We start from the raw sequence: 72089 nt of genomic DNA on the forward strand, positions 1-72089 counted from the left end.
AATTATCTGATTGGCAATAACATAGTTCCATGTTTTTAAATTCAAAGGCTCCTGGTGTAAAACAATCCCTGACTAGTCTCTCGAGCCCTGACTATACCGAACGTTGACTTATTATACGAACTAACCACTATCACACAGTTTTTACAAGCATGGCCCGTGTTATTACTTATAATGTCATACAGCCAGTTTTGTATTATCTACAATTATGTATCATATATTCGTTAATTTTTTTTTTATCTATTTAGTTATTAAAAATAAATCAACCTCACAACACACGTGTCAAGAAATATAAAAGGTGAATCTGGTTACAGTAAATCTAACTAGTATATATATGTTCCTGCTTGGGTAATTTATACAGTTATACATATATAGATTTGGTGCCACAGATTTAATGGTTATACAAAATGCATTCATGTACACGTAATAAACGAATTTGGTAATTGTCATTGTTTGTCGGGAATACACGTACTTGTCATAATTATCCCTACATTAATTTTGAATGTTTTTCCCCGAGGGCTAATCATAACCTACGCCATACGGCATGGATAAATTACTAGAATAGTTTGAAAGGTTTTAAGCTATTATTTCGTACCAAACTGCATTTGACACAAAATCGGTTATATTGTATTCATTCTTTACACAAAAAAAAATAGAAATAGTCTTAGAGAACGAAGTCGACCTATGCACAAATAACACTAATTTTCAAAGAAAATTTTGTCATGATCAAGTGTTTATTTTATCTTGAATTAAATCCAAATACCCAAAAAAGTTTTTATGTCATAGGGTTACGTATTTTGTCACGTATTTGACAATTACATTTGAAATTTTTACTGGAATATCGCCGTTTTTAGCGTCGTAAGAATATATATGCATCAACTGATGCAGACATTATTTCTCGCTGCATTGAAGACCTGTTGGTGACCTTCTGCTGTTGTCTTCTCTATGGTCGGGTTGTTGTCTCTTTGACACATTCTCCATTTCCATTCTCAATTTTATTATAATGACTTTTGTGTGTATGAATAATATTCTTAAAAATTGTTATATATTTCAATGATTTCTAACGAAATGTTAACAAAACGTTTGCCTTGAATTTTTATAATCAAATACTTATATTGTCATATAAATAAAAAAAAACTGATCTCTGACAAACATAACATATATACAAAAATATACAGTACAATATTAAAATACAAAATGTAGCAGTTGAAATTATTGTTTTGGGTCTCCCGTCCTCAGTTCTAAAGACTCTGTATTTTTAATTTGACTGCGAGATGTGGCGTTTAGTAATATCCTAAGTTTAAGTGTATCATTTTTTGCAGTGTTTTTACACTCCGAATTGATTTTCGTTGAGTCAAAAAAAAAATTTATAAAAATTATATTTAGAGCATTTGAGACAGAAGTGTTTTTCGTCCTCAATCTCATTACAGAATTTGCATATCTCTGATATCTAGGAATGTTTGACCTTTTCTATTAAAAGAGTGAGTTCGCTAATAATGAATTTTGTTCATTGTTTTCTGGAGTCAGAATGGTTATGTTTTAGGTAAAATTCTTGTTTCAAGTTAATCTTAATATTTTTGTATAGGAGAATTTTATTACTTTCATTTAAGTCCTTAATTTATCTTTTTTTCTTATATTTTATTGAAAAAGACGTTGCAATTAGATTTAATTTGCTTTATAGACATCGAATAGAATTCAGGTCATAACATTACGGAATATGATCTTCAAAATATATAATATGCCAGCTTTAGCTGGCACTTATGGTAGAAGCATCGTTTTGGAATAAAGAACGATAACTCTCTCTACACGACCCATCTGAAAAGTTTCGTCACTCTCGTTAAATCTCGTACGATTATTTTTTTTAATGGCGGCCGAATTTAACGTTTCAACGCGACCTTGAAAAAACGGGACAGATCGGAATAATTTTGATATTAAATACGACATGAATTTTTATTTGTTTGCAAAAACAAGAATTCAGAAATTTTGGTTACTTGTGTAGCTTATTTAAATTTTATCGTAACACGGAAATTACTGAAGTTAGGACAACAAAATCTGACGCCATGTTTCGTCTGCTTCAACATGTGTTCAACATTCCATTATCAGTGAGGTCAAAACAAATTACCCAAATAATCACAGGTATTTCATTTAAAAGTCACAAAATCATAGATAACGATAACATATTTAGCGTAAAAGTTCCGTCCAGCCATGGGAACACAGAAAAAATCTCTGCAAGCAATACATTTCGGATTTTTTTTATAATGGCCATCCGGTCCGGCATGCGGGGTTCGGTGCACTGGTTGACCATGACTACTTATGTTCATCTGCCACACTATTTCCCACATCAAGGAACAGTGATAATTATACTGTTGAATGTGATCACGGTTATTCATGTAGTCAATGGCGAATCCAGCATTTTTCATAAGGGGTGCTCCAGTCATGCTTCAGTGATTCCCTATATAATCAACATTTTTTTCCAAAGAAAAGGGGGACCGTCGCCCCTCTGGATCATATGGTAGCCCACAGACTAATTCAAAACTTAACAAAAGTTTAAAACATAAAAAATTATCAAAATAATTCACAATCTTCTACAAAAAAGTACTTTATCGCTATATCACTATCTGGTTCACATTTCAACCTATTTAGCAATACACACTTATGGTTATATAACATCACAGTACCAAAATTGTACTCAGTAACCAACTTGCACCTATTCAGCAAAAAAAAAACTGCAAAAATCTTTCTTTTCTTTCACCTTGTGAAGTTATCTTATCTTTTTAAAATGAGCAAATTAAATTTGTTACCAGCATCCTTTTCTTCAAAAAATAATAGTTAAAGCATGGAATAATGTCAAATTGTTCGGAATATTTGAAGAAATAAAACAAAATCTCTGTTTTAAGGATTTGAAATTAACCATACATGTAATGATGTATGGAATTTGGGTACTGACCTCATTACAGTATCATGGATTATTTGGGTGTAATTTCAAACCCATTTTTCAATGACTCTACATGGACTCAAAATTAAATTGGTGTAACTATATTGTAGACAAGGATAGTCTACAAAACAAGCACAGAATAAACTTTTATCTGGTACATATAAAAGTTGGTAAAAAAAATGACAATTTAGGTGCAATTTGGGTATTCTCATGTTAGCAACTTCACAACAGAACTTCAAATTTATTTTCATGACCAAAACAAAAAAAAAGTACAAACCTAAAGGCAATAAAATGCTTTACCACGCCTGATACGACCACAGATGTATATTTAGCATATATTAAAAAACATTTTTTATGTCAGTTGAAATCAAACATATTCTTATTTTGGATGCTTTAAACTTCAATATCAACTAATTTGAACCCACATATTTCTATTCAGCAGAAGTCTCTAACTACATATCTCCTTAATTCGGTCCTACTAAAAAGCGCCCGGGAGCGCCCGAGAGCGCCCGGGAAAAGAAAAAGCGCCCGGGGGAAAGAAAAAGCGCCCGGAGAAAAGAAAAAGCGCCCGGAGAAGGAAAATTAGCGCCCGGAGAGGAAAATTATAATTTAATAATATTTTATAACAAGATGTTTTTTTCCTGAGAGCGCCCGGGAAAAGAAAAAGCGCCCGGAGAAAAGAAAAAGCGCCCGGAGAAGGAAAATTAGCGCCCGGAGAAGAAAATTATAATTTAATAATATTTTATAACAAGATGTTTTTTCCTGAAAAAAAATATTGCTTGTTTTGTCCTTAATATAAATAGAGAATAATACATGGCAAAATCCGTATCATATGTCGTATCATCATGAGACATCAATATCAGCCCAAGGGCCTTTAGGCCCGAGGGATGATATTGGTCGAGGGTGATACGGCATGTGATACGGATTTTGCCATGTATTATACACTTTATCATATATTTCAACAGAAGAGTATTATATTATATGAACTGTTTTCTGATCCATAGCACTGGGTTACCTTCAGTTCTACTTTTGTCTTGTTTCAAAGGCCTTAAAAGAACTGCTCAACTACTTATCCGAAGTACCTGGGTTACCTTACAATTTGCGTGCTGTTGTTTTAAAAATATTTTGTTTATTATTGTATTAATTTGTGTGTTTTGTATTTTTCATAGTTGCATTTAGTGTGCCAAAAAATATGAAAACTTGACGTTCGTGACGTCACATACAATATGAAAACTCGACGTTCGTGACGTGCCATACCAAACAATGACGTCATTCAAAAAATTTACCTATTTTGAGGAAAATTTTTCTTAAGCAAAAGAAACCCCAAAACTGACTTTTATATATGTAAAAAAAAAAAAGTAGGGGTGTGATAAAGGGTATGCGGTAAAGGGTAGGGTGTGATAAAGGGTATGCGATAAAGGGTGCGCATCAAAGTTGCGCGATATGGATTAAACAGCAGGCTATTTATCACATATGCAAAACTACTGTATTTACTACTAAACATATGATAAATGGGTATATGTACGATGCTACATCTAAAGTGTTGTTGCACTTTTACATTTTGATTTCAAAATGGTATACAAGTAAGTAAATTCATATGAATAAGAGTATATAGAAGAATCATGAACGATATTGTCCTCGATTAAAACGTATATTTTGTTATTTAAAAATAATCAGTGCCTGCATGAGGTGTTATATTTTCGCAACTGCATGCATGGTGAACACTTTTTTATGCAGATACTGATACAGATTTATTATATCTTTTTTATATTTATACTTCATGAGTATAAAACTTAAACTGTTTCAATGGATTTGCTTATCAGGGTTTTAATGCTAAGTTTTAAATTTAAACCAAACTCCTGCTCTTTGTCCCCTTGTTACATGTATAACTACGGTACATGTATAGTACTGCTTTATTTGCTGATTTATTATGTGTAACTCTTTTAATTTTGTTTAAATTAATATTTATAAGTGAAATTTAAGTTGTGTTATACATTTTTCATTTTGATATCGTTTATGAAAAACATGTCTTTTGATGATGTCTTACATTTTATAAATCTTCCGCAACAACTGTGATCCAGTAGTGTCTGTCTCTCGAAACATTATTTATATATTATTGTTAAAGTTGAAACATTCATACTTGTTTTTGTGCTTTATTACAAATATCTATTATCTGAATTTGCAAAATACTTGTCTAAAATAAAAATAAAAAAACAATGTTCATAACTTATTTCATCGACACAAAATTGTCTCATGCCAATAAAATATTTTTTATATTTTCCCATAATTTCATATGAAAGCAAGTCCTACAAAAATTATTGAAAATGTGTACATTTAATTTTTTTCTAGCTTCTCTCATGTGAAAGCAGTACCTTTTTGGTCACTGTTTATGTGTTGCGTCTAAATAGGAATTGTAACACTTTATAGTGACTGAACAGGTTATACAAATACTTCTCAAGAAACCGAAAAAGAAGACAACTTGAAACAGCACCAGCCATGCCAGTATGTATGAATAAAAACTCAGATCAGAATAGCATGGACAATATGTAAGTTCTATGTCCTTGTGAATATGTTGTGAGGAGAGTTATCAATAATTCTGCAGATAATGCAATTTTATCAAGTGTTTTGTACATTTTCTGTTAAAATTTTCACACAATCAGTGAAACATTTAAACAGGCTAAACTAAATTTTTATTACTGAAAGTTTCAAACAAAGAAAAGTGTTTCATTTACCAAATAACTCATGTGTTTCTGTGAGAGAAAAAAATCAATTTTTGTAATTAAAGGAAAAGAAGATCCTTTTGCAGCGCACTGGCGCATGTCAATTGTGAATATATATATATATACTTACCCAATATATATTATTTATCATGATACTCACATCATCATTATAAAGAAGTACATATCATAGGAAAAATGCACAAATTACAGATAAAATATTTAAAACACCCTATTTTGAGTGCATCTCCTGCCAAATCAGTATTTGTTGCATCTATATATACTAGATGAGTATAATCTAGTAAAATTTCATAGAGACCCATTCACTTATACTCAAGTTATTGTCTGGAAACCAAATGTGTCTTCTTGAAAACAACTATGACATGATTAAAAATTACTCGAAAGCAAATTTTTGACATGCTTGTATTTCCCATTTCCATTCTCAATTTTATTTTGCTGTCATATAAAAACTTGAAAAGTAAGCTACATCATGCACATGTAACAAAAAAAATATATGCAAGAAATGACGTAAAACTGACTCTGAATTAGTACATGAATTTGATGTAGAACTTACAAACTGAAGATGATCAGAAATAATGTTTTTTTTTTATTCCAGTCAGATTTTTTCTACCGAAGCCCTTTAGCGCTATCAATTAAAATTATTTAGTCAAAATTTAACACTAGTATTAAGGTTCATCATAACAAATTGGCAAATACAGCCGTGTACAGACCTACATGTGCGGTTTGGGAAGTTTTTATGTTTTTAGATATATAAAATGCATATCTGAGAGATAAAATCATTTTTGGTGTAGATATCTCGATTCAAAATATTTTTTTTGTTTTATGCTTGAACAGATTTGTTATTCATCAATTTGGGAATCAGAATATTTTTTTGAGGAAAAATACCATAACCCCTCATGCCTTTTGAAGTTCAATGTTCGTTCCCTAAACATTTTCCATCTGAACTTATTATTTTCTTTTAGACATAAACAATATGTTAATGTACCCTAGGACATTCGTTCTGAACATGCATGAAATATTTGCCACTGGACATTAAACAACCAACAACCAATCAATATATAGGACATTGTCTTAGTATAAAGCTGGCATTTAAGGTAGCGCCTTCCTCATAAATATGTTTATACCAAAAACATGTAACAAATACATTGTTTTTTTATATATATATATTAAAGTAATTTGTCGGTCATCAGTGAAAGCAGTAGCGTTTATTTGATTTTAAAACACGAATCGATCTATACTATTCAAAATTACAATACGCAAGCTGAAACCGTACCAAGTAATTATTATTTTTGCACACGACATCTAGGCTGTCGTCCCTCCTCTAACAGTAGACGGTTTTCTTGGTTGGGATATTGTGCATTCAACCGTGGATATGATAAAATATCAGTAATAAACAAAATTGTAATGTTTTGTTCGTGTAATGTCCTAATTTTAAGGTTACGCGGGTTCAGTATTAAGCGGGACAATTGGTATGAACACATTTCGATATACGTGTAAAATATATTAAAAGAGCTTTCAAACGCAAAGATATTTTCGAGGATATTTAAATATACAAATAAAGATCCTTTTTATGTTTTTGAATAAGCCTTTTAATTTCCATTCCTAATTATATATCATTGTAGAAAATATGTATTTTATACATTTAAAGTACATGTAATTCGTTATGCTAGCTAGCCCATCAATAAGGTCTCAAAACGAAGATTGCCAAACCAAATCTATTATACTATTTTGTTCGCCATTCGATTTTTCATCATTTAATTTATAAGTTCACTTGAATTGTTTAGGTTTTATGTGGTTTGCAATTGAAGGATGGAAGAGTTATCATTGATATGTTCATAATTATAAATTTAAAGTTAACAATTTTTTTTTATTTTTGAACAAGAGGCTTTTCTATCTTAGGAATAAATGACCTTACGGTGGATGTAATTGGGAATACGTATATTGGTCCTCAATCCTCTTCAACTTCGAACTTTATTTTGCCTTTTTAAATTTTTTATTCGAGCGCACTAATGAGTCTTATTTTTTTTAGACGAAACGCACGTCTTCCGTCAATATAAAATGTCAATCATGGTATATATGATGAGTTTTTATACCATAGTGTCAATAGAGAGAACATTCTTCGATTAAAACACACCCGGAAATAGCAAGAAAGTTTACAAAAAGAGTAGTGGGAACTTTGCTAATTTTTTTTTATCATACTATATTTCTGATAGTTTTCCCGACCTTTTCACATATTTTCAAACTTGAAAGGAGACCTCTCAAAGTTTCAGCGACACGAGCCTGGAACATGTACACATAACATGCAGTTGTAAGAAATATAGCTGTATAAATATAAAAGAGAAGATGTGGTATGAATGCGAATTAGACCACTGTCTACAAGAGACCAAAATGACACAGATATTAACAACTACATGTCACCGTACGGCCGTCAACAATGAGCAAATCCCAAACCGCATAGTCAGCTATAAAATGCATTTCAAAGATACTAGAATAAGAATAAAAGGTTAACGTACTTACAAAATATGTCATCTTGTAGAATGTGATTTCACAAATATATGATTTTCAAATTCGCAGTCCAAGTCAATGTAAAATCGGTTACACACATTTTTCATGCTATAAATCCATTCCAACAATATCATTTTAAACACAAACTAGCTTGCCTTTTCATTAATTGAATAATACAAATTCAGCTAAATTTTGTTTATTTCCATCAACAGAGATTTCTCACACTCATCCCAGACGTTAATAATACTCATGCACTTCAATTTTGATATGAAACAATTTATTGATACGGATGACTACATGACTACGCTTTAAAAGTACGGTTATGCATCAGGGTGTAAACAATGTGAATTTGTTTTTAATTGAGTTCAAAGATAGATTAAACGGTAGCTTTAATAGTGAAATGAACTAATTTTTTTGAAATCTCGCCTAAATGTATGTTGCATAGATGTATTTGACAACAACAATTTATTTAGATCAAGCTGTTTTAAAATTATATTGATAAAACCATTTATTGGTAAATACCGCATATATCTGCTCACTGTTTGAATATAGAAACTTGTCGATTTCATAATATTGAGAGATGTCCGAGATTTTGTAATATGTGTGATAAACGAGTAATTGAAGATGATTATCATTTTATTTTAGTATGTGAAAAGTATAATGAACTTCGAAAGAAATTTATCAAACCATATTGTTGAAGAAAACCGTCGAATCTTAAACTGTTTAGACGATAATGTATTTGAATGGGGACATATAGTTGGAACTCGCCCCTTTTTTTGTGCTGGGATGGGACCCCCTTTTAAAGTGGCTGGGTGCTCACCAGTATCTGTTCATAATATAAAGCAACTTAACAATTCAAGGGAGGTTATTATTTCTGACTGAGAAGGCACGAAATTAAATTCATTTAAAAATGTGTTATATTTGATCATACTCTGCTGTACTGTTATATGCATGGGTATACTTACTTATATGATTATTTGACTAATTGTTTAAATGTAAATATATTTCACTGATGTAACTGAATATTTGTAATAATTATTTTTTGTAAGTTGTATTGCTTAGGAATAAAAGATTATATTATTAATAAAATAAATATTATGACTTTCCTTTTTTCATTGGATGAGCATGCAGTGGTGTTCAAACGCCAAAGAACTGGAAATAGAAAGCTATTTTAATTTGATACAAAGGACAATGAATCTTAACAAAAGGTTCTATAAATTCAATTGTGAAAAAAAAATTCACAATACCGTGCATTAACTCAACAACCGTCCATCGGCAAATATTACTTGATATTCATTGAAATGATAACAAGTAAACAGTTATTGTAAAAACAGTATAATTTCCTAAAGTTATTATAACCAACTCCTTTCAAGACAGACTTTGTCATTTCTGCGGCTCAATAGATATCGGTGACGAATATCATTATATCATGACATGTAAAGCGTTGGATGTAGCTATAGATAGACATTCTATACTATTCTGTACTATATTATTACACACTTAATCATGTTTTTTAAAGTTAAAACTCTGAATTGAGACAGCACTATCGGTCATCTTATATACAAAAAATAATCTAAGTTCCTACAAATGTTACAGGTAAATCGGTCCTGCAAGCTACATGCAAGTTAAATCAAGTTTTTTTCAACCAATGTGCATGGTATTAATAATTGTAAATATATATTTTCTTTGTTACTATGAAATGTAGTTTATTAAAAGTATTCTTTTTTAGAATGTCCGATTAATATGTGTACACAAACACAAGGTAATTGTTACAACAACACAAAGTATATTAATTAGGGTTGACATCTACTGACAGGTAAGTGTACCATAGTTCCAGAGAATTTATGACAATACCCTGCACCCCTTGCCGTACACTCAGACAGAGGTATGGCCTCCCTGATGTAAGCCCCCCTCATATATAAACAATCATTTTTAACCGTGATTATTTCATAAATCATGGATACTAGCTTCAGCCAACCCGGTTCTCAACCTGCTCATTATAATCGCGCTATATGTACTATTGGATGTTTATGTTGTGCCAAACTCATCGCCCACAACGAGCCATGCAGCTGTTGGAAACCAGTCGCCACAGCAACAATCTCAACACAAACAGATCCAGGCATAAGCTACGGATACAGTTCCGACAGTTACTTCACCAGGGGCAATGTTGCCCATTCATTGCTTCATGTGAGTACACCACATAAAATATAAATGTATATAAGTTTAAGGTGGTACACACCACTTTCACTAAAATTAATTTGGCTCGTTTAATTTTCACAAAGTTTTGAAGTATTTACTTTGACCTTTTGACAAAAATATAAATAAAATTGAACCAATCATTTTATCAGAAAAATTACACTGGTTATATAGCAGTTTGACAGACAGTAATTTTGATCATTCAGAAGCTGAATTTCCCCTTAACAACACAACGTAATTAAAACGTTTAGCTGATTTTACAGAGCTATCTCCCTGTAGTGTTAGGTACCACATTAATAGGAAATATCTGAAATTACTGGTATTTAGAGGAATGTGGAATGCATGCCAATGAGACAACTCTCATTCATTGTTTTACATCCTGTTTTACCATGTGAGATTTGTGTTGAATTGCGTGCATATTAAATATGTGTATTTGTTCCATATTTGATTGTGAATCTCGTATTGACTTATTAGTTGTTTGCTTTACATACAGTGGAAATGTTTTCATGCATATTCATGATGCATCATGGTAATGAATCTTGTGAAAAAAATTAAAGATGTTGCCTTATTTGTATGAGTTAACTTGTTGAAGATGGTTATTTGAAAGTCCTCCTTGTGTTTAAATTTCATTGATTTCTATTTACTTATACTAATTTATGCTATTGTGCGAAAACCAAGAATAATGCTTAATTAGGCCCTTTTGGACCCTAATTTCTTAACTGTTGGTACCAAAACTTCCAAAATCAATCCCAACCTTCCTTTTGTGGTCATAAACCTTGTGTTCAAATTTCAAAGATACTTATTTACTTATACTAAAGTTATAGTGCGAAAACCAAATGTCTTCAGACGACGACGAAGCCAACGTGATACCAATAATTGACACATTTTTTTCAATTTTTGCGGTTGTATAAAAATACAAAGAATTTGAAGCAACCGTTTTTTCAGAAAAAATACACTGGTTTTATATATATAGCAGTTTGACAACACTAATTTTTCCCTTAACAACACAACATAACTCAAATTTTACAGAGTTATCTCCCTGTTGGGTTAGGTACCACCTTAACTGTTTTCTTTCATATAAAAACATATGTTAGGCTTGTTCTGTCATTTTTATACATGTCCAGAGTATATTTATTCATGTGGTTTTGAAAAAAACAAACAATTTAACGCTCAATAAGTGTGCAGGTATGCTTAAGAGTGACTGAAAACATTATTGGCCTGTAACTGATGCCAATATAACTTCTTACTTGTTTAAAAACGTTTCAGCTATATGGAAGAAGGACATATTTGTGTACAAGAATATTTTTATTCATACTATATGAACACAATGTAACAAATTACACATCTGAAAGTCAGTCAATACAGCAAGATCAAATATATAAGCTATCACATGTAAAACTACCCTTGCAAATTAAGAAATAATAATTATCAATGATCATATGATACAATTTGATAAATTTTCAATAACAAAAAACATGTTCTTCCTTACAAATAAGTTAATTAAAATTTATTGTGTCAAAAATGTGAACTAGTAACCTATCTATAAATTTTTATCATCTTTATTTCAATTCAGAAAAAAAACTAACTTTATATAAAATTATAAGTGTGTGATTTTGTTGATAAGTATAAAATACATGAGCTAGAGTTTGAAAACGTTTTTTAATACACACTGTTACAACAGTATTCACTTAAAATACAAGTAAGTACAAGTCAGCCTGATAAGCCAACTTTTATACTTATATATCCTTTAAATTTGTTTGGCTTGGCAGTAATTTCAATCTTAAGATATCACTTGAATTTATTTATAATTATGTACAGGTTCAAAGGATGTGTGACTCTCAAGATAAAATAGATTTATTTAGGTATATTATATTGTATGTACAGTTTGTACTGACAAATAGTTAAAATTCTTTAATACAAAGAATTAAAAAAAAATCTATGTACACAAAATCTGTATAAAAACAGTCAAACTCTCTGACCAAGCATGTATCATTTGTACATGTAAGAAAGAATACACATGGTCTAAATTATTTTGAAGATAAATACTCGAAAACCCTATCTTTCTAAATAGCTTTAATAGTTTAAGATTTAATTATTTAATTAACCTTACATTCCAATATATAATAAATAAAGAACTACTCATATATAAACATATCATGAATACTGTCAGGACTGTATATTATGAAATTATTTTATTTTTGCTAAAAATCATTATGGTTATCATTCCAATAATTAAGACTCGCATTTTGAAATTTTTCTTTAAATCAATAGGAAATTTCTGTATATAGCATTTTATTCTTAAATGATAAAATATCAGTAATAAATGCACGCAATAATTTCTGAATATACAGTAATCAGACAGTTATATATGTGTAAATATGAACAGAATATTCTGTTTCATGTAAAAATATTGACTTTGCAGTCTGAAATAAAGATTCTTATGGTATCTTATAAGAAAAGGAGCTTTTATTTAACATTCATACACATTGGTATCAAAGAAGTAAAATTTAAACAGCAGTTTTGGAGAAATTTAAAACATTGTCTATATACATATACTTTGTCAAATAAGAAAACTGATCAATTACAAGTTAGATACATGTACGGACATAATGAAGTCTATCATTTTCTCTCCCAACAATCTGTGGAGCACTGACATCTTTCAACATAACAGGTTTCTGTGAGGTTTTATGCTCTAACACACTCCAGAATCCATCTTCATATCTTACATCATCAAATATATCAAGCAAAACCCAGGTGTATGTTTGTCCTCTCCAAACGTGCTCAAAAATCTTACAAATTGAACCAAATATTATACTGTCAACTAAAGAATCTGTTGAATTTTCATCTACAGTATACACATATGAATTTGAAGATCTGTTATTGGAAAAAGGTGAAAAATTAATTTTCCTGCCAGTGTTTCCATATGTAGTGTTTCCATAGGACCTTGTGCATGAAGCAAGTTCTTTGCCTTCCTTACTCATTCTTGCTACCAAACAAAAGTCGTAAACATTGGACATTTCTCTCAAAATGTTATCATCAATAGAGAACGTTTTCTCTTTTGTACTACAACTGTCATCTTTTTCATCTTCTAAAAGCAGTCTCTCTAGTTAACCAATGTCAATACCATCTTGTTTGACCTTTCCAGACATTATCATGTAGACACACCAATCGTAAATCTAAAAAATAAAGAAATGACCATGAGAAACAATTTAAAAAATGGATATTCCATTTTGCGATTTACATGCAAGAACTAAACAGAAACACTGGATTTGAGATATATTAAATATAAAATAAGATTATGAATTTATATAATTGCTTTCCAGATCCTGCTCTATTATAAACCAAAGTGAAAACGGTAAAAACCAAACTTGCTGACTATTTTGTAATCAAAACACAATTCTTTAATCATGTTAATAATATTAACCATGAAATAAAATCAAGTCTAAGAATGTTCCTTGCTTTTGAATGTTTGCCTGTTATTCTGAATCCTCTGGTTTTTCTGATGTAGTGAGTGCGATTGACACATTCTGTTACCAAAACCCTTTCTTTTCCTTTTATATCTTATTAAAACATATATTGATTAAGATGTCTTATTAAAATAAAAATCCTTTAATTATAAAGTTTCTGAAGGAAAACTGATGCTATTCATCCATTGTTAAATGCATAAAAATCTAGAGGTATTCACTTCCCACCAAATTGCTAAACGGTTAATATCTTGAAAGCAACCACAAAGACCCTACATGTTTCATGTTTTCTATTAATTCCTTGATTCATATACGTTGTAATTTATAATAGTATTTTAAATAGCTTCTTAAGTAGACATCATTAAAACAGAAATTGACATGAAAATCTTGTGACTAAATTTTTCATGGTGGACTTGAGTAAAGATCTGGTGTTGAGACTGAAATATAACTATATATATATGATAAAGTTGCCTTATATGGCATATACTTACAGCATAAGTCTCCATGATTGTGGCTTCAATCTTATTTTTATTTAAAGCTTGACGGGTTATCCAACTGTTTACTCTTTCAAATGGAATCAGCCACCTCCCATAAAGAGGACCAAAATTTGCAAATCCTTCTGGTATATGATGAAGTAGATGTGTTGTAATAGTCTATAACATAAATAAATAACAATGTATCAGTAATGGTTAAAATTAATATGACATACACTTCAGTAATCCACAGAACACTGCAAATACAATTTTCTCAAAAAAATACTTGTAGAAGTAACTTTTTTTTACAATCCCACAAAAGTGTTTAAGTTTTAAAAAGTAATGTCATGCCTTTAATAATTCTTCCCCAAGTTTTCTCAATTTTTGTATTAGAGTCCAATGTTTCGTCTCATTAATTCAACAAATAAACTGATTGTGCAAAGATCTTAATTATGTATTGGATTTTCCATGAAATTACACTTAAATGATTAGTAAAGACATCTGCAAAATTCTATTAGAGCAAAGAAATCATTAGAATTCAATAAAAGAAGATACTATCAAGATAGGATGATTTTTTTACTTTTACAAGTAAAAAAATCTGAATGTCTAAGGGACATAACTCAGCCAATATTGTTTTACCTACATGAATACAAGTAAATAAAATTCACCTGTATAAGTATCCTACAAATTTACTTATATAAGTATATTAATATTACTTCCCCAAGTCATTAAAAATAACATGTACAAGTAGTACCCCCTGACTGTAAGCTAACATAAGCAATTTTGACAATTATCTTTTTGTGTACTGATAAAACGAAATGCACATACTAATTAAGTTTGTCTCATACCTGTAATGCAATAGGGAAATCTCTTTCCACCAATGAAACAGCTTCACTTGTAGATTCAATAATGAATTCCAATTCGTTTTCATGATAAGATTCACTGGTCAGCAACTCAATCACATTAAAAAGCTTCCCTAATGTTGTCTCTTGTTTACTGGGCAATAGTCCTCGTAGACACCAAAGTGCAGCTCCACTGGTTACAAACTGAAAATGTCAAATAAATGGTCAAATACTTCAGTGAATCTATTGTTTTGTGTTGTGCATGCATGAATACATTGTACATGTGGGTACAGAAAAAACTTTTTTTATATAAAATTGGAAGAATGTACTGTAATTATCAAATTGACAAGAAAATTCACAAATCGTACTACAGTATTACAGCATTAAAATTGAACATCCAACAACAAATTATAATTGTCTCATTTTTTTAAATTTGCAATAAAGACCATTACAAACAAACATTCTGTTAGACATAGCCCCCTACCTGTTCATTGTACATTGTTTTTGAACAAAATTCTAACTTAATCTATAACTTGTCAAGGTGTAAACATAATACATCAAGGATCATAGCTCTATACAAAATCACTAGACTAAACCAATATTAAACTTGACCTGTAACTTAGAAGATGTGGTATGATTGCCGATGCAGTGAAACAACTCTCAACAAGAGACCAAACATGCCAAATGACACAGAAATTAACAACTACAGGTCAATGAAACCTGAAGCAGGACAAACAAAAGGAGGAACAGAATGAAAAACACACTGTTCATAATTGGGGCATAAACAACATGTGTGCCAGTCAAAGACCCACATCATATACATGTTATCATTCTCCTAACAAGAACAACAAAATCAAAAGTCAAAATGTATACCTGATGTTTTCCATGCATAGTCCTCAGTGTCCATGGCTTTGAAAAATGCTGGTCTGGGTGGTAGTCATATCCTGTTGAATACACCAATGACATGGCTCTTTGATCAGCAATTTTAACACTTGATCTATCAAGTCTCCATGGAGCTGGGGGTAGTTCATTTTCTGCTGTCATTGATTCTACTCTTGCTTTTTTAGCTTTTTTCCCGTCTTCTGTATTTGATTTTCTTTTGTTGCTTCCTACAACTGTTTCCTCGTCATTGATGATGGTTCTGCTGTTCCATGAATCCTTAAATCGTTGAAACTCTTCTTCTCCACTTCGTACCTTTTTCCCATCATCTTTTCCTGTTATGAGGCCAAAGAGATTGCCAATTACATCTGCAATGGTGTGCATACCGTCAGGTTGCATTTGTTCTTGACGATTATGGTAAGGCAGTCTCATGAAGCTATATTTTCCTTTCAGTCCTGTTTTTTTCTGTAAAAGAGATTTTCTGTTTTGATTTGGAAGTTGATCATAGCTGTTTCTGATTTCTAATTCTTCTTCTTTTGTATAAGACTCTGGTTTACTTGCTCTGTCCTCACCTTTGATAGCAAAATCATTCTTTTCTTTTCGCAATGGATGATTTTCTGGTAAAAAAGCTCTATTGTTGATATGAACCACTTTGTGTAAAGACTTACAATAGAATCCTTCTTCCTTACAATAAGGACATCCACGGAGTGCAGCCTGGCTTGAAACATGTAAAATCTTGCTGAATGCGGGAATGTCACACATGTAATGCAGGAGTGCTATTCGGACTGATGTAGGGGCTCCTCTGTAGGCATTAAACATTGTGCAATCTGTCAGTTCTAGCAATTCATCTACTAAAAGGTCCAAATATGGATCGAGGTTTTTTGGCTCTTCTGTCTTTGTACCTGGAACAATGCCAACCAACATCATTGGTCCTAAAATATTTCGGACATTTACAGGCAAATTGAGCCAGGTGAGGATTAATGGCCACATCGACTTCTGAGTTGCCATACTTTTGTGAGGATTAAGCCCATCACAAAAAAGTGCCAATGGAACTGTACAGCTTTCCTCCATGTCCTGAAAGACTCCTCCATCTTCATACCAAGATTTATATATCTTTCCATCAGTTATGTCAGTTAACTTTCCATTGCAAAGATCTTGTCTGGAATAAAGAATCTTACATATATTGTCACTTCAAAAAATCCTTGAAAGTCTTGGTCCAATAGGCATATACGTAAAAGTTTTTCGTGCACTTAAAGACTCTGCTTTGTATCTTGGCTCTCCACATTTTGTACATTCTCGGTCTAATGAGTGGTCATTGTCACTTGTTTTGCAGAAAAGTAAGCAGTCATTGACACATGCATCATATCTTTTTGTTTCTATAATCATCGGTTTTATCATTTGATATGCTTCCTTATAAGATTCAGGGAGGCAGTTGGGAGTTGGTAATACTGTCTTCTCATTTTTTAGGCACATGCTCAGTGCTGTTTTTGACATTCCATTGTTAGCGCTGAAGTTTATGAAGTGTCTAAACAAGGAGTCAAGTAGTGTTGTACGACAACCTGGATATAGTGGTTCTTGAAGCTTTTCGCTAAGTGAATCATCATTATTCTCTATCGGTAAAAAGTTTGGCTTCAGATATGAAGATTCCTTGATTGAATTACTGATGGTTTTAAAATAATTCTGTTGTTGTCTTCTTTGAGTCCTTTTACTTTTCCCAAGTTCTGAAAGAAAAGACAGATTTTAGTGAATTTGGAATTGTGTGATTGATATTAACTCAGATCATTATAACGAAAAATTAATATATAAACATTTAGCATTCTGATTTCTGTGAGTATTGCAAATCACTACATGTACCTCAGGGATCTCCATGGCCTGTTTAATGATAGCGCCCGCCATCGTTCAAATGTCTTGCGCAATCATCAAATGACTTGTGCCATCTTTCAATTGTCTTCTGCCATGGTTTAAAACTGGAAAGTTTTTATAGCCTGACACCATTTTATTAGCAATTTTAATCAAATGCATGTTATTGCATAACCCTCAGGCTGTTTTTATAGTATAATCCATTAGGGATAACCAGATTAAGATCGCTAATCACTTGTACCTGAGCTTGTACAGATAGATCAACAAAACAGACAGGAGAATATTATCTGAAGATAAACGATTTATTTGTCGAATTATCTAACTAAGTTTCCCCAAATGCTTATGATAATTCTGAGATCAAATAAATAAATTGATAATCCAGTTACAAAGTTTTAACAAGATGAACACATGCTTTTATTTTGACTTGCGCAATCAGCATCCCCCTTTTTTAAGAAGTACAAAATAAGGCGTAGAACAGTAATTGTTATTTCATCAGAAATAACTTGAGTACTGCTGTATTGTAACAATAATATATAGATATAGGAAGATGTGGTGTGAGTGCCAATGAGACAACTCTCCATCCAAATGACAATTCAAAAAATAAACCATTATAGATTAAAGTACGGCCTTCAACACGGAGCCTTGGCTCACACCGAACAACAAGCTATAAAGGGCCCAAAAATTACTAGTGTAAAACCATTCAAACAGGAAAACCAACGGTCTAATCTATATAAACAAAACGAGAAACGAGAAACACGTATATATTACATAAACAAACGACAACTACTGTACATCAGATTCCTGACTTAGGACAGGTGCAAACATTTCGTATTTTATAATCAAATTGATACATCCGCACTACTGCAAACCAGCCATACTGGTAATGGGTTCATGACTACTGAATTTGACAGTGTCCGTGAAAAATAAGCTCCACATGATTTTTAACCCCCATAACAATTACCAAAAAATAGCAAGAAAAATGCATTGGGACCTTCGTGACAGCTATTGGTTATTCTCGACTTAGGGAAAGGTAGGGGCATGAGGGCTTGACCTTTGAAGGGTTAATAAAAACGGCAATTATTGAAAATATATACTTCTATATAGTATTTATAATGAAAATTCAAATAAATATAATTCAAATAAGAAATAAATTAGCATGTTCACCCATACTTATGTGGAGGGATGAAATACATTACATCGTGCTACACTGTACGGTGTATGATACAGTTTATGATGATGAAAGTTCCTCCATGGTTCAATTTTCATCCATGGAGATCCCTGGTACCTGTTACAAATTCATTTTATTGGAACAAAATCCGAACTTGATTTATAACTTGTCACAGTGTATACTTTTTGACAAATTATATCAAATCAACATCCTCAAGAAAGAAGAGCAAAAGTGTTGAAAATTTATCATTTAAGTGACTATTTTTAGTCCAAAAATCATATCTCTGAAAAAAGTAATCCTACTGCACTATTCCTGGGGTATAAAAAAAACCCGCCATATGTTGAGTAGTCATTCATTTTTTTCTCCAATTTGTTTTTAGTTTAAATTAAATTAAAATCATTTTACACTTGCAGAGAGCCATAAGAACCCTAGATGAAGTGTCCAACAATAGACACAAGACAATTGGAATTGTTAGAGAGATGTTTCCAGAGATACGCTCATCACCAAAAACCAACAAAAAGTTAAACCGTGCTATTAGAAGGTCAAAAGTCAACAGACAATACTATGGTAACCTCAAGTACGTAATTTTATTTTTTTCATGAATAGTTTTGGTTTAATGACAGTCAATGGACTCTCATCATTTGATGTGTTTTATTGTTCCATGCAAGAATATATATGGTTTAAGGGTGGGGACTGTTTACAACTTTTTAAACAAGAGGGGATGGGTATGACCCCAAGGGGCTTCCCTTTATTTCATTTCATTTGTTTTATTACCCAATATTTCTTGGTTAGGGGTGGGGATCTCGTCTGATTACAAGATAAAAGCACATTATCAAATTGAATAGGGTGAGGTGACCCCCAGGGACTTCCCTTTTTTATCATTTAATTTGTTTTATTGTCCCATACAAGACAGGGTTGGCAAAGTATTACCCGCCCGGGAATTCAGCAATACTCCCAGAAATAATCCAAACCTTCCTTTTGTGGTCATAAACCTTGTGTTCAAGTTTCATAGATTTCTATTGACTTAAACTAAAGTTAGAGGGCGAAAACTTAAAGTACTCTGACGACGCAGATAACAACGCCAACGTGATATCAATACGACCAAATTTTTTAGAATTTTTGCGATCGTATAAAAATCATTGTAATAAATGGAGTCTTTAATTGGAATACAATTATCTTTAATATCTTATCTTATTAATTAGGATTTTTTAATTTCAGACTTGAATCAACTTGTCCCCTTGATGACCAAACAAGCACAGACCTGATGACAATCGATCATGACCGAGAACCAGAATTCAACCAGCAAGATGATTCTGATACCAACAACACAGACCTTGAAGCCAACACACCGAACTAGATACCCTAATAATGATTGTGGCCAAGTTTGGTAAAAATTGGCCCAGTAGTTTCCGAGGAGAAGATTTTTGTAAAAGCTAACGACGGACGACGACGACGGACGACGGACGCCGGACGCCAAGTGATGAGAAAAGCTCACTTGGCCCTTTGGGCCAGGTGAGCTAAAAATAGATATTTAACCCCTCTTTTGTGGTTATAAACATTGTGTTAAAATTTTTTGATTTCTTTTTACTTATATAAATACAAAAGTTATAATTCGAAAACAATCCGTCTTCGGACGATGTGATACCAATATACAACCATATTTTTTTTTTAATTTTTGCGGCCGTATAAAAAAGAATGAAGTCAGTGGGATTAGGAAAAGCATGAAATGTCCATAGACTCGAACTGGTCTTACCTTTTTTGCTTGCCAATATTTCATTATGTTTTAAATCATGGTCTTATTGGTCAATGTTTACAAACTCCTGATGTACAAAATTCCAATTAGGATGTGTATTCGAAAGTTGACTTTGCGCATGTGTGTACATGGTGAAAATAGAAGAAAACTTACAGAGGCTTGAAATGGGGAAAATGGTCCTGATTTTATGTTTGGTGATAAAATAAAGTTTATTTGAGACTTAATTTACTGATGTTAACTTATTCTATAATTCAAAGGAGTACATGTAACACTTCTTTGTGATGAAAATACAAGACTCTTATGGTAACCTTATAAGAGATGGTGAAATTGCGCCACTCTTTATCTTAGCTGTAACTAAAGCTAGGAACATGGCCATAGTTTGATAAAATACAATATTGTCTTAAATGACTGCCATGCATAAATAGATTTCCAGAAGATTTTTGCTAATTGACTAGAAGTAAATCTTACAGTCATATGTCGTGTATGTCAGATTCTAAAATAAATAAAATACAATGTCTAATTCAGGGCTCATGCTAGCAGTGTACAAGTCGCTTTCCAATCAATTCCTTTTGCCTAACCATCAAAAGTGAAATCTAGTCATGCTGTTGTCACCTGACCACTCTATTTAGTTGCTTTCATGGATCATTCTACATTTCAATTTTAACAAGTCAATGAAACATAATTTTTTTTTATGATAATTAAAAGATTTGGACTTAAATTGTATACTCCAACTTGAATTGAACAATATAAAAAGAACATTATTTACATATATAAACTCATCATACCGGTAGACACTTAATACTATAGTACTAGAGCACTTCTCTCTCAAATCTCCACTTCTCCCTATCTGTTTCAAAGAGAGTCATTTGCAATGTATCCCTATGATTCTGAAGCATGTGAGCCCTGTCTCCATGCCAGCTATTAAATTTTATCAGTGTGTTTAAATTTTATAGTTAAAAGATATCTAGTATGATTTACAATATGACAATGCCATCACAGACCAAAGGACATTGAATATAAATCAGGTAAATGTAAAGGTGAACAGCATACAACCATAAACAAGCAAACTTTTGTTCATCTTTCTAGTTACTCACAGTGTTCTCCCAAGGGCCTTTTAACTTCATGGTAATGTGATTTTACAATTTTTAATGTTATGCTATCTGAAGTGGTTTTCTTATAAATTATGCTATGGATGTGTTGCTATACATTTTAAAAACTAGATGGTTTTTCAATTTCCCCTTATTACCACGAAACAACTACATGCACTATACATACAAAAATATGTAAATTGCTGTGACTATGGTCATTGCAATTCATTTCCTTAATGACCACTCTACACCTACATGTACATTTGTATCTCCAGTACAGCCCGGTTTTATCAGACTCTAAATAAATTTATCTTAATTTAAGGTCTTACAATGACAATGTTTGTCTCTCATGTTCCATAACTAAATGGCCAGCTATTTTTAATATATTAATTACGTGGTACGTGTACATGTACAAAAATGTATATGTATGATTACTATTGATACAAGTCTCCACTAGATCAAATATTGTAGCAGTTAGCAAATATAGGTGAACATGGTAAACAGCCTTCAATAATGAGCATTTATACACCTTTTTTTCTTGGTTGAAATTTCAGGTATAAATTGCTGTTGTATATTAGTGAAATCCTTCATATAACAACAAAATTATTGGCCTAAATTATGTACAAAAAAATAACAAACAAATAAACACATGATACATGGCACAGACACCATACAGAAATTGAGAATGTGGCGGGGTTAAACATCTAAGCCGGATCCTAACCATTCCTCTAACCATAGGTCAATGTAATACATAGAAACCACTTAAAATTTAAATCTGAAAAAATCTTGCTACTAAATTATCAATGCATGTACAAATATATATCAACAATATTTTCTCAACTGAGTGATGGTGCTAATCTGTAACATTTTAATTTGCATAAGGACATACAGTACTGGTCTATATGAAGCTGGGTGTGATTTAGATGTTAGTTACAAAAATGTAACTTGTTATAATTATTATTACTGATACCTATACATGTATAAAATCAACTATCAGTCATGTCAGTGTCACCAAATGAATATTACATGTACAAGAAAGCTGAGATGAATAAAATAGTTTAAAATTGAACACAATTGAGTAATAGCTAAGTATTTAAGACTCTGCTATTAAATTCCCCATTTTTCCTTTCTCAAGTTAAAGAAAATAATGATTTTCATATACATGTATGACGATATTTTACAGCTTTCTGAAAGGGATTTTTTTATTTAGGCAAGCACTTTCTACTGCTTTTTATGCTTCTTATAATGTAATATAAAGGGTAGAAAAAAGTTAATAATCAAACTTCAGAACTAGAGACCCTTGACCACCATACTGTGAAAAGTCAAGCTCCACCAATGAAACTTCAGGAAAAATTGAAAGTCTGTGTTAATACATGTACTTTTAAGAATACATTTTTCATGTTTTTCAAAATACATTAAGTTTTAAGTAGAAGTACAGATTAGTTATTTTTCAAATAATTTATTCATATTCATTGCCTTGTCATGCATATGTTCTGAATTGCACTTGCACCTTAAGAAAGTTTCTTATTCAAATATTGTAAAAAATTATCAATGACAGTGGACAATACTTCTTTTCATTCTTTTAATGTCAACAAGGCTCCCAGTTGAATGCCATAATTTGACCTTCTTAGGCCCGAGAACACAGTTATTTTGTAGTGCATTTCTTTTAGACAATAAATTCAAATTAAAAAAATCTGCACCTGCTCTTTCTCAAAATGATTTTACAGTGTAGTGTACTACCAGTGAGACAAATAATATCAAAATTATAGAAACTTCTACCAGCTCTAACTCAAAATATTGACAATTCTGTGTTAAGGGGGTGTAAAATTCAGTTTGACAGCTTCAGACGTGCTAAAATTTGACCTTTTAGAACTGGACTAATTTACTTCTTAACATAAAGATTCAGCACCCAATTTTTTTTTGACATGTAATTACATCCCCCTACTTAATATTGCATGCATTTAATATCAAGAAATAAATTGGGAAAGTGTATCAAATAAAACATGCAAGTTATACACTGTTTACACTAGGGACTATATTCGTAGACAACGAAAACCAAAGGACGATAACTGTGTCCTTGGACCACGTACATGTATAATGGTTTACTTTTATAAATTGTTATTTGGACGGATAGTTGTCTCATTGGCAAACACACCACATCTTCCTATATATCTATGTATAACAGTGTGTAGAAAAATATTCAATACACTACTTTGTGAATTCTGTCAGTGAATATTTCAATAAGGGGGGGGGGGGGCAATAGGGTTCTGTTAACAGGTTAACAACACCTAGATTTTGGCAAAAACAGGTCACAAAAAAATTCCAAAATGCTGATAACATTTAACGAACAACTTGATCTCAAATAACAGTTACCAGCACCTTGAAAAGGGCCATAACAGGTTAACACAAAAAGGTATATTTCCCCCACCCCATCCCCACCCCCTCATTTCATATATTTTTTTTAAAATAGAAAGTTCAGAAATATACTTTTGTGTGAATACAAGGGATTTTCAAGTCAGACTGAGGTGGTGATGTTTCAAACATTTATTAGCACGGAATTCCCTGCCAAGTTATCAATTTTAATTTGTTATGATGGAGTGCGGAAACTGAAAGCAGCCTCTAGGCTCTTACTCTGCAAATTGCAATATATCTATACATTTTTACATTTATAAATGATATTATAAGGCCGGTGGCAATATAAGATAGTTTTCTATTAGAAAAATCTACTTACGGGTGTCTACTATTTCCGATGTAATTTACAGGTTGTAGTTTGTTCGGCTTCAGCATCTAAAATGGCGCCAACGATAGCGTGCCTCAATCGATACTCCTCTGGGGTCACCTTAAACTACGTAGAGTATTGCAAGAGTCTTCCGAATAATTTGTACACTGCGAGATTGGTTATTTAATAGATTTTTCCTGCCTCAAATTTACCCAAAATGAAATTTATATGGAAAACATAAAGAAAATAAGTGATAATGTTTTTTTTTCATTTCCAATATTAAAAAAAAAATACATCAAAATTTAATTAAACATGATTACGCGTTTTCAAGTCACTATATGATCATCCCGACATCCCGTATTTTTTTAAGAACATCTGTAATTCTTTAATTTATAACTGATAAGTCAAGTTGACAAATTTTTCACCACGGCACCAGTCAGTAATTGCACAAATGTATTTGCAATCACTTATAAAGTTTCAGATGCTTTAATATTCAATAAATAAATAATACTTCGGCAATCTGTTGATTTTTAACTCAAGTCGCAGCGGTTTGTGCAGCAGTTTGACTTTGAGCTACTTATTTTTTTTTAATATAAAAAATATTAATTAATTAAATAGGAAGAAGCAAGAATTAAAGTTGATTATTTCAGTTAACATAAACCGTCTTCTTTCTAATTTTTATTTTATTCTTAAAAGGGGAGCAACCCCTGATAATCACTGTGAAAGTTTCACCCGTTTTTTATCCAAATTTTTAAAATCTGAACATGCCTTGACACGGTCTGACAACATCTTAACGTAATTTTCTATCCGTAGTCTGTTTTGGTCTGACACAGTCGTAACGGATCTTAACAGCCCGCTAGACGATTCAGTCTTTTCCGTCTTGACATGCCTTAATGAGACTGATTTACCTGATGAGGCTATCGATCTGAACGACGACTGAACGATCTAAAATATCTTGACGAATTTTTCTAGCGGTAAATCCAGTCAATCAAGATGTGATCAGACCAAAATGACCGTTTCAGACTGAAATCGTGCTACTAGTGGAAGGAACTGTCACAGTTAATGATATGATGTGTTTGCAAAATAACTGTTTACAATCAGGCGCAACTTCAACCTATTACAGTCGAAGTGTTTTGGTCAACTCTTATATTTTATGTTTCCTTCCCAAAAATTAACTTGGCTTGGTACATTTTTTTTCAAAGGTAGGCAGGTAGGTATAATATTTTATTCTACAGATACAAAATATTCATGATTTCATTTTTGTCTGTATTAACTTCTGTTTTAAGTATGATTTTACTGATCTTTACTATTATGAAAATTTCTGGGACTATTTACTAATATTGAAGTTATGAAAAAAATATCATGTAGAATGTGAAGTTATTGCATATGTACTTACTATTTTGTTTTCAAATATCAAAATATAGGGCTGTGCAGCATATTTTTAACGTTTATATGCCAGGAACTTTTAAGAGTTTTAACTTGCACTGACATTCTGTACTACGTACATGTACCGTGGACGCTTAACTCTACCAAAAGGTTTATTAATATCATATATCTCCCTAGCATGGTTTGTAAAACAGCTGTACAATGTGCAAATTATAGCATGTTTTATTCCGACATTCTACCAATTTTATCAAAATTTGAACTTAAATTTGTGAACTTAAATTATCAGAGATGATATCTATGAAATAAAAAGAATATTTGACTAGAATATAAAGCCACTGCCTGTGCATTTCCCACCATCATCGTCATGCAACCAGTTAAAAGAGCTAAAACTAAGCATTTGTCTTACTTTACTTACAACCCTAGAGACTGAGTGTTTCAATTTTTACTCGTGTTTCCCGGTGTTATCAATAAAAATCTAAAAGACTTGAAACTCAATTGTCACATATTTAACAACGCATTTATAAATGAGGAAAGCTTGGCGATTTTACTGACAATTATTCTCAAATTTACAGGACTTTGGTTCATAACATATGTAAATAAAATGTCAAAGCTGGTCGAAGGCAGCCTTAAAATAATCATCCTGATCTACAGATCGTCAAAGGCCATCCCTACATAGGATTCAACGTCCGTTGACAAACTATTTTAACACACGTTGATAATTTTGTATTGGACGAACTTTTTTGAATAAACCCTGCTCCTCATGTATAAACGGCAACGTTCGTCATACTTTCAACATCAACTTCCATCAAATGCTTTTAATCTCTAAATGCAAGTGCTCACGCCAAGCGCTCATATGATACCAAACGGATTTAACCTTATGCGGGAAAAATAAAACCTGAGGAAATACAAATATAAGATTTTCGGTAGGAAGGAAAGAAATTAAAATAAAATATTACTGGTTAATACAAATAAAAGATTTTCAGTCGGAACGAATTTACAGGGTCGGTCGGTAAAGGGCAAACAAACAATAATTTAATTTAAGACTGAAGTGTTTGAAGATATGATCTCAGCATCAGTGATGTTTTAATTTAAGATGTCACCATGATTTGAGTGTGATTCTTAACGGTTTCATTAACAGTGGTGTGTGAATTGCATGTTTTTTTGTCGCCATCAGTGATGTGTGACTTCAGGATGCTTCCATCAGTGGTAGGTGAATTTAAAAGGTGTCACCTTCAACATGGTCAATAGTGTGTAAGTTAAAGGGATTTCATCATCAGTAGTCAACGAATTCAGGGAGTCACCGTCAGTGGTGAGTGAATTAAAGACAGTAGTAGGTGCGGTAAGGACCGATTTTGGGCCTCAAATTTCAGGTTCATCTGACGAAAGATTTTAACCACTTTTTAAACACTGAAGTGTTTATTTTATTTGAATCAATTAGTTTATGTGAAAGATTTTAACTGATTAAATCATTAAAAATGATCCGATTCAAGCTCAAATATGAAAAATCTACCAAATATGCCGAAAAATGTCACTTTTCAGATGTTTTTTTGTCAAAAATGAAAGTGGCCGCATCCGTGTTCATCCTCAACCTTTATATATGTTATGTATTATCATAAAATACAACTTACAGTTCAAAATACAGGATGAACGAGAATGCGGCCACTTTTGTTTTACACGAAAACCGTCTAAAATTTAACTAAAATGCTAAAATTGTGATGATTTCAGTAATTTAGCATGACTTAATGGTGCTAGTACCCAATATATGTACATTAAATAGTCAAAAACAACCAATATTTATGTAGTCAAATTTACCATCTCATCATCTATGATGTGATAATCAGTGGTTTGCTTTGCCATGTCATCATAATGGTGTGACTATAGGTGGTTTGCAAATTAACCATGTCATCATTAATTGTGTGACTATCAGTGGTTTGCAAATTAACCATGCCATCATTAATTGTGTGACCATCAGTGGTTTGTAAATTTACCATGCCATCAGTAATGGTGGGACATTCAGTGGTTTGCAAATTTACCATGTCCTCATCTATGATGTGATAATCAGTGGTTGGTAAATTAACTATGTAATCATTAATGATGTGACCATCAGTGGTTTGTAAATTTACCATGTCATCATTAATAGTGTGTCAATCAGTGGTTTGCAAATTTACAATGTCATCATCTATGATGTGATAATCAGTACCTTACGAATTTACAAAGTCATCATCATTGGTGTGACCATCAGTGGTTTGCATCAGTGGTTTGCAAATTTACAAATTCATCATCATTTGTGTGACCATCAGTGGTGTGACCATCAGTGGTGTGTGTAATTAATATCTCATCATGACTGATATAAGCATTAAGGGCGTCATTTTCAATGATTTGTGATTAAAAAAATTGGAACACTATGAATAAAAATAATTCACAATAACCTGTTAAAATCAAACAGATATTTCAGTATCCATGCTTTTCCCCGAAAAAAAGATGACCTTTCCCCATTTCTCCAATAATACTGTTTAATATGCTTCTCTCGGATTTGACTATATTGTTTATATTCAAATAGAAAAATAGAAAATTGTATTCATCTGCAAAAGGGGTAGTATTACAACTTGTACATAGTCTATTATTTCTATCAACATCATAATATCTGCCTGTGAATATTCACGTGCATTTTTGTTAAATAATCTTGCTGTAGTGGCATTACACATACGTTTATTTATGCACGTAGATAACCTAGAAGTTGTGTTGTTAATAATTTTCTTTCCATTCCGTAAAATCATGAGTATAAATAGGGGTACAGGAACAAGAAAAAGACCGGAGGTTGTAACATTGAATGAGTATCACAAATACGGAAAAGAAAATAATAGAGAATGCAGTTAAGGATGTACATAGGTGAGGTTTTGGAAATTGGTGTCAAATGTTCGGACTCCTTGGTATTTAACCATCAATACCGGGTAACACCCATTTTTCTTTGTATAAAAGACATCAATAGCTCATAAAAGGCCATTTCCCAAAATTTAAGCAATTTTTAAAATTTTTGTTCTTTCTATTTAAACCTAAAATAATACAAATGCAAATGTTAGGTAAAAGTCCGAGTCAGCCTTTTCCCGCTATTTTTAAAATCACAAATATTTCGAAAAGGGGGAGCTCTGTCAAACTGTAGCATAAATTTAAATTTCTTGATTTTTTAAATTTTACCTAAGTACATCCTTAAAGGACTCTTACAAAACTATTATATAAGGCCTGACTTAACGAATTAAATGTAACAAAAGTGACATATATAACAAACATAGTGCAAAAAACAGAGGAGGTAAGAAATCTCAGTAAAACCACAGCAGGAAGCAATAATCAAACGTATCAGGCCTGGATGAGTATTTATACATCCAAACGTCGTAATATTGAATAAACAATAAAGATTTAATACTAAGATAAAATAAACATGAACAGGCTCTCTCACAGGCAAACCGAATTAAGGATGTATTCTTCAGTGGTGTTTGAAACGTGGTTATAAACATGTTTCACTAATGAATTGAAGATGTCATTATTAGTGCGTAGTGAATAAGGAATATCATCATTATCAGAGAATTGAATGTTATATCATCAGTGTTGTGTGAATGTATTGGGCTTGACTCTCAATGGTTTAGGAATAAAAAGTGTTTCACTATCAGTGGTGTATGCATTGAGAGTAACATATTACCTGTGTGTGAAAATATTAGTTGTCATCATCATAAGTGTTAAATCTTGTGTGTCCTATCATCAATAATGTATGAATTTATAGTGTCATAATCAGTGGTGATTGATTTTAGAATGCCACCATCAATGGTATTATATATTAATTGTATCAATTCCAGCAGTGCTCACATTTCGGTTGTTGTCGTTAGTGGTATGTGAAACAGGGTGTCATATTCAGTGTTGATCGGATTTAGCGTGTTGCTACCAGTGGTGTGATATTTCAAAGATTCACCCTCAAAAGATTTATGCCTTAAGGATACCAACATCAGTGGTTTGTAAATTTAAGGCGTCATCTTCAGGTGAGTTCATTTTAATTTGTCATTATCAATGAAATTAAGTTGCCATCATCGATAGTAGTAGAATTTCATTTGAAATCATCAATGGGGTAAACGTTAAAGACATCACTGTGATTCGCCATCAGTAGGGTGGTAATTTATAGAGCCTCACCATCAGTGATGTTTGATAATACGATGTCTTCATTAGTGTTCTTTTAATTCATATAGCTACACTATCAGTATGTTGATAATCTAAAGAGCTTCACTATCAATGATGTGCTTAAATATAGAGCTTTCTTATCATTGTTGTGTTAATTTATAGTGTTTCAGTACTTATACATCTTCGGATTTCAAATGTTTGGCGTTCCTGATGAAGGTAAATTCAGAAACGCGCTTCGGACGCAAGAAACTATAAAACGTGTCTTTAGATTTTTTTTACATCACTGGGTCGATAACCTCTGCTGGTGGAATTTAAGTACCCGAGGGAGGGTATTATCAGCTTACTAGTCAGTTCTTCGATACTGACATGATATAACACACTGTACTAGAATTTTCCGTTTATAAATTTTGAAATTATAAAAAAACTAAGGTTTCAACTCCTTCGGGCAAAGTTGCCTTTAAATGAATTCGGCTATTTATTTTAGGTAGTTTTGACATATAACTCTTCAACGGTTTCGTTTCTTATTCGTCTTCGGATTTCAAATGTTTCCCAAAGCGTTCCTGATGAAGGTAAATCCAGAAAAGCGCTTAGGACGCAAGAAATTATTAAACGTGTTGTTTTCAATTTTTTATAGAGCTTTCCTACTAATGATGAATGGATTTATAGTTTCATTATCAGTTATGTGTTACTTCTTAGAGCATTGTCAACAGGGGTATTTTTATTTAAGGTAGGGATTTAGTGGTGTGTTTATTTTTATAGCTTTGTCATCAGTAGTGAGTTAGTTTATCGAGCTTTACTATATATTGGACTTTAAGATGATAATGTTTTTATTGAGGTACTTGTAATTCATTTATTTTCATGGGTATCAGTTTTCATTATAGAGAAAAAAGACATTTCATGGGATATGGAAATTGGTCGTTTGCTGTTTTCTATAAATTAAAAAAAATAAATAAAAGATTCATATACTTATTTCAAAGATTCGCAGTTTGAATAAAACTTTGGTCATTCTAGGTTAAAATGTTCACTTAAAACTTAGATTCAATTGATTAAGACAATCATTTGTTTGTTGTGCTGTTTATAATGACTTGTTAGAATTCAATAAAGTACTCAAAGTTAATGTACCACTGTTTATACGTGATTTTTTTTCCTAGTGAAGACATATTCGGCAATTAAGTAAGCACTTTATATAAAATGATCAAAAATAAGAAACATTTAAATGATGTTTGCAGCCCAAGCCCGATAGCATAAGCCCATATAGCAATGACAATATGAACCTATCTCGCGGTTTTGTAAGATAATATATTGGAAATAAATAAACGCATCATGTATAGATACCAGGATTAAATTTTTTAATTTACGCCAGACGCGCGTTTCGTCTACAAAAGACTCATCAGTGACGCTCGAATAAAAAAAGGGAAAAAAGCCAAACTTGTAAGAAGCTAGTATGGGTTCTTTCTTAAGTTGTATGTCAAAGCAGATGACCCCATTTAACTAAATCGAATGATTTTGCATTAAAAATGCATTAGAAAGTTGAATGATTTATACAGAAAATGTATAAAAGGATTCTAAACAAGCACTCGGAGAGAATTTGTTTGCAATACAGTTGGGTGCAGACCAAGCATTACATGTAGACGAGCCGAAAAAGTTAACGCAGCGTTTAGCCGTGTGCACTTTATGTTAACGCTGCCTTAACTGTTCGTTAACTTCGAAATTTCAGTAAATATAAAAAGTAAACTGGGGTTTACTTTCGCATTAACCTCCGCGTTAACGAAAAAACAGCGCATCTTCTTATTTTGTAAAGAGTAAACGGGCGTTTACTTTCGCTTTTACTTCCGCGTTCAATGAAAAAATGCAAGTCTTCTATTTTATTCAAAAGTAAACGCATTAAAATGTCCAATGATAAGGTACATCAAAATCAAAGGACCAACTGGTCATTTTCGATTGATATGTTGACAGTTACAGTTATTTAATAATGTTACAACACTTCTCTAATAAATCTAATCAAAATTTTTCACATTAAATTTCGTTTTCTTTTTTAGTTCAAGTATGTTTTTTTATTAAATTAATTAAATCATCACCAAAATCAAAGTTTTCACATCTCAGACAGGCTGACTCAGTATGAGTTCTGTTATCTCATTAACCAAAACTGACCATACTTATCAAAAATTAATATATAGCAGCGTAGTAATTCAGTTATATTTTTTATGTCATTATGGATCCTATAATACAATTGGCATGTCCGTCCTATTTTTATTCAAAATATTTCATCGTAAACAAATTTCAGTAGTTTGAACATGTTGAATACTTCAGGCTGACGCTTAGAACAAAATTATTTGTCCGCATCAACCAAAACTGACCATATAAAAACTTTATTATGTAAATCTTTATAGCCGCATAGTAAATGAGCTATATTTTCATGTAAAGATGGATTGTCTAATACAGATGATAGCAATATTGTCACATGATGACTGAAAAATTTTGTTCGCATCAGTTAAGAGTACCAGCATCTCCTCTTTGTATTCAAAATATGTAATCGGTAAACACATTTTAGTAGTTTTCATACCTTAAACTGACTCGTACATTTGAAAAAAAACAGAAGCTGAAATCATGTAAATCCATTTGAATTACGATTAGAAATAATGTATTAAATGCATCGAGCTAGGAATTCAAAGAGACAGTTAAAAATGGGGAACGAAGCAACGTAAACAATGATTTTTATATCCCATCTTATCCACATATGTTCCCCATGTGTTCGATTACCTTTCTACCCGCCTCGATATTTGTACATGCAATTTTTGAAAAGAAAATATAGGAAATCTGCTAATCAGTAAAGTTATAGGAACTATTTTTTTTCGAATTAAAATTAAGTGTTTTTGAATTGTTCTGGTTTGAAACACATATACGTAAAATATCGTCGTTTTAATAAAAATAAAAGTTCAAATGAACAAATGAATTTACATAATCAGTTAACTCGAAAAGTAAACGTGCGTTAACTTTCAAGTGCACATAGAAATACATTTATGAAATCTGTAGTAAATGCCCGTTTACTACTGACTAAACGGACACATAGTGAACGCCCGTTTACTCGGGTAGACATTAGAAATTTCCATTTTGACAGCGTTAACGTAATTATAGAAATTGAATAGTATAGAAAATTGAAGTTAACTAACGAAATATGTGCACGCGGCGTTAACTTGCGTTTACTTTATGTAATGATTGGTCTGTATCGAACTGTAAATAGTCTCCTACTGGTGTGAAATTCATTGCCTTTCACATCTCAGACAGGCTGACTCAGTATGACTCATAAAAGAAAATTCTGTGATCTCATGCAATGCTAATAGACTGATAACTCGCATGTATTTTTTTTACGCCGAATAATCATTATTTTGCAAAAAAAAAGCACCTTAAGGAGGCTCGCGGGTACAAAAATTTTGTAAAAAATTAAACATTTGTTTTTTCGTTACAAATTTTATTATTACACTATCAGTTATTACTTTATGATATGGTACAAATATCAACCAATAAAATCAATTCAGTTTGGCCCCAAATGACTTTTACAATGTTTTTATCATTGAAAACGCTCCAAATTATCTCCCTTTGATGCAAAAAACAATTTTTTGGCATTCAAATTGAAATGTCTTTTAAACTCATCGGTGACCTATATCTTTTATTATTGTTTTCAAATAAGCTTTACATAAACTAAATAATTGTAAAATTTTAGCGATATCTGTAATTTAGTTCATTTTCTATCTTGATATTACCTTTATTTCTCCTATTAGTTCAACAGAAAAAAGGACATTAACAGAAATGTATGCTTCTTTCGGAGGCAGATTGTGAGCTTAAATGAACGGTGACCCCATTTTTTTATTTCATTTTTCTATTAAGTATATAAAGTTCATTTATGAAAAAATATAGAGAAATCCTATATTAGGGGAAAAAATGATTTAAACCCGTGAGCCCCCTTAACAGAAATATAAAACTTGTCATGCCTTAACAATAAAGCAAATCGTCGCTGCGCTTCCAAAATGTTGTAAATTACAAATTTTTCAAAAAAGAAAAATCTCACAAATAGGCTTTTGAAATTTGATTCAAATTCATGCTTCTAAAAATGTTGTATATAAACTTGCATTACCCTTAAACTTAATTCATTTTCACAACAATGTAGAAATGTACTAGTATTTGATTCTCAACGCCATTATACAAGAAATTTAAAGTTTACATGTATACAACATTTTGGAAGCAAACTTTTAATCATACGTTTTTTTGATTGAGTTAAGTCTGCCAATTGATATTTTATCTTATGTTTTTCTTTGTTGTGATGTTATGCTATTGTTTCAGAAAAAGGGAGAAGGTTTGGATCCATTAAAACGTTTAATCCCGCTGCAAATGTTTGCACCTGTCCTAAGTCAGGAATCTGATGTACAGTAGTTGTCGTTTGTTTATGTAATATATACGTGTTTCTCGTTTCTCGTTTTGTTTATATAGATTAGACCGTTGGTTTTCCCGTTTGAATGGTTTTACACTAGTAATTTTGGGGCCCTTTATAGCTTGTTGTTCGGTGTGAGCCAAGGCTCCATGTTGAAGGCCGTACTTTAACCTATAATGGTTTACTTTTTAAATTGTTATTTGTATGGAGAGTTGTCTCATTGGCACTCACACCACATCTTCCTATATCTATTTACAAACAACTGAAATTGGCCATTTTGTAACATGTCTTATTTCAAATGTTTTAATTGGTGTAACTATACATGTATGCTGTTTTGGAATATCAAAGATTTCCTGCCGCCAAGTCTTTTTGTGTCAAAAAAAAAAATTTTAGCCAAAAAAGTCATATACGACATTTTGAAAGCCCAGCGACGAAACATCAAATCAAAAAATTTTAGTATGGCGAAAACAATTCTGAAAACCATTTACTTGTGTGAATTTAAGAATTCAAGTACCATAACTCTGTACACACCATTATAATAGAGCAAAATTCGAAGATAATAAAATTGAAAATGGAAATGGAGAATGTGTCAGAGAGACAACCACCCGACCATAGAAAAAAACAACAGCAGAGGGTCACCAATAGGTCTTCAATGTAGCGAGAAATACTATATATCAAATATCACATCAATATCTTCCAAGCGCAAAAAATATAAGTGCAGTTAAATGATCTTACATACATGAAGACCTTCTAAAATTCAAACAGACCATTATTCCGTGCGTTCATCGTGTATCGTGCGTGTACCTATCGTGCGCTCATCATTCATCGTTCCTTGTATTTTCCGTGTAACGTGCTTGCATCGTATATCCTTATTCGTGTTTCGTGCGTGTATATCGCGCGTTAATCAATCATTCATTCTTAAGCGTGTATCGTGCGTTCGTCAATCGTATATATATAACTGTGTACATCATATAACGTGCATTTGTCAAACGTACATCTCTAATAGTGTAATGTTCATTCATTGTGATTTTTATGTGATAGTCGGTTATAGAGCTCATCAAAGCTTATATTTTATGATCTTTTATTTGTTAGAGTGTATATATGTTCCGACTTTTTACAATTTACATTCATACATATTTACTTGTGAACTCTGACTTATTAACTTCGTCGTGTATAACGTTCATACAGATTCATGCCTTTTTGTGTAAAATTTATTAGCGACACATACATGTAACGATCCTTGCTACATTCTGTCGTTGATGTCGTCGTCGACGGAATTCACAAATAATCACTCTAAAGGTAAACGTTTTTGAAATTATAATAACTTTCTTAAACTATCCTGGATTTGTCCCAAACCTGGACAAAAGCTAGTTTTCTCATTTTATTTGAATTTTTATTCCGAGCTTACTTATTAAACGGTCGACTATACAGTATGGCTTCTTCATTATTAAAGTCCGTATCAATGTCTATAATTGCTTACATCCACTTTATTTTAACTTTTGTGAATATGGAATCCCCCCTTTTTTTTCATAATATGATATTTCATATATAAATTAAACATAATGTAACTGATGAATTATAAACTTTATAAATTAGGCCTAAATTTTTCCATTTTAATTGTTAAGTAAAAACTATTTCGCTCTCACCCATTATGGAATTTACTGGCCCAATATATGCCGTACATTACTAGGTCACTAGCACACTATGTAACTAATAATACAAAATATCACATCAATATCGTCCAGGCGCAAAGAAATTAAGAACGGTGAACTGATCTTGCATAATGTTTTCGTGTGCAGGTAAATTTCTATAATTTTACTCACAAAATCTCTATATTCCAAGTCTGCCCCTTTTTGTATGCATTTTTTCAAATCTTTTAATCTGCCATAGAAAGCAGCATTATTTAGTTCCTGTAAATAAATCAAAGTCTTGTCATTAAGGTCTTGAACACATAGCCATGAGTTGCAATTATGTAAATATAGACAATGCAAATTCCCATAGGAATTACTGTTCGGCATAATAGAGGGACGAAACATAGGAGAGGGACAGTCAAACTAATAGATTAAAAACAAACTGACAATGCAATGATTAAAAATAAATAACAAACATACAAAGAATAGTTCGGAAGACACAACACAGAAAACTGAAGACCAAGCAACACCATTCCCACCAAACACTGTGGCTGGTGCCAGGTGCTCTGGAAGGGTAAGCAGATCCAGCTCCACATGTGGCACCTGTCGTGTTTCTTATGTTATGACACATCCGGTAAATCGTCTTTACACAGACTGAAAAAATCTTATTGCTTGCATGCGATTTGATTAATTACAGCATTATTATTACTGGAGATTATAAGCCTATAAATTGACACAAAGACTAATAAACACAGAAATATGGCTTGCTTTTTTAATATTTTGACATTAAAAATGCTGAAATTAAAATAGCAATACTTTAACATGTAAATTATACACAAATTTAAAGGCAATCAACAGTGACATACGGTACACATGGTACAGGGCTGAACAAATTTCATGGAAATAAGATGTGTTATTACTAATACAACTGCAAAACAAATATCATTCACTTATCTTAAGTATATCGATTTAAACAAACTTAAATTTTTTTTTTTTTTTTTTTTTTTTTTTTTTTATTTTTTTTTTATTTTTAGCCATGGCGTTGTCCCTTTGTCCCTTTGGTATCTTTCGTCCCTCTTTTAAACCTAAATTCAAACTTTAACTTGTAAACTATATAAACGTTTCTCAGGTTTAATGAACCATGATGAGGGGTTGGAGCTATAAAATCTCAATTGTCTTGTCAATGGCTATATGTTTGCATATCAAATATATCTTTTTAATCGGTTATATAAATTTTGCCACTTCTTATAGGTTAGACAATACCTGGTCATCTTTATAAAACATTCCCAAGTATTGTCTGGCCAATTTATAACATATTCACACTTTCGAGTGACCTTACAAAATTATCTTTTCCCATTGTAATATTGAAACCTAAATAAGAGTTCACTTTTTATAAACTAAATGTAAAACATAGGTAATCATCATTTCAGTGAATGGAATGAAAAAGATCGGACGGACATAGTTTGTGAAGACCGAATGGATAAATTGTTTTTCTTCTGCTTTTAAGGTAAAATTAAATACTAATATATCTTGAGATTTTTTTATTTTAAAAAACAATCCCCTTTTTGAAACTTGACTTTTTTTATAAATATAAAACTCTCTGTATAAATATTTAAATTCAGACCATTCAACATTAAATGCTTACTTTATATTGATAAAATTACAAGTATTTGTGTTTACCCGAATAAAAAGCTTTGCTGTATATATCTAGATTTTACCACGGGTTGTCCCTTCATGCCGATATTTTACCCCTCGCTATCGCTCAGGGTAAAATATTTGTCATAAAGGGCCAACCCGTGGTAAAATCACGATATATTCAAGCCCCCATGAATTATTTCTTAAGTATTCTGGTTCATAGCACTGAACACTATTTATATTATTGACATAAAATTAATTGTTCATCTTAGACTGAGCCAATCACTATTTTCATATTATCGACTTATGACTATGAAGATTTAATTTCTGTGGTAGATCATTCTAGTACTTGTTCAAGTATGAACATTTTGAAGAAGTCAAATCAAGCTGAAGCTTGTTAAATTTAGCGTACGATTGTTGAAGTGAGGTAGAAAATTAAGTGTTTTTATAAGTTTTCTATTCACGACAAAGTCTTAGGAAAACAGTTAACTTTCCAAAAAAAAGCAAAGATTATATGTTTAACTCTACTTTTTTTTGTTTGATATGCATGACCAGGTACCAAAATGTTTGACCAATGAGTACGTTACCTGTTGGAAAATTATTAAATTTGAAGTTAAAATTTGGTATTATGTAAATATTTCATTATCATTGATCTATCACAAACGGTTCTATTTAAACTGATCCATCACAATCTAATACATGAAAACTAAGCAAACGTTTCAAAATCAATAGACTATGACTGACGGGCAAAAGCCAAAAGATTTCCATTCAAATGAGATGTGTTAATATTTATATAACTTCAGACCAACTATCATTGACCTTCAACTAATTTTTCACCATAAACCATATATAATCATAAACTGATATATGGTTAAGCACCGCCACCGACGGTGCATATCAAATACAACGACTACCAAGACAGAGTGAAATTGCTGTCTGTAACCAAATATTTTCCTGTAAAATATAAGTACAGACAACAGTATTTCACAAATTGAAATTTAATTCATTAATAAATCATACCTATATTCCTTTAGTTTTTATGCCAAAATAAAACATACATATTTCTTTTCGTGCAGAAAAGACAACAGTAAGTCACATGCAAATCGTACATCTTACGAGAAAATTCTTACCTCATTCAAACCTGCCATGATGTCCTGAAATTGAATAAAATACATTCAGGAGTCATGAGATAATGGTTGGGTGAATAGAGGCATTGTGGTTTTGGGTGTTCTTGAATTACTGTCTGATATCACCTGGACTCAATTCAACTTTATATGAACAACTGATCTCGTTCAGTATTTATGTTCTATTCACCATAAAAAATAATTAGGCCACACAGAGTTTAGTATTGTAACGTTTTTTTTCCATAAAGGCAATGCTAGATTGGAACCCGTTTTTACACAAAATAGAAAATATAAACCCTGTACAACTGTTCTAATTAGGTCCCAAGATAGAGTTCGGTATTTCTATATGTTCTTTTTTAACAACCAGTCTAGATTTGGTCCTTTGTTTTCTCTGTGTGTAGCAATATTGACTAAAATGTTTAACCCGATGCACTTGTCAGGAGCCTGTTGTTCAGTAGTTGTCGTTTGTTTGGTTTGCTCATAAGCGTTTCTCGTTTCCCGTTTTTAATATAGATGAAACCGTTGGTTTTCATGTTTGAATCGTTTTACACCAGTTATTTGGGGCATTTTAAATATAGCTTATTGTTCTGTGTAAGCCAAGACTCCGCTTTGAAGGCAACACTTTGACCTATAATGGTTAACATTTGAACATTGTTCGTATTCGGACGTAGACAGACAGTTGTCTCATTGGCACTAATACTAAATCTTCTTTTAAATTAAAATTGTATAGGCTATATTAGGCTGATATTTCTTTGTTTTATCTATAGTTACATCGACGAGGTTAGATAGGTCCACTATTAACTGTTCTATTCACAATTAAACCCCATCAGGCTTGAAAGACCGCGTATTTCTATTCACCAATAGAAAAAAAAAAGAAATGAACAGAAAAAATATTTCAAAATATATCAACAAACAATTAACATACAAAGTACAACATATATAACCAAAATATACCTATGCATTGAATGTCATTAAGGAATTAATATAGATATAGCAAGACTTTATATGAATGATGAGTATGTTTCGATTCTTGCAGCCACAATCCTGCCCTTAATCTGGGATTAATTTATCATTGATCTTACTTGACTCGAAAATCACGACAAGTTCTGTGTATGCTTCCACAGCACTATTTTAAGCTGAATATTTTAGTATGCACTAATAACTGCATCAATTGACCTTTCAATACAGCTGTTTAACCATGAAGGCAATATTACCTTGTAGGGAAGAGGAGCAAAGTTTCACTCAGTCGCCTACATATTATAAGTGTACTTGTTTCTTAAAAGCAGTATCTTGGTAACAGGAATGTGCACTTTTTAAGTTCCAACAACTTTTCCTTTCCAGTGAAAAATGTGAAATCTTCTGCAATCTGAAAAATAAGTTGATTATATAAAGAAACAACTGTAGACATAAACAGACCTTTTAAATGTAAGAAAGGCATAAACTTCAATCAAGTCTCTAATGAAAATCTTGTCTTGCTGAATATTTTTTGCAGTTTCGAATTTCTAATTATTACAATTTTCGGGATTAATGGGCAACACAAAACTGTCAGATTGACAGCAAACCTGATTTTTCTGCCTGAAAATGATATTTACAAATCTGGACCCAAACAAGGGCCAACTAAAAAAAAAACATTCACATATGCAAAGGCCAAAATAAATCTAGGTAAAACAATTCACTTTTTCAAGATTTACAACTCAACAACGATAAAAGATAAATTCGTGAAATCGAACTTGACTTTCATTCAGTCACAGGAAACAACATATGTAACTTGAAAAGATTTCCTCAAATCGTTTTCAATTAATGCATGGACACTGTTTGGCAAATGCCACCACATCCGCGCGCACCCCCGCTGTCTGACCCTACCCCGCCAGCATCCGTACATCACCACGTTATTAACCAGTATGTTCATTCAGAAATCCACTCAAGGATGAAAAATAAAATGAAAAATTCGTTGTTTATAACCAATTTTAATCATGTTAAACTCATATAAAAAGCTGAATGACAGTTTGATTTAAAAGACTTTATGTAGATCTAATCAATTTCACATTTGTTGCCTCTGTCATAATTTCCCGATCTATAGTTGTTTTCTTGAAATAGAAAACATTGTATTTTACCCTTATGTTCTATATTAAACAATGTTTGTCATGTTTGTTAACAGACGGGGTCATCATTTTAAAACACGATACACCATTGTCGATGCTTGGTTAAACTGTTCCCGGTAGTTTTAGAGGAGACGATATTGGTAAAAAAAAAAGGAAGCCAAATAATATACAGCAAACACGCAGACCTGCCTTTATGGCCAAGTGAGCTAAAATTGTAAGAAGGGATATTTCGAACCCTATGACTAATTACCAGCTGTGAGTAAAAGAAGCAATTTTTATGTAAACATTCAGTGTATTCAAACCTTTATCAGTCGTAACTACAATCCCCTTCCCTTTCATGAATGTGACCTACCGAATTAGACTATTTACCGGATTTGTAATCACATAAGCAACACGACGGGTGCCACATGTGGAGCAGGATCTGCTTACCCTTCCGGAGCACCTGAGATCACCCCTAGTTTTTGGTGGGGTTCGTGTTGTTTATTCTTTAGTTTTCTATGTTGTGTCATGTGTACTATTGTTTTTCTGTTTGTCTTTTTTTATTTTTAGCCATGGCGTTGTCAGTTTGTTTTAGATTTATGAGTTTGACTGTCCCTTTGGTATCTTTCGTCCATCTTTTATCGGGGCATATTGAGATAACACAATTGTTATTAGTTGCTTCTCAAAAAAGTACAAGCCATTTCATGTTGTGCCAAGGTGAAACATCCTTCTTAGCTAAATGCTTCTCCGTGGTTAACCCTGAACGGCCATTCATTAATAAATTATTCACTGAGGTTTATAGCATTTTATTACATACTAACATAAATCAATGAAGGAAATATTTTAATAACAATGTGGAACAATTGTACAGAATGATCAAATTAAATAAAAGAAAATAACAGTCAGCTGTGAGCAGAGAGTGCTGCAATCTATTAGTTCTTATTTAACTTATTCATTGAAGTTTATATAATAGATTATTCCAGCACTTACCTATTTCAATGAAGGAAATGATAGTGTGGAGCAATTGTACAGGATGGTAGGTGGTCTTTTCCAATTGCACTAACAGGGCTGAATTATTATAATCTAAAACAATTATTTGATTGAATAAAAAAATCAACATTGAACGGCACGCTCATTCTCTTCCACAGTCATATAACCTCCATCATTACCGAACTGAACAAAGAAATAACACGACGGGTGCCGTATACGGTGCATGAAATGCCTACCCTTCCGGAGCACCTGATTTCACTCTCGTTTTTTAGTGGAGTTCTTGTTGTTTCTTATTTATTATTTATAACTGTTGATGTAAATGTCTTTTGGTTTTACGAGTCTTTGTTTACTCCTTGGTTTTGATTGTCGTTGCCTTGTTTGTATTCAGACACATACATTAATTTATATAATTAGCATTGGACGCCTTGTGTTACCTCGAAGGTAAGTACCGCCAAGTCGATATTTTTTTCATTTTGATTTATGCTATTTTCATCCCCTTGTTTGATTTCAGACACGTTATAGAAAACATTGGATTACTTGTGTAGTCTCACAAAAATCAAAACATGAGCGCAGTACAAAGTAATTAACCGCCATGTCGATATTGTTGTGATATATGCTGGTTTTTCATCCTGTTTAACAGCAATGCACCATGTACAGAGGACAGAAAACGATATAGATTAAACTCAGAATTAACTAATTTACACTTTTGTTACTATGCTGCTTTCAATTCGTTTAATGGTTTTGAGCTTTTGAATTTCTCTTTGTTGTTTCTCCATAGAACACATGGTACATAATTAGGAAGTAGAGCATCTGGTAAATGTTATTTGACTTATATCGATATAGGAAAATGTGGTATGAGTGCCAATGAGACAACTCTTCATCCAAATAACAATTTATAGAAGTTAACCATTAAAAGTCAAGGTACGGCCTTCAACACGGAGCCTTTGCTCACACCGAACAGCAAGCTATGGAGGGCCCCAAAAATTAATAATGTAAAACCATTCAAACGGGAAAACCAACTGTCTAATCTATATAAAAATCCATTGAAGTATGAATCATATCATTACAACACTTACCTAAATAATTAACTGAAATCTTTTAAGACAATGTTGATCAGAGTTGCAATAATGTAGGAGGACTTTTCCGATGGCATCACCAGGACCACATAAATTTTATCTGAAACAAATATCTGATTAGATAAAGAATAATAGCATTGAAATGCACACTCTTCCTCTTTTTTCTATTCATACACGTTATAATTAGCATAGAATACCTTGTGTAAAAAATCCAAAGCATGAGTGTTACAAAGGCAAAATTCAATATCTTTCATTTTGATTTATGTCAGATGTCGTCCTTATATGAAATATTTATACCATTGTCACTACTTCCGTTGTTTGATTTCAGACATGTTATAACAAGCATTGAACTGCTTGTAAAACCTTGTAAAAATTTAAAAAAAATATGAGAGAGGTATAAGGCCGGCAATCCTCGCCGAGTCCATATGTTTGTGATTTATGCCCGTTATCATCCTGGTTTTAAAGAACTTTATTGGCCGAACTCGAAAAAGACTATTGACTCTCCACTTCTTGACTTAGTTAGGAATATGCCGGTTGCTGGTCATTTGTTTGATGTGTTTGATCTGTAAAATTGATATTTTATCGAATAAAGAGGAATTTAGGAATAAGTGCAAATATGGATCAGCTGCAACTCAGGCCATCTATCACTTCATTATTAACTGTGTTAACATGTTTGATTATTTTAAGTAAGGTCAATAATCTTGGATTGCATGTATTTCTATGTTGCTATGTAACACTATTTTTTCAAGGAAGGGTGAAGGTTGATACATATTAAAACGTTGAAACCCGCTGTATTTGTTTGCACCTGTCCTAAGTTAGGAACCTGATGCTCAGTAGTTGTAGGAATATGACAGTTGCTGGCCATATGATTGATGTGTTTGAGCTGTTAAAATGATGTTTGATCAAAGCAAGCCGAAAATATGAGTCAGTGCAAATACTGGTCAGCTGCATGACAAACCATCTTTCACTTCTTAATTAACTGTGCTAATATGTCTTTTGTTTGAGTTCAGCCATTTTAATTGATACTTTATAGTGTGTCTTCCTATTTTGTTAAATCACCCTATCTTTTTCATGTAATTGTGAAGGTTGGTGCTTTTATAAAGTTGTAATTGCTGCATTTGGTTGTACCTGTCCCTAGTCCGATACCTGATGTTTAGTAGTTGTCTTTTGTTGAGGTGCTTCGTAAGTGTTTCTCTCGGTTTTTTTAATATACATGTAGATAATATATATATATATAAATTAAACCGTTGGTTTTCATGATTGTAAGGTATTACACTAGTAATTGTTTGGGCCCTTTTAGCTATATCTAGATATTAATCATTGAAGTATTTAATATATTATTACAACACTCAACTAATAAATGAAAGAAGTTTAGTAATGACAGTGTGAAATAATAGTATAGTATGGTACATTGTAGACTTTTCCAATAACATCAACATGATCAACAGGACCAAACTAACTTACAAAAAAACAAATTCGAATGACAGTAAAGGAACTGCACCCTGTTTCCCTTGTTTGATTTCAGACTAATTATAGCAAGCATTGGACTACTTCCCTGTGTTTCCTTATAAAAGTCAAACCCTGAGAACAAAACAATGTACACATTTTTTGACGCCATGTTGATATTAATGTCATTTAGTTTTCATCATTTATCAATGTAACATAATTACACCATGTACAGAGGACAGAGAACAGAGAACTATTGTTCTCAAATTGAAAAAAAGACTATTGCTTTTACACTACGTTACAAATTAAGAATATGACGGTGTTTGAAGTCGTTTGATGAGTTTGATCTTAAAAGGTGGAAGAGTGCTTGATCTTTTCAATCAGCTTAAATGAGGTCTGGTACTGGCATGTCATTAACTGCTAGAAGCCCTTTGAAAATGTATGTATCATTTAGGAGATAACTATATTGCATTTTAAGCTTGGCCTTCGTAAAATGTAAAGATTTTACTGTCGCAACTAGGGTTTAACTAACGACGCTTCATGATATGGCTGCGATTATATGGTAGATTATACACTACTTTACTTTTACTTGTATTGTATACATGTATTATAGTGTGAGTCATTCATACCCTCTTAAACTTATTTACAAATGAATATGAACATTCACTTCCTTAAATCACTATTTTCTTCTTTCCTGTATGGGGAGAGTGTTTTAATGCGAAAATGGGAAAAATTAATAAAACATTGTCAAATTTTAAGTAATTTCTCTGAACTTGTGAAATAAATATATTCTGTAGGCTTGGAAAACTGTTATAACAGAAATCTATGGCAGGGGTTCGAGAGAAATTACTTTAGTCTATTTTAGGCGTCCATTTTTTTCCTACTTTAGTGATTTGAATAAAGGATAATGTGACTTATACACTACTCTATTTTGACATTATCTTCTAGTATACATTATACATGTATACATGTTTTATAGTGTGAGTCATTCATACCCTCTTAAACTTACTTACAAACGAATATGAACATTCACTTCCTGAAATCAATATTTTCTTCTTTCCTGTATGGGGAGAGCTTTTAAATGCGGAAATAGTAAAATTAAAATAAAATTTTGACGTATTTTAAGTAATTTCTTTGAACTTGTAAAATATATGTATTATGTAGGCTTAGAAAACCTTTCTAAAAGAAACATATGCTGACTTTTCGAGAGAAATTATTTTAAGCGTCCATATTTTTTTTCTAATTTAGCGATTTGAATAATGAGTGATGTGAATTTTCTTCCCGGCATGCAGTAATGGACATTTACAATACAGTTTAATAGTAAACGACTGCTATTATACTCATTTACATTTGTACATGATATTTGAACGACAAATTGTTTACCTTTTTTATGAAATTTTAAGCAAACAAATCGATATCCTCCGTTCATGTTCTTCTTCTATGTAACATCATCCATAAACGGAAGTAGAAAACGGGGAAGACGGAAATCATGGCGATTCAAATGAAATAGCCGTATTAAACGAGAATACGAGTTAATATAGAAGGAAATGATTTAAAAAAAGAAACAATCGTGACCTGGTCCTTCTTTAATAGTAAACCCATAGTGACATTGACATTTTTACCAACTAGTATTTTGTCTTGTTGTTTTTTTTGTCAAATGAGAGGCCTATTTGGCTATAGCACCGAGTCTAATCTATTATTTTCTAACAAATAAGAAATGTGAAAGTTGTGGTCAATTCGTTTGATGTGTTTGAGCTTTTAATTTTGCCATTTGATTAGGGCCTTTCCGTTTTGAATTTCCTTGTAGTTCGGAACTTTTTTATTTCACATATTCATTTGCTTTATCTGAATTATACACTACTCTATTTTTACATTATCTCCTAGTATACATGTATAATAGTTTGAGTCATTTATACCCCCTTAGAAGGTTAAACTTATTTGCATATAAAGATGAACATTAACTTCCTCAAATCAATATTTTCTTCTTTCCTGTATGGATAGAGCTTTTAAATGCGGAAATGATAAAATAAATATAACATCGACATATTTTAAGTAATACATGTATCTTTATACTTGTAAAATAATTGTATTATTTAGGCTTAGAAAACTGTTCTAACAAAAATATATGCTGACTATTCGAGAGAAATTACTTTAGTCTATTTAAGCCGTCCATGTTTTTGATACTTTGGTGATTTGAATAATAAATGATGCAACTATTCATCCAAGCATTCATAAATGCATATCTACAATACAGTTTAATGGTATACGACTGTTAAAAGACAAAGTTTTTACCTTTTGTTTTGTGAATTTTTAAATAAATGTATCAATTTCCTCGTTCTTGTTCATCTTCTATGTAACATCATCTATAAACGGAAGTAGAAAACGGGGAAGACGGAAAACATGGCGATTCGGAGTACATAGCCTTGTTAAACGAGAATATGTCAATTTAGTTTTGAAACTCAATTAAATTAGAATTAATGGACGGATATAAAACCCTTTATAAAATTATTTGTGATTCCTAAAGGCTATTTACCAATGAGTGATTATGTCTACAGTAACTTAGTAATACGTTAAGTTACAGGACAAATTCACAACCGGAATCCTCCATTTTATAAGAATATCAACGCCACATTTTCAACTACGAACTCAATTTTCTCTTTTAGTAGTTAACCCAACAATAAAAATTTTGTGATATTTCTCAAGTCGTAAATTAATAAAAATTTGAACGTGTATGAGATAAAATAGAAGAAAATGATTTGAATGAGACACACTCGTGACCAGGTCCTTCTTGATTAGTAGAATCATTTTGACATTGACATATTTACCAACTAGAATTTTGTCTGTTTTTTTTTGTCAAATGAGAGGTTTATTTAACTATAGAATTAAGTTTAATCCATCATTTACTACATACGAAAATGCCTGTACCTAGTAAGAAATGTGACAGTTATGATCTATTCGTTTGATGTGTTTGAGCTTTTAATTTTGGGTATTTCCGTTTTGAATTTTCCTCGGAGTTCAGTATTTATGTAATTGAACTTTTGACTGCCAGTTTTTAAAATGTAAGAACTTACGAAATACTGTACCCGATCAAAACGTTTGATCGATCTGATTCCTACATTATAAAGACAGTTCATGATGGAGTCAAGAGTATTAATCATACAGGCAGAGATAAAATTGGGGAAAAAAAAAATGTGGCAAGTACATTCATTAACACTGTTGAACTTGTTTCACTAGATCAACATAAACGTAAGCATTTGTGCGTCTATTATTCACATTTCAATCTTTATCAAACAGTTTGAAGAATGTTACTTTGAAAATACCTCAGATTTATATTTGTTAGTTGAGATTTGATTTAAACTCTATATCAGACTTTTTTTTCTCGTTTCATTTTGTTTTTAAATGTAGTGATATCGGGTCCTTTGTAGCTTATCATATATGTATTTTGCTGATGGTTAGAGACCGTACGGTGAACTATTATTGTTTTCATCTTCGTCAGGTATACACTGGTAGATAGTTGTCTTAATGAAAACCATTATACATTTCTGTAGCTTTTTACATTAGTAGATCCCTACAGTGTTCATATATTTATTGTGAATATTTGACTTCGAAGTCCGGATATCGAGACTGTCATACAAGTGACAGGTTTTGCTATCTATAAAACCAGGTTAAACCACCATTTTCTACATAAGGAAATGCCTGTATCAAGTTAGGAATATGACAGTTGTTTTCCATTTGTTTGTTAAGTTTGAGCTTTTGATTTTGCAATTTGATAAGGAACTTTCTGTTTTCAATTTTTCCTTAAAATTCGGTACTTTTGTTATTAAACTTTTAATCTCAGTGACGTGTCGAACATACTTTAATTTATTTCTGCCCTGCTTTAATCATGTTAATCTTTATTCTATTGGCGGTTATTTATTATTAACTATGAGTCTATCTGCAATAATTGATTGATTCACCGACTGATTGATTGATTGTTTTTAACACCACTTTCAGCACGGTTGTGCTTTTTCGTGGTAGTACATTGTTATTGGTGGAACAAGCCGGAATGCCCAGAGAGAACAACCGACCTTCGATAGGAAAACTGACAATCCTTATCAATTAAAATTGGAGTCGAGCATCCAGGTTCACAACATTAGTGTTGACAGGCTAATTTGATAAACGAAGTCATACATGAAGGTGTATTTCTAGTACCAATTGATAGCAAGTCTAGTTCTAACCACCATGAAAACTGCTTTGACTGGAGACTTTCATTTTCACTAACTGAAATACTTTTAATCCATCCATTCAATACTGCCAGCTAATATGCTATGCTTTGTTTACAATTTAACTTAAAAGGAGATAATTGAAGCAGAAAGAGTCTTGTGTTCATACGTCATAAAAACGGTCATCTTTAGGATTATGGTTTTTGGAAGAAGTCGACTATTCTTACTGGACCGAATGAAACTTGCTTTTATGTTTTTCTTTTTGCCTTAAACGACTGCATTATTTCATTGCTTATACAGTGAATCCTGGCTAAACCGAACCTTTTCTGGACTCAAAAATTTGTTCGGTTTTGGCTAGTGTTTGGTTTTATCAGGTTCACAACGCAAATAGTTTATTACGGTGCTTATGAATATGTTTGGTTTATACAGGTTTTCGGTGTATGCAGTTTTCGGTTTAGCCAGGTTTCATTGTTATTATGTTCCTAGCTTTTTCATACCTGAAAATAATATGATTAAATGAAAGTTTTCAGGAGAAATTGGGAATTAACTTGAATGTTTTCTGGCAAAACTTCTAATAAAAAAACCATGCAAATATCTATTTAAATCTCTAACACTGAATCGTTTCCAACATAGAAACGCAGAAAACATTTTATATTTGCAAAGTATATTGATTTCAAGAATATTTTTCTGTCGAGCCTGCGACTTTTGTCGCAGAAAGCTTGACCTAGGGAAAGTGACCAGTCGGCGACGTTAACTAACTTCTTAACAGCTTTGTATTTTAGAAGGTGGAAGGCCTGGTTGCTTCATATTTCGTTTATAGATGCCTCATGTTACGAAGTTAATTTCTGTCACATGTCCATTGGCTTTGATCTCTTTTTTATGGTTCAGTGACTACTTGAAAAAAAAGTTAGAATATATTTAAATGCTAACTTTTCTCTTACTGTGAATAATAGGATATCTTTTTTCGGCATGTTAAGGTCCTCATGCCGTCAAACAGTTTTCGCTTGGCATCAACACTATTTCATGGATCCTTGATCAAGGTTAAGTTTTGGTTGTCTAGCCCATATCTCAGATACTTTAAGCAATAAAACTAGTATATTAGGTGTATGGAATGATTGTAAGGTCTACATTTCCAATTGGCAATCTGACCTTGATCTCATTTTCATTGTTCATTGGTCAAAGTTTTTGAATTTTGGTCTTATTTTCGAATATCAAATGCAATAAGTCAACTATATTTAGTGCATGTAAATAATTTATGATGTACATGTGAGTCTCGTACTGTCTATTTGACATTTACCATAATTTCACAGTTCATTGCTCTGGTAAAGTTTTTATGTCTTAGTCTGTTGTTCTTTTAAAAATGATAAGCAATAGTTCAACAATATTTTACGTATACAAAGATTGTAAGCTATACATGTCTGCCTTACATGGTTCATCTGATTTTGACCTCATTTATATGGTTCATTGATCAATGTTTAGTTGGTTAAGTATGTTTCTTAGAAATGATAAGCAATAAGTGAACTATATTAAGTGTATTGAATGATTGTAAGGTGTATAGGTATTTCTCGCTTGGTTATATGACCTGCAGCTCATTTTCTTTGATCATGTTAAGTTTAGGACTATCGACATAATATCAATGGTTAGTAAAAAAAGGCGAGCCATTTCAGTCTGTGCACTCTTGTTTATAATAAGATGGTGCTTTTGCATCATATGGTTTTTATTATCTTATGATACAAACACACCATCACATAATAAAAAGACATCATCTTATAATAGAAAAGCACCATCTTATATTAAGAAAGCCCCATCAAATAATTAAAAAATCACCTTCAAATAATAGAATTTGCCACATAAGACAGCTATGGCGTTCCATATTAATGACTAGATGTTTTTTTTTTCAAACAGGGTGTCTATTTAATTTTTCTCGGAACATAATGTCCTTAATGTTTTGTTTTATTTGTTTCTATTTATTAAATTCATTTGTAGTTTAATTTTCTTTCAGCAATACTTGTCGTTTTTCGAAATGTTTCAAAATGAAATTGTACATTATTTGTTTTCAGATTTGTCGAAGTAAGTATCCCTAAGGATATTAAAAGACATCTTTCAATATCAACGTCTAAGATAAAACCAACTGACCATGACATCTACCTTTTGAAACGACCGTAAACACAGATAGGGACCCGTTTTAACAGAGAAGATTTGGGAGAATAGTGGCATCTAATTTGTTGTCGTTTTTTTTTAAATAACTGTTATGATTCCTCAAATTACCTTCAGACAAAAATAAATAAATTGATATACTAGAAGTTATATGATATCATCTGATGATAGCGTTTTACATAAACGAGTTTAACTAAGTAATTTCTTTCAGAAATTTAAAGATATGGTTAGGCTACCATATGCAAAACAATACACTTTACAAATTGGAATCAACGCATTGAATATTTACTACATAAAATTGAGAAAGGAAATGGGGGAATGTGTCAGAGCGTTAACAACCCGACCAAAGAGCAGACAACAGCCGAAGGCCACCAATGGGTCTTCAATGTAGCGAGAAACTCCCGAACCCGGTGGCGTCCTTCAGCTGGCCCCTTAGATATGTATACTATTTCAGTGACAATGGACGTCATACTAAAATCCGAATTATGCACATGAAACTAAAATTAAAAATCATACAAGACTAACAAAGGCCAGAGGCTCCTGACTTGGGACAGGCGAAAAATTGCGGCGGGTTTAAACATGTTTATGAGATCTAAACCCTCCCCTATACCTCTAGCCAATGTAGAAAAGTAAACGCATAACAATACGCACATTAAAGTTCAGTTCAATGTCTGTTTATAATATGGCTACAATCTCTGATAATAAGGACATATTGTCGCATCCTTACGAGTTTTTACAAATACTGAAACCTTGCAAATGCAAGAATTTCTTAGACTAGTATTGTTTTCAATGCCAAATAAATAATTAAACACGTTCGTTGATCTCATAAAACAAACAATATGACAAAGACATAATACGAGAGCTGTTAATCGCATTAGTAAAGAACTATGTAACTGTAAAGGTTTGATAAAACAGATCCTGCTCATAATTCATTGTCAGTAGTGTTAGCGAACTTATTTTCACATTCAACCCTTTCTTTCCCCTTTCACGACGATTAAATTTCGCGATTCTCAAATTTACTTGATGTAGTTAAGTAAGAAAAATAAGAAAGTTTACATATTCGCGATATTTTTCTACTGGCGATGGTAGCGAAAAAAAAATTGCTCGCGAAAATAAGATCGTTTACAGAATATTATTTGCAGAACATCGTACTATAATTTCAATTAATCTCTTTATTTGTTCGCACTACGAAATCTGCATCAATCTTAATATCAAAGCGGTTTTTCTGTACATATTTTCATAAAATGCTATTCTATATAGCTTGTGTGAGTGTCTTTTATCGAACTTGAAATTAAAATCGAGACCGGAGATCATAGAACAGTCCTTAATTAATATGAGGGAGAAGTATTTTTAAAAAAGAATCGAATGTTTCAATAGTACAGTTCTAATTTAAAAAAATCAAGTTTCGCAAAGTTAAAATTTACAGTTTTTCGAAATTGCTATATAACTAACGTAATATTTCTTGTAAATTGTGTGGTCAAAATCTGCTTTAGTCAATCTACAGGATGGGTACTCTTTTTGACCCTCTTAAATCCCGCCATTTAAGTCAGACAATCGTCAGAAATAGTTTTATGCCATGATACCTTATTTTTTTTTCAATATTACAGAGTTTGTTTATACATTTTGTAGATGACAAATCTTTGTTAGAAAAATTACAAACTTTTTAAAACTGTGCGTAGCGGGTTATTTTAAAGTGTGCACCACTTTTTTGTTATATTTATAACAGAAAAATATTACAGTCATTTCTTATAATTTAATTTTAATTTCCATTTAAACCGGAATATACCATGAAAAAACGTTGTTGATGTCACGGTTATATAACAAATTATGACTATCAGCTGATCAACAAAACAACGTCAGTAAATCAGAAGTCGCGTTAAATTAAATTATTTGTGATCAATTGTATCGTTGGACTGCTGTCTCCATAACGTACGCCTAATTAATAAAATTATACTTTCAAAGTAATGGCGTTAGATTATTATAACCTGTCGGTTTATTTTCTACAAATTTTTCTGTCAGCGAATATCAAATTTTACATATTATGATGCTTGTCTCCTATAACAAAATAATTACATTTTGAACAAAATACATTTTCAAATTAACTAATTACCATAAGTTAAAAAATCAATAATCACCAGTCCCGAAACATTCAACAATTACAAGTACAAAACAATATTTACACAGCATGTATATATTTTTACAACATATAATTTAATCAAAAAGAAAATAGCATCTGCCTCTGGAGGAATGTTCACTGCTTGATAATTTTTCTTGGCATATATCGTGTAATTTACAAGTGTGGACACAGATCAGTGTGGATAGTATGTTTTGATGTTTGACAGTGTTTTGTATGACAAAAGAAATTCTGTGTTTTTCCCATATTATCAACTGTGTTGCACAATATGACAACCAACCTGAGCATTAGGAGAGTTGTTTATTTAATGTTTAGTTTTTTATGTTCAAAACTGGCATGGAAGAGACACAAATTGCATTAATTGCCAAATGATTATGATAGAATATGTTCCACATCTTTGATTTTTGATACATTTTGAAGCTAGGAGAGGAACACATAACAGGTTCATTTGTCATGATGTGATTTATTTTTATATGGGAGATGGTATCTGAGAACATATATTTGCTTACTATTTGTATGGTTCTATTTATATTACTTTGTGGAGGATCATCATGATCATTAGTAAAAGATTTCGTTTTAATGTCGAAATTGTTTCTCATATTAGAAGACATTTAATTGTTTAAGGAATTAATTTACTCAGTTTAGAAGACATTAGTAATGACAATGCCTGACATGATGCTTGGGGCTAGATGAGCTAGAGAGTAAACTTATTTTATATTAAATATTTGAAAATATTTCCTTCACAGCAGGTCAAAGCAAACAAACAAAATTGGCCAGTATGGAAATGATATCATCATAAGAACCTTTGTGAGAATGCCTCACAGGCTCATATAAAAATATAACTGCTACAGAAGTCATCTGATAAATTTCAAGTGGATATGAACATCTCCTAAATATGTCTAAAGATATAAAAAGTTATAGTATTCAATATGAAAAAAGGTATTGCAAAAATATTCTCTTTTCAATTCATTTGGTGATATGGATACACATATAGGTAATACCAATACAGTAAGGCAGTTTTTTAGTGGTATGAAAGTGTATTGTAGTAATTAATAATTGCTGTTATTTCCCAAAAATTAAGAAATAAACAAATGAATGATAAATGTTGAACATGTACAATGAAATATAGTTTAAGAATTCAATTAGGCCAAATAGGCCTTATAATTTATTTTTTTTAAAACAATACTGGATGACCATTTACACTCAGGGTTAAGGTGTCATGTAGGCAGTATACATGTATAAAATAAAGTGTTACATAGCAGTCAGGCATCATATTGCTATTATCTAGAGTAGCGTTGTTTGGTAAATTTGTGTTGTTTTTTTTTTATAGATTTGGCTAATGGACAAAAATGTTTGCTTCAAATCTAAATAAAATGCTATTATCTCCCTATTACTTACATTGTACATAAAATGGATACAACTTTGATAATTCTTTGTTGTCTGTCAAATCTTTATTTCCAAATGAATGAATTGCATAACAATGAACTGAGCTCAAAGCAAAGCACTTTCATAATACACTTGGACAAAGAGCCCAATCCAGTGATATACTTTGTACTACGTATATACAGGTCCTTTATAAACATCAATTGACCAAAACCATATCGCAACAGCATGCCATACTACGTATACATGGTGGGATCAGAAGTCCTGAAGAAAAGGACATGAATTTTATTATTGTATTTTAAGTATAAATACCGGTTAAAATTTTCACAAATTTGTGATAAAAGCATTCAGTATCTATGAACTATCAATCACTAAGTTTTTATGAACACATTGATTTAGGTTGAGTGTACTCTGTTGGAAATAAGAACATATATCCACCTAATTTTAGTTAACTGATTAAGAAACATTCAAAACTATAAAATTTTATCTTAGACTTGTGAGTTTCTATTTACCATCACCACTGAATCAATAATACATTTAAACATATATAAGAGTAAAATTGACACACATATATAAGACTAAAACTGACATTTGGGCTTTAATCCACCTTTATTTCTCAATTAACTCATAAAAGATACCAGGACTAAATTTTGTATATACGCCAGACGCGCATTTCGTCTACAAAAGACTCATCAGTGGCGCTCGAATCCAAAAAAGTTAAAAAAGCCAAATAAAGTACGAAGTTAAAGAGCATTAAGGACCAAAATTCCTAAAAGTTATGCCAAATGTTCAAATCTGACTTCATGATAAAATAAGATTCCATATCGATGAAATATCCCTCTGATGGACAAGCCGCAACGAAATACCAGTTTTAAATGTTAGATGGAACCTAAATTTTAAACGATATAATCTAAATATATTGCTAATACATTTCATAATAATTCATCTCAAAATTTTGCTGTATTTTTCATTATTTTGTCTTTTGTTTAAAACTGTGTATTTACCTCTAGATGTCTTTCAATTACATCCAGGTTGTCTTGGGTTGATGTCTGATTATTGTACATGTTATACATCAATGTGGGATTTTTCAACATAAATAACAACTTTTCCTTAAAATTCAAATAAAATGGATGCAAGAAATTAAAAGTCATCCATAGGAATTCTACTTTCAACAACCAGCTGGGCCATGAGCGCATGCTAGGCTTGTCACATGTACTAAGAATACAGTTCAATTACTTCTTAATGTCTTATTAGAAATTGATGAAAATCAAGCAGGGAGTTTACATCAATAGATACAGTATAAACAATGCACCAAAGTTTAATGAGAATTGTTGATAACATTATCAGAAACTTGAAAATTCCCAAATTTATAAGATTCTATCTAAAGGCAGCAGCTTGCATCACTAGATATATCAACAATTCACCAATGTTTCATGAAAACTGCTGAAAGCATTTTTGAGTTAAAGTTTGAAAACTGGACTATCCCCCCTTTTTTTAGGACTCAGAAACATAAATTATAAAAAAAAACCGAAAGGGAGCTCACGTCGATAGATGTAAACAATTCACCAAAGTTTTATGCAATTTTATTAAAGCCCTTTAAGGTTCATGTCTGACATGTTGACAACGGAGGGACAGACAGACTGACAACAGTATTCCATAATACATCCTGTAAACAGGCCTATACAAATGAGAACACCTTATACTGTATATTCTGCTGTAGAAGAGCCCAACATGTTCATATTAGAATACAGTTAATATATTGATATAAAGATTAGAGATTAATAAAAAAAAAACTTTCATGGCATCAAAACTATAAGTATTTGCATTTGTTCTGTTGGTTAATAGCTATAGTGGTACATGTACCTGAGGACTGGGATGAAATCAATTATAAATGTATACATGTATAGCTCAATTCTGATCAATAGTTTCATGGTAAATAAGTTGTAGAAGTCTGTTTGAAGTTTGCAGCATATTCAACTTTTTTAGGTCTGCAATCCATATAGAACAAAGTATATGTGGTATGATTGCCAATGTACGACTATCCACAGAGGTTCAATTAACAAAGTAAATATAGGCAACTATACAGCCTTCAAAAAAGAGAAAAAAAAACACAAAACCAGTCCAGACATGTTTAATACGCAACAATTAAATTGAGAAAAAGTAATGGCATGATGTACAACTTATAAACAACAGGTTCTACCCCTCCCCACTCCCCCAGAAAAACAAAGTTCTAAAGAAGGTAAGAAGTAAATTAAGCCTTTTCAACTTATTAAGGAGGATCTGGAGTGATTCATTTCATTCCAAACAACTTTTCTTTAGGGTGGATACACATAGAAATTACAAAGAGTAAGGCCAACAAAAAATATATGTCTGTTTAAGTCAGGGGACTTATTGAAATAAGTGATTTTTAAAGAACTTATTTTAGTAAGAAATTCAAAGTTTTGTCATAAGTTGTAATTCTGTAGTTATACCAAAATTTTAATATTGTTTTAATATGTTGGACCCCCCCCCCCCCAATTTTTTTAGCCGATCAATGCATTTGAATGGGGACATATAGTTGGAACTCCCCCCTTTGTCCTTGGTTGGGCCCCCCTTTTTTCAAATGGCTGGATCCGCCCCTGCCACCCCCTCCCGTCCTTTTCTAGATAAAAATAAGGATGGGAATTGCGGTGTACCTCCGGGTATACCTCCCTATTTCTTGATTCTACTGTGATAGTCGAGTTTGTCATATCTTTACACCGTCAGTGCTAGGATTTCAAACTTCTGTGGCTATATATGTACATGTATATATTTGTTTTGTAATTGGTAATTTCGATATGGCAGTATGGTATTTGCAGAATTCCCATGTAAATGCCATGAGTAAATTGGGATATACCATTTTCATGGCTGTAATGTAGGTCATTTAGACATACTCAAGTGTGAACAAACTATGTGGCATGATTCTGTATAATAAAGTATCATAAAATTGAGCTGTTTTCATTAAGAAACACATACAAACATACGTTTATCATAAAATATAAAATGTAAACAACCCCTAAAATACAAATTAAATTGTTATAGAGAATCGTCCATAACAGGTGAAAGACATAGAATTCACGTTTTTCGCTGAGTTTGTCAGTTGGTATGACTGACATTAGATAAAATAAAAATAAATATGTCAGCTGATAAAATATTCAATATTTTTTTTGTTTTTGAAATGTCTGAAATGTGATGGGATTATGCAGCACATGTATCCCTTCACCAGTTCACTGGTTCAGTTTTGAATCTAGACCAGAGTTGAGACTAAATGTGTACAAACCTGACATCTAACTATGTTGTAGAAAATGTGATCATCAACAATTTTTTTCACAATACATATGCATTAATCCAAATTCACATCCATTCGTACGGTCTCAATAGAAGAATTTCCCGCTGAAATGTCATGTGATATAAACATGGAATTGTCTAAACCGATACAGCTGAAATACGCAGAAAAACAATTGTGGACACAGCAATAAGATCAGATATAAGACCCTCATGAGCTCGGTGTTAAGTAAAAAATAAGTAAAAATCAATTATTTAATAAATTTGCTCGATTAACATTTAAGTTAAGACTAATACAAATGTTCGTCTATCGAGTGAACCCCCTAAACAAAATAATACTGTGTTCTTGACGACTTCCCAGCGGGATGATCGATGGAAATGATATATTCTTATTAACTAACTGCTCTGTTTAAGAACTAACAATGCAAACACTCTTACACTAAATCGTTATATCAATACAAGACAGAGAAAACACGTTTTAAACGAATGGAAGAAAAATACAAATAAAAAAAACCACATTAAATAAATAGGCAGCCTTTAACCTTTGCTTTAATAAGTGACTAAAACCTTCAATTTTATTAATAAATGTACAAGTATTTGCTAGTTTAGAAAGTTTTATTGTGTCGAAGTGTTGTTGTAAATTTTCAGGCAGTATCATTTCAATTTTTTTTTATTATGAGAGGTCAATACATTATGCGTGTTTTGTTACAATATACCATTTAGTTCTCTCGTTTTTGGTTTTAGACATAAATGTTTGCACCTGTCCTAAGTCAGCAATCTAATGTACAGTGGTTTTCGTCTGTTTATGTAGTTCATACGTGTTTCTCGTTTCTCGTTTTTATTAAGATTAGACCGTTGGTTTTCCCGTTTGAATGGTTTGACACTAGTAATTTTGGGACCCTTTATAGCTTGCTGTTCGGTGTGAGCCAGGGTTCCGTGTTGAAGGCCGTACCTTGGCCTATAATGGTTAACTTTTATCAGTTGTTATTATGATGGAGAGTTGTCTCATTGGTAATCATACCACATCTTCATATATCTAAATACGGCATGCGTTTTTTAAATTTCTTGTGTACCGTCATATCCGTCTATAACTTGCTAAACGGTAATGATTTTGTTAATTGGTGAAAGTCTGTTAGTTACTCATAACTGCTAACATCTACCTGATTTGGTCGCTAGTGGATAGTTGTCTCATTAGCAATCGCCCCACAACTCCTTATTCATAAATGTGACGGTTCTCACATGATTATTTGAATATGTGCCGATATAACACTATCCTGTCTTGAATATCTGACTTATTCATATGTTGCACGTATCGAACCGTAACGTACCAACCACGGAACCTTATAATACTGTTCATAACAGGATATGTTCCATTGTTTAATAGACGACTTCAATTAGTATTTGGCCAAAAAAAAGGTACAATTTGCTTTAAAGTTGATTTGAATCCAATCTTGGAAAGAATTTACACAGTTGGCTTTTTCATCGTCAAAAGTTACCAAAACAACAGTTTGAATCACCTCTTGTGTAGCAAACAATATTTCATGATATTTCAAATCTTAGCATATCAAACATGTCAAGGAAATTAGATGTAAGATTATGAGGCAAAATGTTATATCACACTCAATATAAGAAAGAAGATGTGGTATGATTGCCAATGAGACAACTCTACACATGACACCAGAATGACACAGAAATTAACAACAATAGGTCGCCGAACGGCCTTCAACAATGAACAACAATGAACAAAGCCCATACCGCATAGTCAGCTATAAAAGGCCAATGACAATGTAAAACAATTCCAACGAGTAAACTAACGACATAATTTATGTAGAAAAAGAAGAATGCATCAGAGTGGTCTACCTTTTAACAGCGAGTTTATACAGTTCTGTTCTATGGATATATATGTCATTGAATACAATAAGTTCTTTATTAATCTTATATGTGTTTTTTTTGTTTTAGTTCATAACATGTTTCGGAGTTTATTGTGACTTACATTTTATCTAAAAAAAACAGGAGCCAACTGAAGCCCGCCTCCGAAAATGAGATTTTCTCGCTGCTTTGAAGACCCATTGGTAGCCTTCGGCAGTTGTCTGCTTTTTGGTCGGGTTATTGTTTCATTGACACATTCCAAATTATCAACTTTAATTTGACATATGCTACACTTATCATAATTTCTCCCAAAACATAGTCTAGGTATTTATGTTTGACTTTATTACATTTTAATTCCGTTCTATTGACGTATACTCCACATCACTTGTTCGTTGAACAGTTTTCTTTCGATTAGAAAGCTATCAATCTTAACTAATTTCATATGAAAGATATAAGAAATATTCAACATTTGTTCGTGATTTACATTTTTAGTGATATTGTACCGTTATAGACTTCCATGTTATATATTATACTTTGTATTGCACTTAATAATAATTATATGATTCATCGACCCGATTTGTCGTTAGCCATTATTCAGAAATTTAAACTAAATTCATCTGTATATAACAATGTATATCTGAAACTGCAGGTTATATAGAATATGCCTATAAATAATTTTTCTATGTTGTAATCGACCCTGATTTACAAAACTTTGAATGTTTCGAAAAACGAAGGATTTTCTTATCCCAGGAATAGATTACATTAGCCGTATTTGGCATAACTTTTTGGAATTTTGGGTCCTCAATGCTCTTCAACTTTGTACTCGTTTAGCTTTACAACTATTTTGATTTGAACGTCACTGATGAGTCTTATTTAGACGAAACGCGCGTCTGGCGTATTTAATTTCAATCCTGGTACCTTTGATACCTATTAATCTACTTCTCCCTGTTGGGTAACAGTTTTTATAGCAGTTAATTACTGTCTCGCAAATACATAACTATATACAGCCAGTAACTGTTGAGAAGTTTGACTTACATAAGACAGAAGTCGCAAGGTTATATAAGGTCTTTAATTTGATATATTCAACTTGATTGTTCTTTATTGTAGTTAAAACAAAAATCAGGCTGTTTGTATCATATTCTGTATTGTCTCGGGATTTAATATCATTACTGTTGTTTATGTCTATTGCGGTAGTAGATCGAGTCGTGTGTTTTATTTCATTTACAGGGTCTACTTTTATATACTTTAAAGGTTCAGTAGCTGTCAAATTTATATTCACTGATTTGACTCAAATTCTTATATTTGTTTTATATCAATTTAAAACCTGTATCCAAAATACAAAAAAAGTCTAGAATTAACAATTTACAAAGAATGAGCTCGATTATATGTAGATTCGTTTCGTATTTTAGTCAAGATGCAGTCAAAGAGTAATCATACAGGCAAAGATAAAATTGAAAAAAAACCTGTGGCAAGTACATTCATTAACACTGTTGAATTAGATTCACAAGATAAACACAAAAGTAAGCAAAAATTAACAATTTACAAAAGATGAGCTCGATTATATGTAGATTCGTTTCGTATTTTAGTCAAGATGCAATCTAATTAATTGTCGAATTGACCTCCCGAAGACCACCGATTCCCATAAAAGTGACATAAACAAAAACATAGATATATAAGAAGTTAGCAGAATTCATGCAATTCGGGTTTTCTAGGTCTATTTAATTTCATTTATAGATTAAAAATAAAGGTTAATCATCGCTTTTATCTGTAAAAAATGAGAATTTTGAGGATCGATACAGTCATTCAAATGATTTTCCTTTGTTTCACTTTCAATGTTGACATTCTTTTATATCAAATAATCAAACACGCACACGATTCATGCGTTATCCATCGCAAGAAAATGGGTTAAATTGAAGTTCACATGAATACGGATCCAATGAGGTCTAATTATTTACTTGCAATGTTTCTAAGCTTATTTTGACAAAATTGGACCATACTTGCTGCTAGAAACACTATTTTCCTTTCAATAATGATTGAGCCGAAAAAAATCATATTTCTATATTCTTTATATATCGCGTAGCTAGTGGCCCTTTAAAACGTTAATGTATAGGTTGGTTCTCTTGGTGAAACGGAAAGGGGGTAATGGTTTATATTGGTATACCTATGAATAGCCTGTAAACATTGAGGTTGTGAGTTCTAATTTCTCACGGGGAAGATTCACTCGACCGTAATCTTAATTGACTATAATTGTCAGTTTTCCTTCGAAAGTCGGTGGTTGTCTCCTGGCACTGTGGCTTCCTGCACCAACAAATACCATATAAGTGTTTCAAGTTGCGTTAAACAACAATCAATCAGTCTTCACTGGTGACGGTCACATATTATAACCCGTAGTTTGCTTATACATTTTTATTCCCTAGTCTATATATAAAACCATAACAGTTTGGTCAATACATTCTGAATTATCAGTTCGCAATTCTGTTTTTTTTTATATTCTTGATGCATTTTTGACACAATTTGTTTAAGACACGCTTGAGGGATATTACTTTTGACATGTTTATTTAAATTATTAAAGACGTTTTCTGATGCTATAAATTATCATGGTTGTCGTTTATAAAGCTTCCTTGTCAATGACATTAAAATAATGACATCTAAAATTATTTACAGAATACATGTGGTTAACTCATATTCATGATATTCGTAATTTTACAAAATTTAAACTTTTTTCCTAGTTGAAAAGACAAATTATGTTATTATAACACCCACAAACACATCATTTTTGTCTGGTTAATGCCATCTTATAAACTTGTTAAAAAAATAAATGATAAGAAAAACAACCAACAAAAATGTAAAGAAAGAAGAGGATAAAAAAACAGAGCGACGTAGTATAGGTCTCACAAAACCATCTCAAAAAGAAACACATGTTCGATTTGTTCATCATGTAATTTAAACCGTATTATTCCAATACTACCAATTTTGTGGTATTTGTTGCTGTTGAACATTTTTGTTAGGACGTTGCCTTGCTAAATAAAATGACAAAAAATATAGCATACGCCTTTAAAGAATTATTCTCCTTTGTAATCGATCCTGACATATTTCATCTTCTTCTCCCTGTTTTCATAGCAGTTAATTACTGTATCGCAAATACATAAATATATACAACCAGTTGTAAAGAAATTTAAGAAAGCAATCGCGATGTTATATAACTAGACTTACATTACATATATTAAATATGATTGTCGTTTATGCCAGTTTATTGCGGTTATAACGAGAAATCAGACTGTTAGTTGTGTGTTTTGTTTTGTCTCGGGACCTATCATTACATTTGTTTTTCGTTTATCTATGTCTATTGAGGTAACACCATCAATCAAACCGTACGTTTAATTTTTTTTACAGGGTCTACTTTTATAAAATATAATGTATAGGTTGATTTGTTTCGTGAAATAAGGGGGTCGATGGATTGGTGGTCTACGCATGACTAGCCTGTAAACATTGAGGTTGTGAGTTATAATTTCTCCCGGGGCAGATATACTCGACCTTAATCCTAATTGACTAGGATTGTTAGTTTTCCTTCCGAATGTCGGTGGTTCCTGCACGAAAAAGACTGATCGTTACACAATACTACAATAATGATGCAAGTGACGTTAAACACCAATCAACCAATAATACCCAGTAGTTTGTCTACAAAATGTACATGTTTTTTCCATTTTTATAACCATGACAGTTAGTTCTTAATTGTCAGTTCGCAGTTCTGATACTCATATTCTTAATGATTTTTTGACACAATGCTTCTCAGAAACGTTTGAAAGAGATAAATGGAAGAATACGGTTATTGCACAATGAAGAAATCGAACATGTGTTTCTTTAAGAAAATGTTTTTGTGACACTTTTTTTTCGTTGATCTTCATTGTTGTCTTCTTCTTTCTTGACAATTTCGTTTTTTTATCATTCATTATTTTTACTAATAAGATGGCGTTAACCGGGGAATTGATTTGTATGTGGATGTAATTATTACGTAATTTGTCATTTCAACTACGAACATAGTTTCAATTTAAAAAAAATACAAAAAACATATAACCACATGTTTTTTGTAAGTTAATTCAGCTGTCATAATTAACTGACAATGGAGCTTTGTAAACGACAACCATGTTTATATATAGCATCTAAAAAAGGCTTTTGTAATTTAAATGAACATGTTAAAAGTATTGTCTCTCAAGCGTGTCTTAGAAGCATAGTGTGAAAAGTGCATTTAGAATATGAAATCAGAACTGCGAACTGACAATCAAGAATATATTGAACAAATAGTATTTGTTGCTGTTAAAAATCTTTTTGTCAGGACGTTGACTTGCTAAAATAAAAGCATTTCTTAGTCTTGATTCGATACAGTTTTTGTTTATTGTGTAGATAATTTGACATATTTTTTTTCAATAATTAGCTTGAAGTTTGCAGCCCGATGCCAATTTAGATATAACAAATCAGGAAATATCGTCCAAAAAAAAGTAAAATAAAATTACCTAGTTCTAAAGAAAATTAAAAATAAAGAGTATTCAAAACTGACAAAAAATGAAACACTATCAATCCACGGACCAAACAGAAACATCTGACATCTTTCTGACTTGCTATAAGAATTCTCATAAGAAAATGGTGAGTTAAACCAGGTTAGATAGCCAGTTATACCCTTCGAATGTTGGACAGATTTTTGTTTGCACTTCCAGTATAACGACAAAGTTAGGTGAGCTTCCTATATGTTTCCTGCAGTGGCATCAAAGAAAAAAACCACAAAAAAAAGACAACACTTCAATTATCAACTGTATCAAAAATATTCATCATTTTTAGAGGCATTCTATAAATAGTCAAAATCGGATTGAAATAACTTTGCAATATGATTTTGCAATAATAACATGAAAAAAGTACATTTCAGATATACGTGTTATTAAAGACAGACTCATGCCTTTATGGAATCGATGTTATTGCTACTTATACATTTAATATCAAGGAAAATAACCAATTTTTATTTATACCCATTTGCAGATGTATTTTGTTTTTAGATCTATGATTACATGTACCGTTTTGTTGACGTATACTCATAGTCTCTTATATTAGAATGATTTATAGTAAAAAATGTTTTTATCAATATAAAAGATAAGCTGTTTTTTTACTGTAATATAAGTATCTAAAACAACCTTTCTTAATTTCCTGTGTTAATTTCTGTGTCATTTTGATCTCTTGTGGAGAGTTTTCTTATTGGCAATCTAACACATCTTCTTTTTAATATTGTTTGTCAATCCTAACATTGTATATATGTCAGTACCAAACAGATATAGGACAAGGAACCAGGATATATAAAAGATAAAAAATGCTGTCTGGTATTGTAAGTGCATTTATAAGATTGCTTTTTTTTTTTTTTTACATCAAATGAAAATTGAGAAAGGAAGTGGGGAATGTGTCAAAGCGACAACAATCCGACCATAGAGCAGACAACAGACGAAAGCCACCAATGGGTCTTTCAATGTAGGAGAAACTCCCGCACCCTTCAGCTGGCCCCTTAAACATATGTATACTAGTTCAGTGACAATGGACGTCATACTTAACTCCGAATTATTCACAAGAAACACGTCTTTTTAATTATCGGTACAAGGACATCATTCGTAAATATATAACTCAACATGGAGACTTATTATACATTTAGGTATTTCACATCCAATTGTTTATGGTAATATTCTTTAGAAAGCACAAATATGTCAGTATTCGCCTTATCGTACTTAAGTATGGGACGTCTAGCATCATACGCACTATACATGCGACTTAACATTGATTTAGTAGATCATAAATGGTCAATCTTGTAGTCTAAGCAATTCTAAATTGGAGTTTAATTTTAATTTGATAACGCACCGGAATCAAAATATTTTAAACTTGTGTTGCGTATCAAAGCAAAACAACACATATGGTCGTAAATAAATCTCAAAACTAATGGTGATGGTCTTGTATTTGTCATACAGCATTAATTTAAGTCACATTAATTGACTCATTTCCTTCAAAGCGGTTTGTTTCCTAAGATTAAAAACCGGAATCAGCAACTCCTCGCAAGGACGTTATCATAAACATTATCTTTAAATTTCTGATAGTGCAGTTACGTTAGTGGAGAAAATCATCATAGATATCAGGATTAGTTTTTTTTTTAAATTTCTGATATACCATTGAGAGGTTATTGAACTTTATTTGTTTTTAGTCTGACAACATATTTACTAAGTATTGCTCAACAGCTAGGTGTATTGCATAACAGCAAGAAATCTTTAATTGAATATAAATTCAATTCACATAACCAATTTCAATTTTTTTGACTACATTTATTCAGAAATTTGGAAGCATGCATGTTTAACATATCGTCTCTCTGAGCTCATTCGTGAATATATTAGAAATTCATCAATACTGAAACATGCTGTTGTTACATATAAACGTTCAGTGACGTCCATTGAAAACAATCAGCCAACAATAACAGTTTTTTATCTTTTGATATGTTTCTTCATTTATTTCAATCGTTCATTATCATTTTGTCATCCATTGTGTAGGTGAAACATTTTAGGGTCTACATGAGGTCGCTTTTAACCAACGATGAACAATGATATTCCCAGAAATATATAGAAGGTAAGATAAAAGCTAGCATGTTGGAAAGGGCACTTTGTTAACAACCTAATTTCTAATCTCCTCTCATTTACCAAATGATATCTTTCATCTGCAGGGAGAATTTGAAACGTTTATCGTTATAAAAAAGTAAATTAATTTTTATCTCCCGCGTTGTTTATCACACAAAGGACCTACTATAGAATGGTACTACAAATGCATACAAACTAACACGTTATATGCTTGTGACAATCACGACAATTTGTATAATCTGGAGAGATGATTTACTGTCTGAGTTTTAAAAAGAATATCATTTAACAACTATCAATTGCAACTAATTTTAGAATCAAACGTGTTGTGGTAATGAAGATAGAGTAATCTATTCTTTGGCGTTTTGTATGTCTTATTGCATGCAACCATTTTTAACGAGGTCTATACTAGAACTTCATCTTCTTGGCTAAGAAAACCAAATCAGTATTCAATTCTTTCTAGACAATGCAACAAAGAATATACTTATAAATCTGTAATTCTTTGATTAAAGGAAGACAATGGTTATATTTCAAACAGCTGAGCAAACAATTAATCAATATAAAGGTCATCCTTATTTTATCTTAATATATACTTCTAAATCTGTACATGTAATTCTTTACTTAAAGGAAGATAATGGTTATAAGAATTGTTTTTATTCCAAACAGCTAGGAAAACAAATTAATCAATATCAAGTACTTTTTTATCTTAATTATAACACGTTGAATGTCTTTATTCAAATATCTGCTTTCTGTACCAAATCATGAATATGATAGATGTTGTCAATTCGTTTGATATATTTTGCCATTTGATTAGGGCTTTTCCGTTTTGAATTTTCCTCGGAGTTCAGTATTTTTGTGATTTTACTTTTTCCTGTTGACAAACCACTTGATTGAGCGGATTTTTATTTTTAATTATACAAATAGTGTTTTTCTCTACACAATTGTTCGTCTGATATCACTGTATTGTTGTTAACTACGTTTTCTCTTACATTTGAAATATGTTCATTTCAAAGAGTGAAAGATATCCTTGAAAAAAATATATCTTTGGTAACAATTCCATGGCGTTTAAATTCCAAATTCATTAATGCATACAGTGTGAACAACATGAATTATCGTACATATTCTGTTTCCTTCTCTTCTCACACTAATACGATATATTTCAAGATAAGAATAGATACATGTAGACATTAACACATACGTATCACTCAATTTTCTCTCAGTTTACCACTTTCGATAACATAGTTCTCTTATTACAGTAGTTCAGCAAATTTTGAAACTCGTTAATCCATGAGGAACACACAAAACCAAATCAATAATTGTTAGTTAAGCTATATACACAAACATTGTATACTGCAGTGGTTCGTGTCAGTGGAAAGGTATGTACACAAATCATTCTTGATAATGTATAGGTTTTGTTGAGAATGTGTTCAACTCCTGTGTGTTGCGCTGCAGTGGTAATCTACTAGATGAGGTAAACGTTGCATGATTAAAAGCAAAAAATATAACTGGATTAAGCATACTATTGAGTGGTGCCAATGCTATCAAAATGTCAAACCAACCACCGTATTCAAAATGTCCGTATAGATTCAACAGTCCAGCCAGAATTGATGGTAACCAGCAAGAAATGAAAGCTAAAAAAATAAAATTATTTGTAAAATAAGCAGCGTTTTATAAATAAAATGATTCGTTAACCAGTTATTTCACTAGATTTTTATCTGACAAGTACAGTATGCCTGTGGTATTAGCATGAGCATATGCATTGTGTTTATTGAAATGTGCTGCAACACTGTGAATTTATAACGGTAAAACTACCACATTGTTGATACCTTTGCATGTGGATTGTCGTTAAAACACAATATCATCAGCTCATTAGCTAAATACTAAAAATCTGTTTTACATTTTCAGTTATAAATGTTACACATTATAGTTTGCAAAAAGGTAGTTTCCTCAAGCAAAGTTATTGTATACTTCTTTGTGGTCTTTTTCAGGTCTTTAAGGATTCGTGCTGCTTTTTTTTGGATATATTTGTCTTATGTATAAACGGAACCTAACGAAACAAGGTGTTGCAATACGAATCTAATTCAGTTGGAAATTTCACTGTTTTTGGTATCTTTGAATGATTGCTGCCATTAAGAAAGCTATGTACACTGATTTGGTTGAATTGCATCTATGCTATTTTTGGGGTCCTATATAGCCTGTTGTTTGTGTGAGCCAAGGTTTCATGTTTGAAATATAAGAATTAAATTAAAACCAACAAAAAAAAAGTTCAAATCGGAAAATCCTTAATCAAAGGGCAAAATCAAAGCTCCAACACATCAAGTACACATCAAATGAATGGATAACAAATGTCATATTACTGACATGTTGCAGGCATTGTTACTTTTCACACATTGGGAATTAGATAAAGAATTGTGTCATTAGCACTCATACCACATTTTCTTATTTCTATAGTAGGATATGCCTATTTATCAATAACTTTATATTTTATTGAAATATCCATTTTAGAATTACAGAAAACTTACTTATACTGACCACAAATGTCATAACTGTACTTTTTTGTTTTGCCTTCGACACAACTGAAAATAATGTATCTCGTTTATTAATGTTATGACATATACATATGTTGCATATTACAACCAAATATCCATGTGCACATTTATTGACTAAACAAATCTTTTACATAAAAAAACATACATCGTTTATCGTTCATAATATATATCCTGCGAGTCGGTAGCATGGCATACAGCATATCTCTCTCTGTTCCTCTGAACGGTAATCGCAAATTTATATTGTGTATCAGTCGTATCTTGAAATCGTTCGTAAACCGGTATGTCTACAGTAGATCGAAAGTTGATATTTGTAAATTTATTACGCTATCTTTATGTTATATGATTTACAAAATCAAATACTATTTTATATGAAGTTAATAATTTTTTATTTGTAATTATCAACTGTAAGTAACTCAACCAAATGATAAACAAAAAGTAATATACCTATGTGTATTATCTATTGTCATGGATCAAAATGGCATGGAAGCCTATCTGTTTTAAGTTATAAAGTTGTCCAGATGTTGTGTATTTGGTGTGTGCTACACTTTTTTTAACGTACACTTAATACATAACTAAGTTTATAAAATCAATGTTTACCTGAATGAGCAGAAGTCAAATATTGTACATTAATTCCACGTTTACATAAACGTACAACTATCATAGTATAACAGAATATTAAGAATGCAGATGGAATGAGCAGTGTAAACATGGCATTCAGTAGCAGTGCAATCTGAAATATAATAAAAGAGGGACGAAAGATACCAAAGGGACTGTAAAACTCATAAATCTAAAACAAACTGACAACGCCATGGCTAAAAATGAAAAAGACAAACAAAAAACAGCACACATGACACAACATAGAAAACTAAAGAATAAACAACACGAACCCCCCAGAAAAACTAGGGGTGAGCTCAGGTGCTCTGGAAGGGTAAGCAGATCCTGCTCCACATGTGGCACCCGTCGTTTTGCTTATGTGATTACAAATCCGCTAAATAGTCTAATTCGGTAGGTCACATTCATGAAAGGGAAGTGGATTGTAGTTACGACGTAAGGAACATATCCGATATCATGTGTGAAACGGTTATTCCATAACGGTCAACCAACTCGTGATGGCGTCCGTAAAATTTACGAAGGGCTAATTTCAACACAAGATTCTTACATATAAACAATCAGTGTAATACAAAATAAGAACGCTTATTCTGATGAATGAAACATATTCGTTGTTTTTACAGTTGGATATCAGTAGACTATTTAACTGGTTTGTAATAAAACGAGCAACACGACGGGTACCATATGTGGATCAGGATATGCTTACCTTTCTAGAGCACCTGATATCACATCCAGTTTTGTGGGGGTCTTAAGGCTTAGTCTTCTATGTTGTTTCATGTGTAGTTTTATTTGTCTGTTTGTCTTTTTCTTTGTTAGACATGGCGTTGTTGAAACCAGTTATACGACATCCACAAACGAAGTTATATACTGAGGGAAGGTTTGTTTATATAGAACTCAAATAAAGAAGAAAACAAGAAAGATGATATATATCAATTGTGATTGCTAGATGTACATTTCACAAAATGTTTGCAGTCATTACCCACAGAAACTTGACCTTTGTTATTCGTAAAGCAAGATAACATTTCTCTTTCTGTTAAACAGAGTACAAACATGCAATCTTGTTTGGTACCAAGTGATTAAATTGCATTATATCTACTATAAACGTAATTGCTGTTGTTTACTATCTAGGGAGGTGAACTTATGATAGTGGATCTTTGCTATTTAAATCCACCTATTATTTAATATTCTGATACAACTGTGGTATCATATGCATAGGTGTATTACCATCGTCGATTTTCTATGTCGGTTAATCATATGCATCCACTTTTTTTGTTCGTTTACAGAGTGTCATATGGTTCAGAAACAGATACTTGATTAAAAATATTTTCATTTCCCTACGTGAATGTTTCAATCAACGTGTCTTTACTCTAAAGACTACCACATGATTGTTTGAGGTAGACACCTTTGTAACAGTCGGTTATTAAAATTTGCCTTATGTTGGTTTATAAGATGGTTGTGCTGGTTCTTTGTGCTCAACAGCAATGGATATTGTGATCACGTTTATGATATAATCGTAAGTTACAACATATTTACCTGTCGTATGTTTCTTAAATCAGGAGTACATATCTTCTTTCCACAAAAAAGGAATACTCGAGTCCAAAACAACAATGGGATATTTATAGTAACAGATAGTAACCATGGCACGGCTATCATGTACTTCCGGTAGTGGTTACTCTTCCGGGTTATACTCATTGGATGTATAACACATAGAAGTCTATCAATAGATATTGTCACAATGAGATATGTCGAGGCATAAGACGAAACGTTGCTTATATAGAACTTTACTTTACATAACACAATTCCAAGTATCCATTGGTGTCCAGTGAAATGTTTAATAACGTGTGGAAGTATATGGAGGAAAGCAACGCCCAAATCTAAAAAGAAAGATGCCACAAATTATCATGTCAATGATTGAATAAATTAATACAAAAACAAAATATGTAAAAACTAAAATTAACAGGTTTTGTTTTAATAAGTTAGAAAACTTTGTAATTATTTTCCTCGAATCTTTAAAAAAAGTCATTGGAATCGGATCTACAATCTGCATTTCTCGATACCTGTATCTTGGCATTGCACAAGCTCATATGTTTCTTTGACGTCTTTACACTTAAGCCATTGGATATTGGATGTGTACTGCTTGATAAATAAGTTTTAGATTCATGCATTTTATTGGTTGTAAGTGGCTTTGAACTAGCTGTCAGTAACTGCCAGTACTCTCAGATCTGTACTTCGTGTATGTTTTTACAAGTACCTGGTCACGTCTATTTGTAGTATTTCCATTTGTATCCATCTGATGAGTTCAGCTTTTTTCAACTGCTGTTTATAGTTCGTTCTTATGTTGTGCTGTTACGCAACTGTCCCAGGTTAGGAGAAGGGTTTTGATTCCGTTAATATGTTTAACGGTCTGTTAGTTTTCTCTTTTGAATTGCTTTACATTGTCATTTCGGGGCCTTTTATAGCTGACTATGTGGTATGGGCTTTTCTCATTGTTGAAGGCCTAACTGTGGCTTATAGCTGGTCATTTCTATGTCATTTGATCTCTTGTGGAAAGTTGTCTCATTGGCAATCATACCACATTTTCTTTTTTTTATATTAAGCTTTCCTGTTGTCATTTTATCAGGCATATAAGATAACACGTACCAGCAATCGCGAGATTGAAC

General features: G+C 31.9%; 1 protein-coding gene and 1 long non-coding RNA gene across 2 annotated transcripts; both read right to left on the minus strand.

The window, feature by feature from the left end:
• Positions 1-12156: 12156 nt before the first annotated feature.
• LOC143058700 (uncharacterized) lies at positions 12157-17237 on the minus strand. Its single transcript, XM_076232162.1, has 4 exons — positions 16024-17237; positions 15157-15354; positions 14327-14488; positions 12157-13547 (listed from the first exon to the last, which is right to left on the minus strand). Exons 1-4 carry the CDS (start codon positions 17098-17100, stop codon positions 13479-13481), a joined length of 1506 nt encoding a protein of 501 aa, XP_076088277.1. The 5' UTR covers positions 17101-17237; the 3' UTR covers positions 12157-13478.
• A 50411-nt stretch (positions 17238-67648) lies between these two features.
• Positions 67649-69543, minus strand: LOC143058013 (uncharacterized). The gene is made up of 3 exons (XR_012972915.1): positions 69418-69543; positions 68794-68847; positions 67649-67902 (listed from the first exon to the last, which is right to left on the minus strand). It is a non-coding gene; the product is annotated as an uncharacterized LOC143058013 (long non-coding RNA).
• Between the last annotated feature and the right edge of the window lie 2546 nt (positions 69544-72089).

The sequence above is a fragment of the Mytilus galloprovincialis genome, chromosome 14, assembly GCF_965363235.1.
Source record: "Mytilus galloprovincialis chromosome 14, xbMytGall1.hap1.1, whole genome shotgun sequence".
In the NCBI taxonomy this organism is placed as follows: Eukaryota; Metazoa; Mollusca; class Bivalvia; order Mytilida; family Mytilidae; genus Mytilus; species Mytilus galloprovincialis.

Bases quoted from the DNA above. Each gene is read 5' to 3' on its own strand.
- LOC143058700 (XM_076232162.1), bottom strand. From the start codon at position 17,100: ATGGAGGAAAGCTGTACAGTTCCATTGGCACTTTTTTGTGATGGGCTT. The intron at 14,489-15,156 runs GTATGAGACAAA...TTTATGTTATAG, and splicing joins ATTTCCCTATTGCATTACAG to ACTATTACAACACATCTACT. The intron at 13,548-14,326 runs GTAAGTATATGC...TTTATTTTTTAG, and splicing joins CAATCATGGAGACTTATGCT to ATTTACGATTGGTGTGTCTA.